Source organism: Pelodiscus sinensis, unplaced genomic scaffold (assembly GCF_049634645.1).
Source record: "Pelodiscus sinensis isolate JC-2024 unplaced genomic scaffold, ASM4963464v1 ctg52, whole genome shotgun sequence".
Taxonomy (NCBI): domain Eukaryota; kingdom Metazoa; phylum Chordata; order Testudines; family Trionychidae; genus Pelodiscus; species Pelodiscus sinensis.
The window spans coordinates 417,500-488,615 of NW_027465958.1; the positions used below are offsets into that span (position 1 = coordinate 417,500).

General features: G+C 47.5%; 2 protein-coding genes across 2 annotated transcripts; one reads left to right on the top strand and one right to left on the bottom strand.

Moving 5' to 3' along the window:
- The first annotated feature begins 24,106 nt into the window (after nt 1-24,106).
- On the top strand, nt 24,107-41,222 carry LOC142825356 (killer cell lectin-like receptor subfamily B member 1B allele C). Its single transcript, XM_075917343.1, has 6 exons — nt 24,107-25,820; nt 32,675-32,773; nt 34,166-34,333; nt 37,489-37,643; nt 38,381-38,493; nt 40,805-41,222. The coding sequence occupies exons 1-6, from the start codon at nt 25,736-25,738 to the stop codon at nt 40,926-40,928; spliced, it is 744 nt and encodes a 247-aa protein (XP_075773458.1). The 5' UTR covers nt 24,107-25,735; the 3' UTR covers nt 40,929-41,222.
- A 427-nt stretch (nt 41,223-41,649) lies between these two features.
- On the bottom strand, nt 41,650-57,754 carry LOC102451500 (C-type lectin domain family 2 member B-like). Its single transcript, XM_075917342.1, has 6 exons — nt 57,552-57,754; nt 51,230-51,359; nt 50,430-50,525; nt 48,970-49,142; nt 48,247-48,350; nt 41,650-43,960 (listed from the first exon to the last, which is right to left on the bottom strand). Exons 1-6 carry the CDS (start codon nt 57,561-57,563, stop codon nt 43,810-43,812), a joined length of 666 nt encoding a protein of 221 aa, XP_075773457.1. The 5' UTR covers nt 57,564-57,754; the 3' UTR covers nt 41,650-43,809.
- Nucleotides 57,755-71,116: the final 13,362 nt, after the last annotated feature.

A 71,116-nucleotide genomic window follows, 5' to 3' on the forward strand; every position in this document is an offset into this window, starting at 1 on the left:
TGGAACAGGGTTTTCTTTAAAACTGTTCACTTGGTGCGTTACTTGACTGGATAATGAGTGACCTGGCTGATTAGCAGTGATCCATAGAGGGGAAGTTTGCCTGGACTCCAACAAGCAAGTGGAGAGATGGTTCAGACTCCATATATGGTGCAGATATGATGGTCAGACACACATACTGAGACTTTGGTGAACTAAATCTAAGCTTCTGGGATCTGTCTCCTTATTGAGTGTGGATTAAAATGTTCAAATCTTACTTTTAGTTTTCTTATGTTTACTGTACCTGTGGACAATATTTGTAAGTTATAAAAGTTGTGTTGTGTTTGTAAGAATTAGATTATTTCTTAAGATTTTATAAAGTTACTAAATAAATGAATTTAATTTTCTTTTGGAATTTGAATGTAGGAAGACTGACATTGGGCAATCCTTACTGACAGATGAACACTGGGTCTCCAGTTACTTTCTATGGGAGTGGGGGTTTTTAGACACTGGCGAAGGGCAGTGAAGTCTGGCCCACCTATGATTGTTAGCAATATAAAGAGTTAATGTGGTTCTGTCCTACTTACGGTGTATATTGCAGTGGTGGATAGTTGACCACATGGCTGCAGGGCAAGTCTGTGCTTCAGTCCCCCACTCGGGCCCTGTCTGGCCAAGATTTGAAAGCATGGTGCTGTGGAAGCAGGACTAAGGGAAGGGGGATTTGGGTGACCATTTCAGGGTTTGTCAGTAGCAGAGCAAGAGTCTGGGTCACTCTGACTCCTGCTAACGCGAGAGCCAGAAGAGACGCTGTGTTCGCCTTTCTGTCTCTCCCATATTGATAAGAGTGGAATGCTTACCTCAGTGAGAGCCTTGAAATAAGACAGTGTCCGATGGGAACTGAGTGGGCAGGGAAGTAATTGCTTAATTTTATATGTAATAGAAAGGTATATATATTGGCTTTTAATTGTTTTGTATTCGAAGATCCGCTTATGGACATCTTCCCTTGCAATATTGCTCGAATAAACTGCCTCTGGCTACTTGTTGCTTAAACACAACGCAGAGTGAAGGCTTGTTTTCTTCCACAATTTGGTGCCGTGACTCGGATGGCAATGCCCGGGTGAGGGCAGCGGCAGCTGCTGCGGGCCGTCTCCCCTTCTAACCCCAAGATGCCTTGCGAGAGGTAAGAGACCTTTTGAAATCTCTGAGGGGGTCAGAGGGAGGACTGCCCGTCGAGCCGTCTGCCTCGTTGGGCTCACGCCATCCAAACATCTTGAATCTGCAACAAGGTCAGACGCAAATCGGTTAGGGGGAGGTTGTTTTTGTTACCCCCGAGTAGGCCTACGTTTATGCAGTGCTGGGAACTGCTGTGGTATTGGTGGTGCCGCCCCGGGTACGGGAGGAAATTGTATTGCGTCCGGACATAAGGCACCTAGGTTTATGCAGTGCTGGGAACTGCTGTGGTTCTGGGGGGAAACGTGTTGTTTGCCGCCCCTGGGGGGAACAGTGTTGGTTGCCGCCCCAAATGTGGACGAGGTCCACAAAGAATGATGCATCTAAATGTTTAAGAAAATTTCTGTGTGAAAAGCATGCTGAGTGTAAATGTAATGAGTATGAATGCCGCTGCCCAGGTCTCTGAGAAGTAAGCTGATTCCAGCCGCACCAGGGCTCTCCCTCGAGGGAGTTCTGAAAGCAAGGGGGGTCAGCCGAACCTCGAGACCGAGAGGATATATGAGAGAGTGACGACTCTCCTTATTTCATGAACTGCTGCTAAGTCTAATTAAGTACTAGGATGGGGGGAGGTCAGACTAAGCAAGGTTCTTCGCCTCCGAAAGACACCCTTGCACATTATATGTACATGCATTATAATCCAAACACCTGCAGGTACGTGAAAGATTGGAATCTTTTCACAAGTGGTAATCCATCTAAACAGTTTCCACACCAGGGTACTTTTGATTATGATAAGATTCTATACCTCAGAGAAACCCTTAGTTCACCAAAAATCCCAGATGCGCAGTGGGGACCATTTGTCTATTGGTGGGAGGAAGCCACAAAGAGACTCCATGAGTCCCGAATGAGGAGTCTAAAGGAATCTGGGAAATTAAACCACCTGGTGCACCCAGCCGGTTCATAGTCAGTGCTCCTGGAATAACACCTGATATTTGGATAAGGATAAGAAATCAATGGATGCTTTGGCCTTTAGAACCCCCACAGCTTCAGTGCATACGAAAGCTGAGACTAGGTGAAGTTGTAACGGTGCACGACAGCATTTGCTGGGAAGGTATGGGACAAGGATTCACCCTAACAGAACATCTGCTCTTTCAGGCCAATGATAGCTGTGTACACACTAATACCACCATTTTACAAGACATGCACTTTCATCTCACCACAGTTATGGGAAATCATGTCATTTATTGGCCCGCAGACAAGGTCCTACAAACAGCCCTTAGATTCCAAATACCCCTCGACTGGAGTACCCTAATACCCGACCGATTCCAGAATTTACTTTCACTCATACCTGAAGTCCAGAAAATCTCTGAATTACAAGGTCAAATTCATGTTCTATTGTTGTTATAGAGGATGTACTAATGGAAATAGTTTTCATGTTCATACTAATCCTGTATTACCATTGCAACCAATCCATACCTGTGAGGTCAATCCTCTCGATGTTAAAACAGAAATACAATGTTTAATGAATACAGAGATTTGAAGAAGTAGTTGTGCCTAGAGCACAAAAGGGGGGATTGTGGAAGCAGGACTAAGGGAAAGGGGATTTGGGTGACCATTTCAGGGTTTGTCCGTAGCAGAGCAAGAGTCTGGGTCACTCTGACTCCTGCTAACGCGAGAGCCAGAAGAGACGCTGTGTTCGCCTTTCTGTCTCTCCCATATTGATAAGAGTGGAATGCTTACCTCAGTGAGAGCCTTGAGATAAGACAGTGTCCTATGGGAACTGAGTGGGCAGGGAAGTAATTGTTTAATTTTATATGTAATAGAAAGGTATATATATTGGCTTTTAATTGTTTTGTATTTGAAGATCCGCTTATGGACATCTTCCCTTGCAATATTGCTCGAATAAACTGCCTCTGGCTACTTGTTGCTTAAACACAACGCAGAGTGAAGGCTTGTTTTCTTCCACAGTGCTAAGCGCTGCTAGCTTAACTCATTCTGGAAGTCTAGCAGGAGCATGTAAACGCAAACCTGATCAAATTAAAGTTCCTGTCCTCAGCTTTCACTTGATGGGCTTATAGCATGTAGCACACACCTTGCCTGGTCTTGACAAGAATTTTAGAAGGTGTTGTTTAGCTTGAGCCAGCTAACATGCTCTGACGTCTCTCCTCTAAATGCTGTTCAGAGCCATAGGAGCAGCTGGATGGAGTAATTTCCAGCTGGAGTAGATATACCCAGGAGAGTGCTGATTGAATGAACACACTACATGGAACAGAGCAGCTGCTGCCGTGTGAACAGCAAGTGGGGCTGGCTGCCTGAGAGGCTACGTCTAGACTGCATCCCTTTTTCGGAAAAGGGATGCAAATTAGACGTATCGCAATTGCTAATGAAGTGGGGATTTAAATCTCCCCCGCTTCATTAGCATAAAAGTGGCTGCTGCTTTTTTCCGGCTCGGAGCTTTGCTGGAAAAAAGCGCCAGTCTAGATGTGGATCTTTTGGAAAATAAAGCCTTTTCTGAAAGATCCCTTATTCCTCTTAAAATAAGGCTCTTAGCTTCCGGCCCAAGGGTGCAGAATCCATTGGCTGGGTCAGGACAGAGGAGAAACTCGTGTGACTCGTGGTGCTTGGCACTCAGCAGGTGGTTGTCGTGGCACTTGCCTCTCTCACTGCTGCCCGGCCCTCTCCTCACGCTGCTTGTATAGCTGGGCTTGGTCTGTGGCACATACTCTTCAGCAAACCGTGGTCTGCTGTAGCCCCACCGCTGGCACCCAGGCTTTGGGGGTACATGTATTCCTGTCTCCGAGTGCTGGGAATGGGGCTGCTCCCCTATTGTCCTCACTGTGTCCCTCCCCTGTCCTGTATTGTCCTGCCCCTCCCCAGGTACCGGTCCCAGCCCTATGCCCCTCACAGTGCTCTCCCACCCATCTAGAATCACCACTTCCATTTCCCTCATCCCCCACAGCCCTGCACCCCATTTTCCTCCCTACGCTACTGCACTTCCATTATGTCCATATAAATCCCTGTGCCCCCCACAGCCTCATGTATCTCTAGCCTTCAGCTTCCTCCTGCTGCCCCACACACCCCACAAAATCCACCTCCTCTCTCCATCTCTCCTCCCTCTCATCCCCACACTGTTCTCAAACTTGGCCTCTTTCCCTCCCTATTCTCTTTTGACACTCCCCACAATTTCCCTTTCAAACCACCCTTCTGATTTCAGCAGCCCTAGGAAAGGTGTTTGCAAAAGTGTCTCTGTAAGCAAGTATATGCATGCTTTTTATGTGTCAGGAACGGAGTCTCTTTGTGAAGGTAGGTGTGTGTATTGCTGCATCTGTGCCTTCCTATGTGAATAAAATGTGCAGCCTAACTCTAACATTTATTCCTTTTGCTGGCTTGCCCGCAAAAAAAATTACATAACGTGTCAAGAATCAGAGGGGTAGCCGTGTTAGTGTGTATCTGCAAAAGCAACAAGGAGTCCTGTGGCACCTTATAGACTAACAGATGTATTGGAGCATAAGCTTTCATGGGCAAAGACCCACTTCGTCAGATGCATGTAGTGGAAATTTCCAGAGCAGGTATAAATATACAGGCCAGAATAAGGCTAGAAATAACGAGGTTAATTCAGTCAGGGAGGGTAAAATGTGTGTATTTATTTTGAGTTTTTAAAAGAGAAGGGAACTCTAAAAGAAAGATATTTCTTAAAAAGTGAATGGTGTTGACAAATGATTGCAGACGAGGCAGTGTATCATACATTTCCCACACCTTTGCCTAGCTACATTATAAACTCTTGGTTGAAGACTTTCTTTCATGATGTGTATGCCCAGCACCTAGCTCCCTAGAGCCCTAATCATGGTTGGAGTCTCTAGGCACTAAATAACAATTGTAATAATACATTGTATGGGAGTACAGCTGCTAGTGCATTACACACACATACATTTGTGTATCTGCATGTAGGTGTGGGAATCAGTATTTCTATAGGTATCTGGACAGGTGTATTTCTGTGTTTTGTGCCCTATGGATTTATATTTGAGCTACAGCCATGGGCCTTTAATGGCCCCATGGCAGCCGTGAGAACGTGTGCTTCTAGTTCCACACAAAAAATTACAATAAATTTAGTGAGAAACCTCTGCCACCTGCTGGAAGTGGAAGGGCAGGGCCTCCACGAGAAGAGGAAGTGTAAGAGGCAGCCCTGTGGCTCACTCAGTTCGTGTCCAGGCCCTACACAGGGCAGACCTCTCCCAGCTGTGCTCAGGCCGCAAGACTGCCTCCAACCCCAGGAAAACAGAGGGCTGGCCAGATGCCTCCAGTCCTCTGTGGCAGCTGGCTGTGGTGAGGGACCTTAACCATTCAGTCATACACCTGGAATCTCGGACTGCCAGATGCACCCAAAGCCAAGGAATTGCCGGGACAGCCCCTCGCCGATTACTCTGAAGATGATGAGAATGACCAGCGGGGGCAGGTATGAAAGAGGGGGAGTTGAGGAAGGAGCTCAGGGGTATCTGTGAATCCCCCAAATTGCAGGTGATGTGTTGTGGTGGAATCCCCACCCAACCCAGCAACAGATTTCTCAGCTACTGATGGAGTTTTGAGATAGCACATGGTCCAAGCCCCCCTTCCACCCATGTCTGGGGTGACAGCACTCCCCCTTTCCAGTTGTTAAGCCGTAACTAGCTCCTGCACCCCTAGATTGCTGTAGGTGCCTGAACCCCAAGATCCTGTGCCTCTTGAGTGTTGAATGGAAACTGTTAATTCCCCTCTTTGGGATCATTTACAAAGAGTGTGGCCTTCTGCAGAGTGACAGCACTGAAGGGCAGGTGGCTTTTTGGCAACAAAGCCAGGGACACGCTCTCTCAGCTACATGGGGAAGGAGAGGAATTGAATCCGTGGCTTCTGTGGTGCAGCCTTCAAGAGCAACCTGGGGGATCCCACAGGTCTAAGGTAAACAGGATGAAGTTTAATAAAGACAAATGCAAAGTGCTCCACTTAGGAAGGAACAATCCATTTCACACATACAGAATGGGAAGTGACTGTCTGGGAAGGAGTACGGCAGAAAGGGATCTAGGGGTTATAGTGGACCACAAGCTGAATATGAGTCAGCAGTGTGATGCTGTTGCAAAAAAAGCAAATATGATTCTGGGCTGCATTAACAGGAGTGCTGTGAGCAAGACACGAGAAGTCATTCTTCCGCTCTACTCTGTGCTGGTTAGGCCTCAGTTGGAGTATTGTGTCCAGTTCTGGGCACCGCATTTCAAGAAAGATGTGGAGAAATTGGAGAGGGTCCAGAGAAGAGCAACAAGAATGATGAAAGGTCTAGTGAACATGACCTATGAAGGAAGGCTGAAAGAATTGGATTTGTTTAGTTTAGAAAAGAGAAGACTGAGGGGGGACATGGTAGCCGTTTTCAGGTATCTAAAAGGATGTCACAAGGAGGAAGGAGAAAACTTGTTCATTTTGGCCTCTGAGGATAGAACAAGAAGCAATGGGCTTAAACTGCAGCAAGGGAGGTTTAGGTTGGACATTTGGAAAAAGTTCCTAACAGTCTGAGTAGTCAAACACTGGAATAAATTGCCCAGGGAGGTTGTGGAATCCCCATCTCTGGAGATATTTAAGGGTAGGTTAGATAAATGTCTATCAGCGATGGTCTAGACAGTATTTGGTCCTGCCATGAGGGCAGGGGACTGGACTCGATAACCCTCTCGAGGTCCCTTCCAGTCCTAGTATTCTATGATTCTATGATCTCATGCCTGGCACTGAGAGGAGATGGAGCCAGGAAATGGCCATCACAAGCCCAAAGAGTGAGAGTCTCGGGGTAAAAGTTCTTGTCCAGTCCTTGGTGTTCGGTGTGCAGCGGAGTTATGAATGGAAGCACCCAGGCTCGGCTTTGGAAGGTGTCAGTCAGTTTCCTTCCAGGACAAGGATAAAAGGAACCAAAAGGAAGCAATTGCTGCGTGAGAAGTACTTGCCCATGGGGGATGGGGTGCTTTTGTCTGTATTGTTTAGTTCAATAAAAGCTATTTCTTCACCTGCCTTGTCTCTCCTGCACTGGGACCGCCACTGCTACAGCCCCACTGCAAACAACACAGGACCTGTCTCTTTTGGCCCAATGACTATTTAATTATATGAAATGACAGACCCCCCCCCCCCCAACAGAAGAGATTTGAGAAAGCTGGACTCCAGTTCAGGGAGGAGAAATGGGAGTATGGGATGGGGTTCATGGGGGGTGGCACACGGTCATGCAGTCTCTTCCCATGCTACAGGTACTATGGTATAGGGGATGGAGGGGGGACAAAGAGCCTGTGGCTTAAGGGAAGGCAGGAGTGGGAGGAGGGGGTCACAGGGCTCCTAGTATGAGAGGAAGCAGCGAAGTTGCAGAGAGTGAGGAGAAGGTGTGGGAGGGGGCACACAGAGAGCTAGTGGGGGAAATGAAGAAGCCCCTAGTGTGTGTGATGAGCTTAGTCTACAGAAGCAAATTGTGTTCCCCATTTACCATTTCTTCTTTGTCCCAGGTCACTAGAATTTGTAAAATCTTTGCTAAACAGTCATCTTGGCACTGACTGATCCCTCCAGATCCATCCAGAGTCCACTGAAGGAAAAGTGTGTGTGTGTGTGTGTGTGTGTGTGTGTTGTGTGTCACTAACTGTCCTGAGTGTACTGAATAACAACACTCACTTTCTTTACATGAGGAGCAGTCATACAAATACATTTGGAATGGATGCAAGAATTAATAGGTGAAGACCCATGGCCTGTGTTATGTAGAAAGTCAGATTAAGTAATCACAGTGGTCTCTTCTGACCTTAAGAAACTCACAATTATAAACAGGATGTTTCACTAGGGTTTTGTGTGTTTGTGGGTGCTTAAAAAGGTAGCGTATGAGGAACAAGGAAGGTGTGGGGGAGCAACCATTGGTACAGTGATTTATGTATATAACATGTAGGCTCTGTCTACACTGGCCAATTATTCCGGAAAATCAGCCGCTTTTCCAGAACAACTTGCCAGCAGTCTACACTGGCCACTTGAATTTCCGGAAAAGCACTGATGATCTAATGTAAAATCATCAGTGCTTTTCCGGAAAAACTATGCTGCTCCCGTTCGGGCAAAAGTCTTTTTCCGAAAAACTGTTCCGGAAAAGGGCCAGTGTAGACAGCAGAGATTTCTTTTCCGCAAAAAAGCCCCAATCGCAAAAATGACGATCAGGGCTTTTTTGCGGAAAAGCGCCTTTGGTTGGCACAGACACTTTTCCGCAAAAAGTGCTTTTCCGGAAAAGCATCCTGCCAATCTAGACGCGCTTTTTCTGAAAATGCTTTTAACGGAAAACGTTTCCGTTAAAAGCATTTCAGGAAAATCATGCCAGTGTAGACGTAGCCGTAGAGCAGTGATCACCAACCAGTTCATAGAATCATAGAATCATAGGACTGAAAGGGACCTCGAGAGGTCATCGAGTCCAGCCCCCTGCCCTCAAGGCGGGACCAAGCTACGTCTACATCATCCCTGACAGATGTCTATCTAACCTGTTCTTAAATATCTCCAGAGAGGGAGATTCCACCACCTCCCTTGGCAATTTATTCCAATATTTGACCACCCTGACAGTTAGGAATTTTTTCCTAATGTCCAATCTAAATCTCCCTTGCTGCACTTTAAGCCCATTACTCCTTGTCCTGTCCTCAGAAACCAAGAGGAACAAATTTTCTCCTTCCTCCTTGTGACACCCTTTTAGATACTTGAAAACCGCTATCATGTCCCCCCTTAATCTTCTTTTTTCCAAACTAAACAAGCCCAGTTCATGAAGCCTGGCTTCATAGGTCATGTTCTCTAGACCTTTAATCATTCTTGTCACTCTTCTCTGTACCCTTTCCAATTTCTCCACATCTTTCTTGAAATGTGGCACCCAGAACTGGACACGGTACTCCAGCTGAGGCCTAACTAGTGCAGAGTAGAGCGGAAGAATGACTTCACGAGTTTTGCTTACAACACACCTGTGCATACAGCCTAGAATCATATTTGCTTTTTTTGCAACAGCATCACACTGTTGACTCATATTCAACTTGTGGTCCACTATGATCCCTAGATCCCTTTCCGCCATGCTCCTTCCTAGACAGTCGCTTCCCATCTTGTATGTATAGAACTGATTGTTCCTTCCTAAGTGGAGCACTTTGCATTTCTCTTTATTAAACTTCATCCTGTTTACCTCTGACCATTTCTCTAACTTGTCAAGGTCTTTTTGAACTATGTCCCTATCCTCCAAAGAAGTTGCAACCCCACCCAGTTTGGTATCATCTGCAAACTTAATAAGCGTACTCTCTATCCCAATATCTAAATCATTGATGAAGATATTGAACAGTACAGACCCTTGCGGAACTCCACTTGTTATCCCTTTCCAGCAGGATTGAGCACCATTAACAACAACTCTCTGACTACGGTTATCCAGCCAATTATGCACCCACCTTATCGTGGCCCTATCTAAGTTATATTTGCCTAGTTTATCAATAAGAATATCATGCGAGACCGTATCAAATGCCTTACTAAAGTCTAGGTATATGACATCCACCGCTTCTCCCTTATCCACAAGGCTCGTTATCCTATCAAAGAATGCTATCAGATTAGTTTGGCGTGACTTGTTCTTCACAAATCCATGCTGGCTATTCCCTATCACTTTATTACCCTCCAAGTGTTTCCATATGATTTCCTTAATTACCTGCTCCATTATTTTCCCTGGGACAGATGTTAAACTGACCAGTCTGTAGTTTCCTGGGTTGTTCTTATTCCCCTTTTTATAGATGGGCACAATATTAGCCCTTTTCCAGTCTTCTGGAATCTCCCCTGTCTTCCATGATTTTTCAAAGATTATAGCTAAAGGCTCAGATACCTCCTCTATCAGCTCCTTGAGTATCCTGGGATGCATTTCATCAGGACCTGGTGACTTGCTGACATCTAACTTTCCTAAGTGATTTTTAACTTGTTCTTTGTGTATTCTATCTTCTAAACTTACCCTCTCTCTGCTTGTATTCACTGCGTTAGGCACTCCTCCAGACTTCCCGGTGAAGACCGAAACAAAGAAGTCATTGAGCATCTCTGCCATTTCCAAGTTTCCTGTTACTGCTTCTCCCTCCTCACTGAGCAGTGGGCCTACCCTGTCCTTGGTCTTCCTCTTCCTTTTAATGTATTTATAAAAGGTCTTCCTGTTTCCCTTTATGCCTGTAGCCATTTTGTGCCTTTGCCTTTCTAATCTTGCCCCTGCATTCCCGTGTTGCTTGCCTATATTCATCCTTTGTTATTTGTCCTAGTTTCCATTTTTTATATGACTCCTTTTTTATTTTGAGATCATGCAAGATCTCCTTGTTAAGCCAAGCTGGTCTTTTGCCATATTTTCTATCTTTCCTACACAGCGGAATTGTTTGCTTTTGGGCCCTTAACAGTTCTGCTGGTAGATCTTGGAGCCTCTGACAGGTGGTCCTGATAGGTTTGTCTGGGAGGCTATAAAGTGCCAGCACTTCATTTGCCCCTCTCAGCACTGCTGTGCTGCTCCTGCCCTCTGCCTTGGAGCTGCCCCCCAGCTCTGGGAGACTCTTGCTTGCTGTGCAGGGCATGGGAAGAAGAGGAGGGGGTTGCTGATGTCAGGGTGCCCCTTCCTCCATCCCATACCCCATCTCCACAGAGCAGAGGGGGGTAGGGATGGAGAGAGTTTGCTGCCTGCTTTTGGGAGCGATGCAGGGCCAGGGTAGGGGTGAGCCAGGAGCCACCTGTGCTAAGTGGTACCCATCTGGAGCCAGCATTCTGAACCCCAGGCCCAGTCCTGAGTCCCCCTGCACCCAAACCCCTGCCTCAAGCCTGATAAACATGAGTGAGCATGGAGGATGGAGAGAGCAGGGGCGGGTCCTCAGAGAAGGGGTAGGAAGTGGGTGGGGCCAGGGTGTTTGGATTTGAGGTAGATCCTGGATTATACTTCATTTCAAAAAGTGATCTCATGCCTAAAAAGGTTGGGGACCCCTGATGTAGAATGTTTGGAGATCCATAAGGATATTATATATATATACATACACACACACACACACACACACACTCTTCCATGCTGTTGTATGTATTCTATGCTATGACCCACAGCTGTGATGCTCTACTATATATTTGAGAGAGTTTGTCTGTTTGGCTAAATGGTAAGAGCTAGGACTACCAAATTTGGTATACAGATGCCTTTTATCATAACTTAAAGCAATGTAAGGGTTTGGTTGTGCCAGGAAAATTGGATGTGCCTGGAATGGGGTGGCTTCACAAAACAAACAAACAAAGCTAAACAAAAAACCTAACAGTTTACATCGGAGTTAATGGCTTAAAGTAAGAAAGAAAAAGATTAATTTAACAGAATTGTTATGGAGTATTGCAGATATCTAAAACTCTGATCTTAATGATTTTTTTAAAATCCTGTGCCACTACTTAATACATGGTAAATTGTATTGCATTAAGGCCAGCTCTTTGCTGTGTTGTAGAGTTCTGGCCCTTATGCGTAGCAAGTACTAGGTGTGATGCTAGGTGTTTTGTAGTATGAAAACTTATTTGCAAGCTCTTTGAAACATGCATCTATCTATAAGCACTGAAGCCATGTGTTATCTCTTTGAGTTGGTGACACATACAAGGTGAAAGTTTCCAATGAGAACTTTTATCTTTTTTTACAAGTCTCTGTTTCACTTGTTCTTGTATAGCATGGATCCTAAACATTCCCTAGAGGAACTGTATAAGCCTGAGTGGATGCCTTTTACTCTCCTTTCCAGTGTCAGTAAATATTGTATTAGTATTTGCAAGGAGAGTATGACTATTTCTAGTTGACTCACAGATTTGTTTGGCATATTAAAGCTGAGCTAAGTGTGGATAATATGCATTTTAGTGTATTTACTAGCCTGAATTGTTAGAAAGGATGCAGATACATGTACTCCAAGGGTAGTGCTAATTTTCTTTTTATTTAATTTTATATTAAATGTTGTAATCATCACTCCTTGTTAATTATCCCTTGTTTAAATATATTTTTGTCCACATCTACACACTACCTCGATACTGGTGTTGCACATAAGAAATTTCAATCCACCCAAAAGAAAATTAAGCACACCCAAGGAAAGAAAATGTTAGAAGGAACAGTGACAGGATGGAACAGAAGACCACCACACAGCAACGCTTAAGGATAATGGACCGGCAAGTTTGTATGCTGGAGGTGCTGCTAGAACTGTAGCCAGAGGAGCTGTACTACTGGCCCCAAAACTGTTTTCCATACACCCCACTTCCCTGTCACCACCACCACAATATGAAAATCATCCTGTTCCCGGGAGCCACCCATTGCATGCCACATCTACCCACCCAATTTCCTTCTCCCATTTAGACTCCTGCAGGCTGCCAATACACTCAACACCAATCCGCATGCAGCTGAGTCCTGATGAACTTCAGCCCCCCCCCCTTCCATAGTAGATCAGATGACGGGGCTGCACGTGAACCATAGCCACCTACAAACCTGTGACATTCTCAGGGCGTGCCTCACCTCCTGCCTTCCCACCCCTCCTTCTCTGTCTCCTACTGTGCAGATGTTTGTTCCATGCTTCACGGGTGTCTTATGTTTACTGTATTAAATCAATTTCATGTATGTCAAAGAAATCTTTATTCTACTCCATGACCACAAGCACACAAGAAAGCATACACCAGCAAAGCAACCATCACTGAGCTGTGAGCTGCATTTAGTGCTGCAGTGAGAGTAACCCCCTAGCAACGCAGCCACTGCACTCCCAAGCTTAGCAACAAGTTTTACTGACTTTTAGCATCAAATTGCTGTCACAAGGCACCCTGATCCTTTTGGCCCTGTGTTGTGCTCCTCTGAAAGCCCTGGTTTTGGGCTGGTCAAACTCAGCCTCCAAGCATCGTGCCTCAGCGGTCCAAGCCTGAGTAAAGCCTTCATCCTTCCTTCACAAATATTATGAAGGCTACAGCATGTGGTGATAACTGTAGGGATGTTATCATTGATCAAGTTCAGCTTCCTGTACAGACATCACCAGTGGGCCTTCGAATGGCCAAACACACACTCCACAGTTATTTTTCACCTACTCGGCCTATAATTGAACCACTCTTTGCTGCTGTCAACGCTTCCCATGTATGGTTCCATGAGCCACAGCATTAAGGGGTGGGCAGGGTCTCCAAGCATCATAATGGGCGTTTCCACTCCCCCCCCATCGCCCCAGTGATTGTTGGGGAAATCTCGCTCCCCTGGAGTACAGAGCCCCCAGAAAGGTCGGAGGCTAGAGGTCAAAACAGTGAGGCAGGAGAGAAATCTAGAAGGAAAACTTTATTATGCATGCATGCAGTCTGACAGCTACCAGAGTGAGCAGCAGCAGCCCTGAGAGACAAGTTCAGGGATCTTTATACAGTATGCTCAGACAGTTTAGTTGTTGATTGTTTTCTTTAACATAGCAAAGTCTCAGCAGAAGTACTTTGAGAGGTTTCTGTTTACACCAAGTATGCTAGAAGTAAGTTTACAGTACAAAGGCACCTGAGAACCTGAGTGAGGAGCCTACAAGGCAAACTGTGACAAAGATAAGGGTTTACATGACAAATTGTGACAGACTAGGAGTCTTCATTCAGTTGAGATAGGAGGCATTGTAAGGATCTTGATTAGAGTTAAGATGATTTCTCTCTGTTACAGGGAGAGAAGCCTGGAAAAATTTTAACCCTTACAGCAGTTTTCTTTTAGAAAGTTTTGATTTCCTGCACAGTCTCCCCTTAGACACAATTGGAGTTATTTGATTTTTCTCCCACATGATCTTCTTGTACAAGAAGAAAGTCCCCACTTACAGCTTCCTGCACGGGGAAGTGTTCCAAAAGATGTGAGCGTCATGCACCTTTCCAGACAGCCTGCGTTAATGTCTGTGCAACATCCGCAGTGATCCCAAAGCACCTGCAGAATCATGGACAAATACCCCTTGCTCTTAAAAGTCTCAGAGGCTAGGTGGTCTGGTGCCAGAATTGGAATGTGCATGCTATCATTTCTTCCCCCCCCCCCCCCCCCCACACAGGACATACCACACTAATACCAACCCTGGTACTTTCCCTGGCAACAAACCCCGCTGCCAGCTTTGTCCACATATTCACTCTGCTGACACCATTATTGGGCCTAACCAAGTGAATTACAAGATCAAGAATACATATTCCTGCGCCTCCAGAAATATAATCTATGCTATCATGTGCCGAAAGTGTCCGTCTGCTATGTACATTGGACAAACGTCTCAGACCCTTCGCCAAAGAATCAATGCCCACAAAACAGACATTAGACAGGATCACAAAGAAAAAACAGTTGCTTGTCATTTCAACCAGAAAGGACACAGTCTCAATGACCTGCTAACCTGCATCCTACTTCAGAAGACATTCAAATCTGCACTTGAAAGGGAATCCTCTGAACTGGCATTCATGCTAAAATTCGACACTCTCCACACTGGACTTAACAAAGACCCCAACTATCTTACAAATTACAAAGATAGCTTCCCCAATTATCACCTCTAATACTATTTACTCACGGACATTTCCCCTTCCCCACCTCTAATATCATTAACTCACTGGCATTCACCTTCCTTCCCCCCCCCCCCCCCCCCACATCCCCCTTCTGTTCTGTAATGTGATTTGTCCTTTTCATGTGTGTTCATTTTTTTTAAATTGTATCCTTTGGTATATATGGTTGTGACTATTTTCTTCCATTATTTGATCTGAGGAAGTGGGTCTGGCCCACAAAAGCTCATCATCTAATAAACCATCTTGTTAGTCTTTAAAGTGCTACATAGTCCTGTATTTTGTTTTGGCTATGTCTAGACTGGCATGATTTTTCGCAAATGCTTTTAACGGAAAAATTTTCCGTTAAAAGCATTTGTGGAAAAGAGTGTCTAGGTTGGCACGGACGCTTTTCCGCAAAAGCACTTTTTGTGGAAAAGCATCCTTGCCAATCTAGACGCGTTTTTGCGCAAAAAAGCCCCTCTTGCCATTTTCGCAATTGGGCTTTTTTGCGCAAAACAAATCTGAGCTGTCTACACTGGCCCTTTTGTGCACTGCTCAAAAGGACTTTGCCCGAATGGAAGCAGCATAGTATTTCCACAAGAAGCACTGATTTCAGACAGTAGGAAGTCAGTGTTCTTGTGGAAATTCAAGTGGCCAGTGTAGACAGCTGGCAAGTTTTTCCGCAAAAGCAGCTGCTTTTGAGGAAAAACTTGCCAGTCTAGACACAGCCACTGAGTTTGGGAAGTTCATCTATGCAAACTCAGCCACAATTTCATGCATCTATTGGAGCATAAGCTTCCGTGGGCAAAGACTAACTTAGAGGTAGCTTCACAAAACAAACAAACAAAACTAAACAAAAAAAAATACCCCAACAGTTTACATTGGTGTTAGTGGCTTAAAGTAAGAAAGAAAAAGATTATTTAACAGCATCTTTTTTGGAGTGTTGCAGATATCTAAAACTCTGATCTTAATGATTTTTTTAAAAATCCTGTGCTACTAATTAATACATGGGAAATTGTATTGCATCATGGCCATCTTCAGCCTGCACCTTCTGTTTTGGGTTCTGTCTCCTAGCAAATGATTAGGCGGTCAGAGAAGTGCTAGCCACAGCTGTACAGAGAGGGTCCAAGTTAGGGCACAGGCTCGCAGCAGCGACAACACCTGCTCAGGGGTTTGTGCTGAGAAACCACACAGGAAGCTTAGATACTTGCATAGATGCAGACAGAAGGCTAATAGTTCAAGTGTCAATTTAACGGCTCAGAACTGTAAGCTGAGGAAGATTATATGGTATGGAAGAAAGCAGAGTTAAGCCAAAGAATCACAGATGCAGGCCGTTCGCTGAAGCAAACGATGGCCCTATTTCCGGATGGACAATAACTTTTGCAGGGGACCACTTAATGAATGTTGGTACCTGATCGCAGGCCGGCTCTGCCTCCCCAAGAAGGGGTAGGGCTTTGGGCAGAAGGGGCAAGGAATAGCCTCCCCCTGGAGTTGTCTGGAGCCCGATGCTTTGCATTAAAAAGGGCGGGAGCTGGGCGGGGCAGGCAGGCAGCTGCCCAGGGTTGCTGTGGCTATTTAAAGAGCTCACAGCTCTGGCACCTGCTGGTGTAGTACCATGCCCTTTAAATAGCTGCAGCAACCGCAGGCTTCCAGGGAACACAATAGTACCAGGGCCGGAAACAGGGAGCCGTTTGAAAAGCAACAATTTAAAGAACATAAGAATGGCCGTACTGGGTCAGACCAAAGGTCCATCTAACCCAGTAGCCTGTCTGCCGACAGTGGCCAGTGTCAGGTGCCCCAGAGGGGGTGGACCGAAGACAATGATCAAGCCATTTGTCTCATGCCATCCATCTCCAGCCTCTGACAAACAGAGGCCAGGGACACCATTTCTATCCCCTGGCTAATAGCCTTTTATGGACCTAACCTCCATGAATTTATCTAGCTTCTCTTTAAACTCTGTTCTAGTTCTAGCCTTCACAGCCTCCTCTGGCAAGGAGTTCCACAGGTTGACTATGCGCTGTGTGAAGAAGAACTTTCTTTTATTAGTTTTAAACCTGCTACCCATTAATTTCATTCAGTGGCCTCTAGTTCTTCTATTATGGGAACTAATAAATAACTTTTCTTTATTCACCCTCTCCACACCACTCATGATTTTATAAACCTCTATCATATTCCCCCCAGCCCCCCCATCTCCTCTTTTCTAAACTGAAAAGTCCCAGTCGCTTTAGTCTCTCTTCATATGGGACCCGTTCCAAACCCCTAATCATTTTAGTTGCCCTTTTCTGAACCCTTTCCAAGGCCAAAAGGACTTGTGGCTCATGGCCCAGTGTAGCACTGCAGCTTGGAGCCATTATAGAGAACCCTGATATAAACAGAAAGTGGCCAGATGCAGTCTGCAGGCCAGATAATGGCTCCCAGCTGCAGTGCTACACTGGGCCATGAGCCACAAGTCCTTTTGGCCTTGGAAAGCGTTCAGAAAAGGGCAACTAAAATGACTGTAAACAGGCAGGGAACTCAGTCACTAGCGACTCATGTATTTAAACCAAGACATGGAGGCTACATCTAGACTGGCATGATTTTCCGCAAATGCTTTTAACAGAAAAGTTTTCTGTTAAAATCATTTGCAGAAAAGAGCATCTAGATTGGCACAGATGCTTTTCCGCAAAAGCACTTTTTGCGGAAAAGCGTCCATGCCAATCTAGATGCACTTTTCCACAAAAAAGCCCTGATGTCCGTTTTCGCAATCGGGGCTTTTTTGCGCAAAACAAATCTGAGCTGTCTACACTGGCCCTTTTGCGCAAAAGCTTTGCGCAAAAGGACTTTTGCCCGAATGGGAGCAGCATAGTATTTCTGCAAGAAGCACTGATTTCAGACAGTAGGAAGTCAGTGTTCTTGTGTAAATTCAAGCGGGAAGTGTAGACAGCTGGCAAGTTTTTCCGCAAAAGCAGCTGCTTTTGCGGAAAAACTTGCCAGTCTAGACACAGCCGGCAGGTTCATTTCCTCCTGCCAACAACCCATCTACCTGCAGGGTCAGTTCCTCTTGCCAATGGCCTGGAATTGTTGTTTTTCTCTCCATATATAGATAAAAAAATTTCCTGTGGGACAACACAGTGACGTCATCACATCACGCTGTGTCCACAGGAGCCAAGCCCCACCCACTCCCAGCCTGGCCCTCCACAGGGCCCACATGGAGAGTTGGGGCTGCCTCTGATTTGGCCCTCCCCTCCCCTCCCCAGTGACCAGGGGGAGAGCCATAGTAGCTACGGCCTTTGCCCTGCCTTCCCTGGTGGCAGAGGTGGGGTGGGGGGCAGAGACTGGGTACAGGGTGGCTGCGGCCTGGCCCTTCCTGGTGTCTGGGGGGAGAGCCTTGCCCACTGTGACCTCCACCCAGCTCGCCCCTCTAGCAACCGGGCGGAGAGCTGAGCCTGGCCCAGCCTCTGCCTGGCCCCCCGTCCGGGCGGAGAGCCGGGCCTGGTCAAGGTTGGTGTGCAAAGAGCCAGAGCTGGCTTAGGGCAGAGGGAAGATCCAGGGCTGTGCAGGGGGTGGGGAGAAAAGATGGACTGGGGCAGCCTCAGCTCCAGGCCCTCCCTGGTAGCTAAGGAGAGGGGGGAAAAACCAGGACTCAGGCTCCCTGGCAGCTGCGAGGGGAAGGGCTGGGTGGGTGGCCTTAGACCCTGGCCCTCTCCAGCTGAGAGGGGAATTGGTGAGTGTAGCGAGCAAGGGGTGCAGCCCCCAGTACAATTAAAAGCCACATCTGTGAGTACAACCATTTTGTACGTGCTACGTTTGTTAATAATAGCACATGCCTTTTGCACGCTGCATGTGTGGCATGTTGCGCATAAAAAAAAGTCTAGACGTTTGAAATCAAAGGTCTACATTTATGAGTTTTATCTGAATAATTATTGCAGGTTCGGGCCTTTTGGTGTATGGTTTCATCTGTCACCGAAATGCAGCTGTTCTGGGATGAACCATATCAGTTGTTTAACATCAACACTTTATACCAAGAACTAAAGAAGAATGCTGTAACCACAGTGCTAGAGGTAAGTGGAGTTTGGTTTTGTTCCAGTGCTAATCAGACAACAACATAATATAGATCCTACATTCTTCCAGTAATACCATTTTTAAAGATGTCGAAGAGCTGAATAGTGATTTGAGTGACATTTAAAATTCTTTATCTGACCACAATAAGTTCAACCCCTGATCTTCTGCCTGAACTTCTGGACTTTGTCCCTAACTGTGTTCTTGTTCTTTGAATCAGTATTTTCCATGAGAGAGTGTTACAGCCCACACTGAGTTAAGTATAGCCATGCAAAACTCTCTGTTGTTCGCTTTCTTTCATAGAAAGGAAATGGAGGGTTTCACCAATTAAACTGTCCACTTCAAACCTGTCATATCCCTGAGCTTCGTAGCCCAACTGCTTTTTTTACAATACATGGAATAAGCTTGAAAACCTAGTGGAGAAAAAAAAATCTGAAGAACCCCCAAATTCTTAACATTGTTTGTCATTGGGGCTTACAGCCTTCATAGAACCATAGGACCACAAAGCTGGAAAAGACCTCAGAAGGTCATCAAGTTCAGCCCCCTGCTCTAGGCAGGACCAATCCCAACTAAATCAACCCAGCCAGGGCTTTGTCAAGCCGAAACTTAAAAACCTCTAGGAATGGAGACTCCACTACTTCCCTAGGTAACCCATTCCAGTGCTTCACCACCCTCCAAGTGAAATAGTTTTTCCTAATATCCAACCTGGACCTCTCCCACCACAACTTGAGACCATTGCTCCTTGTTCTGCCATCTGTCACTACTGAGAACATCCTTTCTCCATCCTCTTTGGAACCTCCCTTCAGGAAGTTGAAGGCTGCTATCAAATCCCCGCTCACTCTTCGCTTGTTATTTTCAAAGAGGTTAACTGCATACATAACTATTAACTGTCATGACTTGTTAACCAGTACTATAGCACCCTTTTTGGTGCAGGGTTTTGCAAAGCCAGCAGACTGATGTTTTTCACTAACTGCTCTGTTTATGATCACAAACATCTTCACAGACTAAATCATTTTTTGGTGAAACTCTTCTGCCTGCTGTCATTCCTCCGACAGCAGCATCTCCCGTGATACATAAATTAAACAGGACTATGTATTTTGTGGTAGCATTTGGAATTGTTATGGAGACAGATGCTAATGTTATACATGCTATGAGCTGATTGTATATAATCACTCTGAATGGAACTCGCCATTGAAAGAGTTAGTTTTACTTCGACTCAGCATGCACACATATTCCACTCTAGGTGCATGTGCACCCAACACACTAGAGTTAGAGACTTTTGCCAGCAGTACCACTAGTCAGCGCCTGTATCTCTGTTATCCTTGTGCACAGAGCCAATGATAAATGTAGGCACGGCTGTTACGTCCTCTCAGATCCTTCTTACTGCCCATGGCAAGAGTTGGAGTTCTCCATCACTCATGAGCTGTAGTTAGCTCGCTTTAAGAGAGAGAAAGTTTTTCACATTGTACATAGTACAACAGGTACGGTTGTATCACAACCTCCCTAGGAAGGAAAGGCAGGGGGTTGCCACATGACAATACCTGTAAGGCATTTAAGTGTGGGGTAGAGTGCAGGGGCCTTATGGCAAGGGGTTGGTGGGTGGGTGTGTGTGTGTGTTCAAGGCAGGGAGGTGACAGTCTGGGGCACTCAGGGAAGGGGTTGGGATGTGGGGGAGGTGCAGGAGTCAGGACAGAGGGCTAGACCTGTGGGGAGACAAGGCAGGAGTCAGGGCAGGGGTTGGGGTGTAGAGTTGGGACAATCTGATTTGGTGACCCTGTCCCATGTTGCTCCTGTTCCTGGCCAAGTGAGAGCTGTGGAGACAGCGCCTATAGACACAGGAAGGGAACACAAGGTTCAGGAGCTGTTGTAGCACCTCTGGGCTATTGGTCCAATGCCTGGGATCCCAGCTGCCAACCCCACATGCCTTGGCTGGCTGCATTGCTCACTGGGGCTCTGCTACCAGCCCCATGCACCAGTGGCTTTGCTCCTGGCCTCACCTTTTTGGGGTGGAGAAGACATGGGTAAGGAGGCTGGATCAGAGCCCCACCCCCAGCCTGCCACTCCATTACTACTGCACTGGAGCGCATGGCTTGCTTTCGCCATGCTTCCAGTTTAGTTTAGTTAGCCAGTTAGCTGTTGTGGGGAGTGGAGATTTGCCAAGAAGGAATCACCAGGATTTCAATAACATGTCGCATACAGGGCTGCTATTCTTGTCAGTGACAGGCACAAAAGCTACCTAATTTGCTTAGCTAAGAGACATGAAAGAGGAAAATGTCCTAGTTGTGCCTCATTTCTAGTTTCCAATGAGAATGAAGAAGCAGAGAAATTTCCTCCTTAAAATTCTTCTTGAAAAGATGACGTGTCCCTCCACGGAGGATGGCCCCAGCCCCTGCAGAGTGGGGGGTGCCTCTCCAGTTACTCTAGTCTGGAAAAAACATTTAGTTGAAATTTCACTTGTCTTTCTCTCCTACGGTCTCCTCAGAGCTCTCAGAACCATCAGAGACCGATAAACTGTCCAAGTCTTGCTTTTTACCTCACAAAAAGGAACTTTAAAAAGTTCTTCAGTGCTGAGCTGAGGTCTGGTCATAAGCACCAATGCTTCAGAAGAGGTGTCATCAAGACTGGTGCCTTCACCTTTTCCTGGAAGGCTCTTTGACCCCTCCCCATCAGGTTTGGTACCAGCTTTGGCAGCTGTCAGTACCATCCACACCACAAGCATTTTTGTCTCCCTCAGCTAGGCTCACCTTTGCTGAAAGTGCATTGTCCAGTCACAGTCACAGCTGCCTCAACTATGTAGGCCCTGTGTCTCCATGTAGCAGTAGGCACCATCAGTTTCTGCTGCCTCACCTTTTGGCATTTCATCTGCCTCGTCCGCTTCTACTGGCTCTGTCGGACACTTCAATGTCATCGTTTGGGGCACCACCATGTGTCGCCCATGCCGAGACCCACCAAAGCCATAGGAAGCCCTCCCCCATTCACAGAGGAGAGTTTCTATTTCCTCTTCAGACTCTGCACATGACAGACTTGTGTCTCTTCCAAGGTCTTTCAGGTCTCCATAAAGATGGCAGAACAAGGAGCAATGGTCTCAAGTTGTGGTGGGAGAGGTCCAGGTTGGATATTAGGAAAAACTATTTCACTAGGAGGGTGGTGAAGCACTGGAATGGGTTACCTAGGGCAGTAGTGGAGTCTCCCTCCCTAGAGGTGTTTAAGTCTTGGCTTGACAAAGCCCTGGCCGGGTTGATTTAGTTGGGATTGGTCCTGCCTAGAGCAGGGGGCTGGACTTGATGACCTTCTGAGGTCTCTTCCAGTTCTATGATTCTATGATCATGCTCTAAGGTTGCTGAAAACATTGAGCAAGGCCGGTATTTGTATAAGGATGCCCCTCTGTGGTCCCCACCATCATGGGCAGTTCTGTGCCTCCTGGACTGTGCCAAGGCCTTCTGTCAGCTACACAATCCAGAAGGACATCATCTTCTCTAGCTCCTGTAGCCCCTATAGAGCATCCTTCTTTAGAATCTCCATGTCCTTGCTCACTGAGTAGGAAGCGGCAAGGGGTGAAGCCTCGAGGTATTTCTTCCTCTTCTCCTGATGAGACCATCACACTAGAGTCAACATTGTCTATCTATGAAGGCTTCAAGGTCTTTCAAGACCTCATACGGTGAGTGGCATTGCAGGCGGAACCAGTGGAAGACAATACACACAAACAATTGGAGGCCCTGTAGACTCCTGCCCTTCATATTAATGCAGTTCTGTTGGAACCTGCTAGCATTCTTTGGCAGACACCAGCTTCTATTACACCCACTGCCAAAGAAGTGGCGTACACAATATAAAGTTCAATTCCAAGAACATGATTATTTCTTTACTCACTTTGTCCCAGATTCTCCCATAGTCATGGTAACAAATGAATGAGGCAATTGTATTTAAAGGCTACTTGAAAGAAAAGGAGCTTACGAGAATGGATTTGCAGAAGACGAAGACCTGTATCTTTGCTAGCCTTCAAATTAAGGTGTTAGAACTTTGCCTCTCGGATGGATTACAGCAATATAATATACTTAGACATGAAACCTCCTGCGCTTAGGAAACTCTTATTAGTACAGATCGCTCTGCAAGGTCTCAGGCCTGGTCTACACTAGGATTTTATGTCGAATTTAACCACATAAGGTCAATTTTCTAAACAGTGAGTCCACACTACCAAGCTCGTTCCTTAAAGAGCCACTAAAGGTGCTTTTGGTCCTATTGCTTTTCACGAGGTGTAACACTAAATTCAGCCTTGCATGCTTGACTTTGTTGTAGTGTAGATGCAGTGTTGTGAAATTCAACATTCTTGGCCTCTGGGAGACTGTGCCTACTCAGGCCAAATCTCTTGACTCTACTGCTCTCCAGGTGAACAGGAAAAGCCTGTTGAATTTGAAGTTCATTTCCTGTGTGGAGAGCAGACCTCAGAGCAGGCAGCACAATTGAGCAGCGCACATGGCTATGAGTTCCATGAGTTCAAGTGCTGTGAGCACCAGTTGCAGACAAGCACCAGCATGGAGCATGCAGGAGATCCTGGACCTCATTGCTGTATGGGGAGAGGAATCTGTTCCCACAGAACTACTAATCAGCAGACATTTATGCCAAGATCGCAAAGGGCATGGAGGAGAAAGCATATGCAAGGGACACCCAGCAGTGCCACGTTAAAATAAAAGAGCTTGGTCTTGGAAGAAAGTTCCAGATGGCAGCTTTGTGAACAGACAGGCGGTCCTAAAGATGTGCACATCGTGCACCTTTCCCGACCATCCCACGCTGATATTGGTGAAACGACCCTTGTGATCCACCAGCCCCTGCAGTACCATTAAGAAGTACCCCTTGTGGTTTTGTATTCCTTGGCATGGTGTTCGGGTGCCACAATAGAGATGTGTGTTCTGTCTATCGCCCTGCCACAGTGTGGGAGCCCCAGCTTGGCAAAGCCCTTCACTATGTCCTCCATGTTTCCCAGAGTCATTGCCCTCTATAGCAGAAGGATGCTGATGGCCTTGGCCACTTGGACTATGTCTACACTGGCAAGTTCTTGTGCAAGGGTTCTTGTGCAAGAATTCTTGTGCAAGAACACGACCACACTGCCATGTGCTTTTGTGCAAGAGCATCCATGGCAGTGAGGATGCTCTCTTGCGCAAGAAAGCTCTAATGCCCATTTTAACCATAGGGCTTTCTTGTGCAAGAAACCCCTGCCAAGCATCCACACTGTCCTCTTGCACAAGAGCTCTTGCACAAGAGGGCTTACACCTGTTAGAAAAGGGCATAGCTCTTGTGAAAGAAGCCCTGTCTTCCGACGCCGTACTGTAAATCTTCTTGCACAAGAGCGGGCGGGCAGTGTGGACGCTCTGAAGGTTCTTGCGCAAGAACAGCCGTTTTTGCACAAGAACCTGCCAGTGTAGACATTGCCTTGGATCACAACAGCAATTCACAAAGTGCCTTGAAAGTGACCTTGAGCATTTGGAAGTTTTGTAGCCACGGCTGTTTATCCCATCCCTGCATCACGATGGGGTCCCACCAGTCTGTGCATGTCTGACAGCACTTGAACTGGGTTCCACTGTTACCAGAGGATCAAATCTGACACTCACTTAGCTCACAAGAGCTTCACATAAGAGCATGTTCATGGCCTCCTGCAATTCATCCTCATTCCGATGGACCATGGATATCATGTGGATATGTTCCAGCATACAGCACATGATGGTTAACATCGTTATCACAATGTGCAGCGAGCTCCAGCATGGAATCCATGCTCACAGTGTTATGGTATCTGCATGGGTAGCCAGGTAAAGAAATGGCATGAGAAGAATATTTACCATTACAATAAACTGGAGTGGGGAGTGAACAAACAAGTGCATTATGGGATGCTGACAACATGTACCTAGAACAATCTGCTGCATGGTTTTGGTCCTATTGTCCATCAAGAGTTTAACCCAGAATGCAAAGGGCCACAGGCTCTAAGGTATAGCTACCCCCAGGGTAGCCTGCCATCTGAGGTTGTGCTACTTTGACCTACTTTCAACAGTGTCGAATTCTCTTGCAAAGTGGGGACACGTGCCTTAGACTTAACAAAATTGGGTGGTAAAACATCGACCTTAATAAATGAAATGTAATCTTGTAATGTAGATGTGGCCTCAGTCCTTGTCTTCAAAGCACTCAATGGCCTAGGCCCAATGCATCTAAACCGCCATCTAAAGCTCTAGGATGAAGGCTGTTATAATAAATTAAACATACTATATGTTACTTCCTTCAATCATGTTTGTATATTGACCATTATCAGGGCTCACCGAACATTATCAGGGCTCGTCCGGCGCAGATCGCCCAAACCTGGCTCTTCCGGGTTGCAATCTACTCACCACGGGCGAGTAGATTGCATTATTTGTTGAGCCCTGCCCATTATTGTGAGGATATGCGCCTTTGACTTAACCACATTGGATGATAAGACATTGACCTTAAAAATTTCAATCCAACGCATAGAATAGATGTAGTCTTAGTCTTGTCTTCAAAGCACTCTATGGCCAAGGCCCAAGGCATCTAAAACACCATCTAAAGCTCTAGGATGAAGACTATAGTTGTCAATTGCATTCCCCTCGTCCAATGGGATCACCCAACAGAAGCAGGACACAGAACGTTCTCTGGAATGAATTTCCCAAAGAACTAAAGATCATCACAAACTTTCCCATCTTCCACTCCAAGTGCAGGGCACGTTTCTTTGGCCTTGCTGTCTTGCCATCTCTAACCACATAGCAACAGGTATATTTATATAAAAACAAAAACCCCCTCACACACACGCTACCAAACCAAGACATTTTGCTGCACATTTCTCCCTCTGGGGAGGTGAGGAGAGAACAAACACATGACAGGTGTTAGTCACGTTGCCTAATGCACTAACACAAGTCTCTCAGACATTACGTTGAGGAGCACATTGTAAGATCTGGCATAGAAAAGAACAGAAATATGCTACTGCTCACCAGAGGGCAGACATCCACATGAGGCTGCTCTTAGATACAACTGTACGCTCACATCTTCCTCTGTACTTGCCATGGCTGGAGAAATAATTTATGCTGATTTAAACATTCCTGGAGCCAGTTCCTCTTCGAGGCCACCAATACGATCTCCGCACCTCAGTAAGTGGATTTAGTTTCTTATTTTTGCCCCAACATGGGTAGTCTTTGGTGAGGATTCCATTTTTCTAAGTTGTTTAGGTTTGGTTTTTTGACTTGCAGCCTAGGCAGTTTAGAGAAACTGTGTCTAGAGCCAAAAAGCAGCTCCATGCTTTATGCATGGTAGGACTGAGCTACTGGGAAACCCTTTACCACTCTCAGCATTTGGCAACTGAATTCTCTTAAGGTAATAGAGTGCCCTTTAGCTTGTTAGTGCTGCATGTCACGGAAAACTTCATAGCAGCTGACAATCAAAGCCTGCAAATGCAAGTGCAATGCAATACGCTGTACTTTGTATGGTGCCTTCCTACTGATTTCGCATGTTTTCAGACATACTAGCAAACTATTGAGGTATCAGTACATTGTAAGTGGGTTATAGTTGGGGGTGGGGGGCAGAGAGCAGTTCATTGGGCAAGTCTGAGAGAGAATGATTGAGCACAAGGAATGTGGGTTGCTCACAAAATAGAATTTATTATATCAGAGGGAGGGTTAAAATCCACATACCTCTGAGAGAAGGGGTGGAATCTGAAGCCACGTAGGGAGCCAATTATGTCCAGAGGGTGCTGGGTTTGGGGAGGGTGCCAGGCTCAGGGAGAAAAGGCTACAAATGCAGTAAAATCTAAGGTACTCAAAAGTTTAACGAAAGGGAAGAGGTGAGGGAGAGCACCAAAGATGCTCCTCATCTTGAGCGTCATTCGATCTAGATAATGAGGGCAAGCAGGACAGGCCTGCTAACCTTGTAGTGATATAAGGAGGGAGAGGGAAGCCCAGTATCCGAGGAATGTAGAAAACGGGACCAGAGAAGAGGAAGAAAAGAGAAGAACCTGGCCAAGGGGGGTGGATGAGTGGGAATGACAGAGACAAGGAAGTGGATTTTATACTGGGTGCTGAAATGGCCATGAAACCAGGCAAGCGTTCCAAAGACAGAGATGATGTGATCTGTTTCTGATCACTGTAGTTCAACTGAAGTGTGGAAAGTCAGGGGGGAGAAAATGGCGGAGATGGGGACCATCAGGAGTTTCAGTGTTGGAGGGAATAATAATAAAAATATAAGAAACAATGTTGTGATGGATTCAGACAGAGATCCTCTTGAACAGGGGTGGCCACGGAGTTAGACACAAAGAGCCAAAAGAGCTGGGGACAGTAGTGCAGACAGCCACACATCCCTCCCCCAGAGCCAGGCACCCTTAGCCCCCATCCCCAAGCCAATGCCCTCCGCCAGACACAGACACCCCCAGCTCTCCCCACTCTAACCCAATGCCCTCCCCCAGAGCCAGGCCCCCCCCCCCAGGTCCCTCCCATTCTACCCCAATGCCTGAGTTTCACTGGAGCTGCCGCTGCCACAGCCATGCACGTCTCCCTCCAGGCACTGGGGCACGTGCACAAAACAGGCATGCTGCTCCGAACGAGCCGTAACCCTGAGAGCCGCATTTCTGTGAGCAAAGAGCCGCATGTGGCTCAAGAGCCACAGGTTGGCCACCCTGCTCTTGAGATTGTCATTTGATGTGCTGGAATTACCACTGGGCTTGTCTAGCTGCCCTCTTGGGGACCTTACCACCCTATCTTGCCAAGTCAGAACCTCTGGTTTCTCCCAGCCAAGACACAGAGTCGGGAGTCACTGCTCACAGCAGAGCAACACACACACTGAGATCCACTCAACCCTGGGAAGGATCAGGCAATGGGATTTGAAAAAGCACACCGGCCCGATGGAACCAGAACCCCAGATAAATCCATCTCACTATGCATGAAGTTTATACAGAGTGAGCTCGTAAATTATTTGCTCCCATTATCAAGGAAAGAGAGATAGAGATGAACAGTGGTTGTGCCCTCTCATAAGAACATAAGAACGGACGTACTGGGTCAGACCAAAGGTCCTTCTAGCCCAGTATCCTGTCTGCCCACAGTGGCCAGCACTGGTGCCCCAGAGAGAGTGGACCGAAAACAACGATCAAGCAATTTGTCTCCTGCCATCTCTCTCCAGCCTCTGACAGAGGCCAAGGACACCATATTATCCCCTAGCTAATAGCCTTTTAGGTGCCACCTAACCCCCATGAAATTATCTAGCTTCTCTTTAAACTCTATTATAGTCCTAGCCTTCACAGCCTCCTCTGGCAAGGAGTTCCACAGGTTGACTACACGCTGTGTGAAGAAGAACTTTCTTTTATTAGTTTTAAACCTGCTACCCATTAATTTCATTTAGTGTCCTCTAGTTCTTCTATTTAGGGAACTAATAAATAACTTTTCTTTGCCTGCCCTCTCCACACCACTCATGATTTTATAGACCTCTATCATATTCCTCCTCAGTCTCCTCTTTTCTAAACTGAAAAGTCCCACTCTCCTGGTAACAATTATTTACACTGGGTTTATTAATAAACAAAAGTGATTTTATTTATTATGTATAAAATGTAGGATGTAAGTGGTTATGAAGAATAGCACACCAAGCAAAGTTAGTACACAAAATAAAATAAAACATGCCGGCTAAGCTTAATGCATTTAAGACAGGGGTTCTCAAACTTTGTGATACTGCGACCCCCCCTGTAAGTTGCTGCAACCCCCCTCTAAGTTGTTCACGACCCCCCTCTAAGTTGCTCATGACCCCTAGGGGGTCAGGACCCACAGTTTGAGAACCCCTGCATTAAGAATCCTGTTACATGCAAATTCTTACTCTAACCGTAGCTCTAATCCTCTTTTTCACAAGCTGAGCAACCTACCAGCTTGGGCCTGATCTTTCCCCCTGTTTAGCATAAGATGTTTCCAGTGGTCATCGTGGTAGGTAACTGGGGTGTCCTGGTGTCTCGCAGCAGCTCGTATTGTTTGGTTTCATGCCTTTATATAGATTTTGCCACAGGCCAGAATCCTTTGGGTTCAGTTCAAACTTTTCTCACTCTGAATGGACAAGTCCAGTGTCCAAAGTGGTTTCCAGCATCCAGTGCCCTGGTCACTTGTAGGACCAACCATAGTTGAGGCTCACAGGAGAAGCAAGACTATTCGCAGCTCCTTGTCCCAAATACGGGAGCATTAAGTTCCTTACGTATTATGAATGGTCCTCACAGAACAGGCCTAGATCAAGAACAACAAGGAGTCTGGTGACATTTAAAAGACTAATGATTAGGGCATTAGGGCACAAGCTTTTGTGAGCTTCAGATTCTGAAGAAAAAATACCTAGCTTAGTGTGTGGTTGTCTAGTTAAATTTAATTCTTGCTGTGAACCAGCATAAAATCGTATCGATGCATGTTAGATATTCTTTTCAAACAGGATCTGATCTACTCTTGAAAAGTATGTTAGGAGTTAGATTTTGCACGTGACAGCTGTGTAAATCCAGAGTGATGCCCTAGTGGTCAGTGTAGTTGCTACAAACACTAACTAAGAGCTGAATTGGACTTTACGTGGTTTCTTTAGCCAGAGTTACATACGTTTGTTATGCTGAAAACTGGCACTATGTTAAGGAATGGAAATTTAGGCCCCAGTCCTACTCTGATCTGATCCCTTTACGGGTGGATCTTCATTCACACCTGCACAGAATCCCATTGAAGTGAATGGGCACAAGGGCCCATCCATGTGGATCCAACCACAGGTCTGAGGCCTTTATTCAGAGTGGGGACCATTGTGATCATCTAGTCCAGGGGTCTCCAAACTTTTCAGCCCGAGGGCCGCATTAACTATCAAACAGCAGTTCGGGGGCCGACTACACACTTGAGGTCCAAATAAAAAACAATCAAAACATGGATGTTGTTTTTAATTATTTATTTAATATTATTTTATTCAGTTATTATTTAATAACACATTGATACACTACACATGAACACCTGTATTAGTGTGAATCGTGAAATTGTTTCCTGGATGCCAAAATAGCAGACATTTCTGGCTTTAGATTTGTTGTCCCTAACATCAACAGTGACCTGAGATTATCATCGGACAAGTTTGTTCTCAAATTGTTCTTCACGTATTTCATTCTTGAAAATGTTTGTTCACACAGGTATGTTGTTCCAAAGGTTGAAAGGTACCTTGATGCAAAAGTTTTGACATTAGGAAAGTCTTCCTTGGGCAAAAACTGGTAAAAACCCACCAGTCCTCTTTTAATTTGGTAAAAACATAACGTCCACGTAAGCGGCGGCTGATCTTGGCAGGATACACGTAAATTTCCGTAATTTTTTTTCCGTAGACAAAAAGGTCTCCACGGGCCGGATGAGAGGGCCTCGCGGGCCGCATCCGGCCCGCGGGCCGTAGTTTGGAGACCCCTGATCTAGTCTGACATGCTGAGTAGAATTTCCCCAGAACAATTCCTAGAGCAGATCTAGTCAGAAACATCCAGTTTTGATTTTAAATTTGTCAGTGATATTGAATCTGCCATGACCCTTGGTAACAAGGTATTTCCAGTCCTACAACTAAGGGCCTTCTCCTCCACATACTTGCAGCCGAGGTGCAAAGCTTTGTGCTGTGAGTCCCCAGGCCCCAACCCACAGATGTTTATGACCATGTTTAACTTCCCTCAAATGAGTCATCTCAATGAAGCAGTCACTCACAAGTTTCACATTATACCCGTGCTGAAATCAGTAAAGGATCAGGGTCTAAGGCTGAAATTAAAATTAAGTTGTTTCCTAAGATGCTGTCAAAATCATGCAGTCACAGCATTGACGTTATATAGCAGTTAAGATTGGAAGTCAAGTTCCAATATAAGGATGATTTTGAGCTTCCCACTTCCTTTTCTTAAAAACCCCTCTCGTTTCAGCCTGAAATAATTCATGATAGTCTGAAACCACCAAATAATTTTCCTGAGACATTTTAAAGTACAATAAACAAGCCATTTAAAAAAAACAGAAAACACAACCATAACTACTAATTATTCATCATTAATTACTATGAAATATACCAGGCAGCAGTGCCAACGGTTCTAGTTAGGTGCAGATGCCTTACTAGATACTGAACGCATATAGACCAGACAATAATTTTTCATTTTTCAAAAATTATTCCCACTGTTGTGACCACTTGTAATCTCAGGATAATTAGTTCTGTAAAGTTCATAGTAATGATCTGAATTAGGTGTCTGTGAAAATCCACACACAGTGATACACTTATATGAACAAAATGATGTAATTTTTGAATGGACTCCAAATTAATATTCATTACAACAGGAAGAAATTTAAGTCTCCTGTAGTGATTGGAAACCCTGTGAGTGTCACAAGCTTCATTTGGAACAAAAAATTAGTTTTTTGGAACAAAAAATTAGTGAACATAGGGAAATGTAGGGTGAGATAGGTATAAATATGTTTCTGTTTGTCAAGGGCATTCCCCACTCTGGCACTCCGAGTGCCACAAGAGACTTGAAAATACCTTGCCTCTATAGGCTTCTGTTTTTAAAACTTCCCAAGGTCACAAAATCCCTGACCTCGGGTGGCATGTTGCCACCACCCAAGTGCAAAACCCCTTTATTTTTTAAGCCAGGAAGACTCACTTGGGAACTTCTTCCCATGCGGTACCCCAAGCTCTTTACCACAAAAGAGCTTGAAAAAAACAAACAAACTATAATCTCTGAAAGCTGACCTCCCAGTCTTAGTCTTAGTCTTAATCTTTAAAGTGCTACATTGTCCTCCCAGTCTGACCTCCCAGTCTTAGTCTTAGTCTTTAAATTGCTACATTGTCCTGCATTTTGCTTCTCCCAGTTTTAGGTATTGATACACAGATCCCCTGCTATCTTCCAGGACACAAAATTCAGATCACAGTCTTAAAAAGGGGGATTTTATTAACAAAACAAAAACATATGCTTGGAAAAAGAATACTTGGTTGCTAGGTATTATCGAACAAATGAGAAAAAACAGATTACAACTCAGAGAATTGCTTCCCTGGGATTCAGCTTCAGTTACATTGTGTGTGGGGGGGGGGGGGGGAAGGGGGCGCACGGACTGAGCACAGAGGAATTTAACCAAACAACAAAACAAAGAAAATAACCTGATCGTGTCTAATTAAATATTCCCTATCACTTACATATCTGTAGCTTCAAGGACCAATCCATTTCTAGGCATGGATATTCCTGCCTGGGTCAATTCATCTTTTTTCCCCAGCTCCTGGTTTGAACTCCTCACAAAAGAGCTACAGAAGGCAATCAGTCCTCTTTCAATGCAAATGTCAACACTTTCTTCCCATTGGTTCTTTTGACTCCCTGCCAACACTTCCTGGCTACCCTGGGTTTAACCCTTCAGTTACTGAGTGCTGGGATGTTTAGAAAAGAGTAGCATCCCTCCCACCCATAAGACTGCTTACAGACTAGTACAGAAGATTAGTATCTGCTCTTTTTGCCCCCACATCTGCCACCTTCCCCACCCGCCAGCAGCCCTGCTAGGCTTTTACCATGGGTATCACATTTCAGGGAGGCCACAAGAAAGGATATGAGGGCAGAGTATGGCTGTACAGAATGATTTCAGGAGGCTCACCCAGTGCTTTTTTTGAGATGGTACTGGCCGGTACGCAGTACTGGCACCTCCTGTCAGAACTTATCTAGCAAGAACGGAGAGTACCAGCACCTCTGTAATAAAAATGGCAGACAGGCGGCTGGGTGTTAAAGAGTACTGGCACTTTAAAAAAAAAAAAAACCTACTGAGCTCATTCATGCATAAGGGACCGTGTAGAAAAAGGTGTGAAGGAGCACTGCAGAGAAGTGAATGAAAGCGCCTGTCATTGTTAACGCTGTGAATGGTGTCATATGAAGAGGAGTGGAAGTCCCATGTCAGGAGGCTGCAGGAGGCTCCAGAAAAGAACAAGTTTCATTTTTAATTCTCCCACTGGGGGCTGAGGGTGTTTCTCCAAACTATGTCTCTGATAGGTTCCCGTCCATGTCCCCGGTGGCATCGCATCGCTGTGGGGGCCGGATGGGCTGGGAACATCGTCCTGATAGTAGCTGTGATAGCGCTGGGGGCTTGGGGTAAGTAGCACCCACCTATTTACCCATTTGGGTTTGATTCTGCCCCACGAATTCTCTTCTCATCCCCAAATCTGAACGACGTTCACGTCCTGATTCCAGTCGGTGTGTGAATGATCTGGCAGGCATCGCCTTGCCACCAGGGGAAAATGTTCCAGGAACAAGACAGAGCTAAGGGCTGGATGCATGAAATGTGTGTGGGCCGGCTCAGGCAGGTTCACTCTTACATGTGGGTGGGAGACAGGAATGCACCTGTATGTTCAGTGAATGGGATTCCCTGTCTGCACCCCAGGGCTGTGTCTAGACTGGCAAGTTTTTCCGCAAAATCATCTGCTTTTGCGGAAAAACTTGCCAGCTGTCCACACTGGCCGCTTGAATTTCTGCAAAAGCACTGACGTTCTCATGTAAGATTGTCAGTGCTTTTGTGGAAATACTATGCTGCTCCCGTTCGGGCAAAAGTCTTTTTCCGAAAAACTTTTGCGCAAAAGGACCAGTGTAGACAGCCCAGATTTGTTTTCTGCAAAAAAGCCCCAATTGCAAAAATGGTGATCGGGGCTTTTTTGTGGAAAAGCTCATCTAAATTGGCCACGGATGCTTTTCCACAAAAAGTGCTTTTGCGGAAAAGCGTCCTGCCAATGTAGACGCGCTTTTCCGAAAATGCTTTTAACGGAAAACTTTTCCGTTAAAAGCATTTCCAGAAAATCATGCCAGTGTAGACGTCGCCCAGCTGTGATGGGTTAACACTCCCGTGGACCTGGGGCTATTTTTTATTTTGGCCAGCAGTGCATTATGACTGAGTCAGGTTACTTGCATACCGTGGCCCTACACTGCTTCCGGAAGCAGCCAGCTGCCAGCACATCTCTGTGGGCCCCTGGCAGGAAGGGAGACAGCATGTCTCTGTGTGCAGCCTGCGCTTGTAAATGCCACCCTTGCAGCTCCTATTGGCCATTTCCTGGACAGTGGGAGCTGTGGGGATGGTGCTGCGGGAAGGGGCATTGTGCATAGCATGCTAGGGGCCACAGAGATGTCCAGCTCCCGACAGCATCTGAGAGTAGCATGAGGCCATGGCATGCGGGCAGCCTGTCTGAGTCTTGCTGCGCTGCTGAACTTCAGCAACCCAGAATTGGGGAGATCACAGTGGATTGACTGGCAGAGGCAACAGGCCTGACCAGTCGATCACAATTGGTGGGTTGGTGACCACTTGAATTTATTTTTGTGGGGCCCCACATAGCCCAGTGCCCTTGGCTGCAGCCCCTAAGGTCCCTCTGTTAATCCAGCCTGGATGGATACTGCACTATTTGGTGATTCACACCCTTACACACACACAATTGTTTTATTAATCCCTAACTAAGTGCAATAGAAGTGATTTTCTTTGATGTTGATGCTCTTTTGAAGTTTCCCAGTTGCAGGGCTCTTGTGAAGGACAGTGCAGAGGGGCTCTGAATACATCAGAGAAGAATGAAACCAGAATCGTCAATAGCACTGAAGGCAGCTCCAGGCTGGAGGATTTCCGGTCTCGCTTGAAATCCATTCTCTGTGAACCCCCCAATGGCAGCTTGGCAGGTACTGACAGCTCTTACTGTCCCAGAGCTGTGAGTCATTCTCCATTAATGAGTCTGCAGCTATCGCTGTGACAGGAAACCCAGTCACCATATGAAAGGGACACTGAGTTTGAAATACAGTGGACCAAATTCTCATGCATAGTGAGACCCCTTAGTATACATTACTCCAGTGCTGTGATCTCCAATCACTCACAAACCATGTGAGAGGCCCAAAAAGCATGAGATGATTGGTTTATTTTAGGAAAATTATATTTTGGGTTGTTTCTATTTGCCTTCTGGTTTCTAAGCCACTTGGGTCCTGCAATTGAGCTTTTCTCTGTCATTATGAGGCTAGAAGCTTTCTTTAATGAAACAGAGTCTCACCTAATCCCCTGGTTTAGGAGCTGGCACTTAAAAAAAACCACCAAACTTCACATGATGCAAAATAAAAACATGACAGATGGTGACACGGCTTATGTGACAATGTGAAGGGGGCTAATGATAGGAGTAAACTTTCATTTTTCAGTCAAAGTGCTCGGGAGGCAGAAAACTATTTCAACAAAACCTAGAAAAGTTCAAATGCAAAAAGTGTTCTGTGAAAAATTTCATGTTTTTTGAAAAAAGGCAGTTTTTTGCCAGACAGCTGCCCTCATAACTGCAGCAGGAAAACAATGTTGAGGGCATAGAGTGATTTTTTAAGTAGACACAAAGCTTTTTAATATGCTGTAATGCTTTAGATGCAGTAGTAGTGATGTACTATCCCAAATTCCTCAGTCAGTTTTAATTTTTGTCAATTCCAATTAGTGGGTGCAAGTAACCGTTTTTTTTTTTCCGAAACAAGGCTTTTTGGGAAAAAAAAGCGGCCGTTTGGACGTGGATCTTATGAAAATAAAAGCCTTTTTCAAAAGATCCTGTATTCCTCAAAAAATTAGGTTTACAAGATCTTTCAAAAAAGGCTTTTATTTTCAAAAGATCCATGTCTAAACTATTTGGAAAAAAAAAAGCGGAAGCTGCCATTATGCAAATGAAGCACGGGATATTTAAATCCCAGCTTATTTTGCAATATCGATACGTCTAATTTACATCCCTTTCTCAAAAAAGGGATGTAGTCTAAACACAGCCTCTGAAGCAGGCACTCTCTTATGTCAGAGTGAAATAACCACACTGGTACAGCATCATTTGCAATATCGATACGTCTAATTTACATCCCTTTCTCAAAAAAGGGATGTAGTCTAAACACAGCCTCTGAAGCAGGCACTCTCTTATGTCAGAGTGAAATAACCACACTGGTACAGCATCATTTGCAATATCGATACGTCTAATTTACATCCCTTTCTTGAAATAGGGATGTAGTCTAGACGTACCCAGAGAGTTTAATCCTCAGCTGTTTGTTAACAGTTGTCTTAGTACTAGTTTTTTTGTCATTAAAAAAAAAGAAGAAAAGATGAAGAAGATTAAATGGAACTGCGGCCATACCAAAAAAATAAAATAAAATAAAAAATAAAGGAGAGGCGAGGAAAGAGAACAAGAAAACCAAGATGCTTACTCTGACCCCTCACTGTGCCAGGGTCACCACGTTTTAAAAAATGCGACACCTGTCACGAAACCATGCCTGCATCAGACGGGCACTCCTCCTGTATCAGATATCTTGGTGAGGCACATATCCTTAAAAAATTCCTCTACTGCTCCAAACTTACTGCCCAGTCTCATCGTGACAGGAAGATGTGGCTTCGTATGCTCCTCTTTGACAAGGCTCTTCAGCCTCCAGGCACCGGGGATTCTGGCTCTCATATGGAGCCTCCTAGGCCTGAGAAGAGACAAGCAAGCTCTCCTGCACCAAAGGCTGCAAAAAAGAGAGTCTCTCCAACATGCTCCTTATCACCCCGAATCTGCACCGGTGACAAGCCGGGTACTTCTGGCACCGCGACCATCCATTCCACTAAATCCATTGAACCGAACCCATGGCTTATTCCCACTTCTAGAAACCTCATTCCACAAGGAATAATGCCTATCCTGAAATAGCTATTTTGAAATAAGGTGTATATAGCTGCTTCACTGATGCTATTTCGATATAGCCCAACCCAAAGCCATTCTTAGTTATTCCTCCTGGGGCTCTAAATAGAGGTAGCACATCTACATTAAGGAAGCCAGCCTCAGACTCATTTTGAGGCTTTCCTGCAGTGTAAAAGTACCATTTTGAAATAAGCTATTTCGGAATAACTATTCTGGAATAGCTTATTCTGAAATAACTTCATTGTAGACGTACCCTGTGTGCTGACCCCTGAGAAAAGCATTTTGGGAGGTATCCCAAAATAGCTATCTCGCATCCAAGGAATGCGTCCACTATTTCAAAATAACAGATGCGTTGTTTTGGTATCCCTGTAAACCTCATAAGGGATGTCTCGAAATAGTGCTTTATTTAGAAATTTGGCACCATGTAGACATGCCAAATTTCGAAATAGCCCATTTCAAAATAAAATCGAAATAAGATATGCAATTTGCATAGTGGAAATTGCGTATCTTATTTCGATTTTAGAGTGCAGTATAGATGTAATCTGAGTCTGAAGGCTTTATACACCGCTGTAGAGGAAACGACAGCAATATCCGGAACTTTATTTCCTCTCCAAAACAGAATGAAACCCTCCCTCTCACCCCTAGTATTTCCATTTTGAGTTCCCTTCCCTCCATCAGACAGGAACAATGGCACCCAAGGTATTTCGGTCTGGTAAAAATGGCATTTTCAATTGTAATAAGGTGCCCAGATCTCCCAAAGGGGAAACAGGAAACCAAGTGGGACTAGCTGGAGTCCTGCAGCCTCTCTCAGGGCAGGACTGGTGTCACTGTTCAGTCAAACCCTGCCTGCCCTCTGCCAAAGCCCTTACCTGCCTCTCTGGCATGACTCCCCTCCCCACATGTTCCTCTACACCCGACTTTTTGAAAGGAGCAGGCATGGGTCTCATTGGCAGCCACCCACTGATCAAGTTGAAAAGAGGAAATGGGACACATGCCCATTTTGCCAAAAAAGTCGGTACAACCAGGACCAGGCTTAGAAAAGGGGCTGTCCAGCCACAACGGGACGGCGGGTTGCTCTGATCCAAAAGGAACTTGAACATTTTTAAGCAGCTGCTGCAGACTGTTCAGAACTGACGACACCTCTGTTCCCATCTCTCCCTCCAGGGGGCGCCAGGTGCAAACTCTGCCCCAGGGACTGGCTGCTGCGCGGGGACAAGTGCTACTGGCTGTCAAAAGAGAATAAAAACTGGAACTGGAGCCGGGACGACTGTTCGGGGAAGAGCTCGCAGCTGCTCGTGCTCCAGAGCCAGGAGGAGCTGGTAACACACAACACAGGAGCAGCCACTAATATTTTTCTGTGGGTTCTCCAGCCCCAAAGTACCCACAGAGCCAGCGTCTCTGTCTTGACTGGCCTTGGGCTGCCCTGGTAGCCCCATCAGGCCTGACGCCGAGTCACCTGCTTCCCTCACCTGAACCACTCCGTCCAGGGGCACTGTCACAGGTGAGGCTGAGCCAAGGGCACCCTTAAAGGGCCCGTTCACCCTGTGACACCAAGGACTGGGGCTGGTGTTACCAGGTCTGCACAGAAAGTCACATTCCCCTGCCTCCACCAGGAATTCCAGCCTGTTCCACCTATTCACCCTTCCCTAAATAGAAGAACTAGAGGACACCAAATGAAGTTAATGGGGAGCAGGTTTAAAACTAATAAAAGAAAGTTCTTCGTCACACAGCGTGTAGTCAACCTGTGGAACTCCTTGCCAGAGGAGGCTGTGAAGGCTAGGACTATAATAGAGTTTAAAGAGAAGCTAGATAATTTTATGGGGGTTAGGTCCACAAAAGGCTATTAGCCAGGGGATAAAATGGTGTCCTTGGCCTCTGTTTGTCAGAGGCTGGAGAGGGATGGCAGGAGACAAATCACTTGATCATTGTCTTCGGTCCACCCCCTCTGGGGCACCTGGTGCTGGCCACTGTCGGCAGACAGGATACTGGGCTAGATGGACCTTTGGTCTGACCCAGTACGGCCATTCTTATGTTCCCCTCTGCTTGCCCCTCACAGGACTCCTTACAGGATGTTATACAAGGTGCAAGCTCTGCCTGGATTGGGCTTAAAGTGACACCCCCCGGGGGGAACTGGATCTGGGTGGACGGTTCCCAGTTAGACCCAGCGTGGTGAGTGCTGCCTGTCACTGCCTGATGCTGCCTGAGAGATGTTTGGGAAAAGCTTCCGCTGTCCAACATGCTGCTGTTAAACATGCGTCTGTCTAAGGCCAGGCCTGCACCTACCTGTGTGACCAGGCCAGCCACCTTGGTTCAGGGCATTTTTGCTGCACCAGAGCAAGCCATCGTGCCGCAGCCACTCTACCACCGTAGCTGTGCTGGTAGCAGGGCAGCATGTGCTGACTGGGGATGGAAGAAGCACTGACATGCGACCAGGGCTGTGTCGACACTAGGGGGTTTCCATTGTCACCACCTAGAAACATCTCCTGGTGTGGCCAAGGCACCAGGAGCTGCCCTATTGCCCCTATCACCACCATATCTGAGCACCTCACGGCCTTCACTGCATTGATCCTCTCACACCCTGGTGAGGCAGGGCTGGGCTATTAGCCCCATGCTACAGATGGGGGAAACTGAGGCACCAAGACTACTCACCAAGCTGTTCAGGTGCCTGCCACTGACTGATTTCAAGGGGAGGTGGGTTGAGAGTCCCTCTCCAGTGACTTGCCCTGAGTGTCACAGGAGCCTGGACAGAGAAGGAATTGACACAGCTCAGCGCCCTAACCACTGAACCAGCCTGCCTCCGTCATGTCAGCTCCTCCAGGTGGGCAGCTGGAGGCTGGGACATGTCACCACTGCACAGAACGTGGCCACTGCTCCTGCCAGTGCCAGGGGGACGTGGTGGCCAGTGCCCCTTGTCTCTCCCCAGGGTGCCCATCAGGGAGACACCGATACAAGGTCGTGCCTGGACCCTCAAATGTCAAGTCATGGCCCTGGCCTGGGCTCTGCTCCTCCCGCTGGGCTTTGTGCTCCCACAGCCGGAAGTGCGGGGGAGGAATGTGATAGCGTCTCTCTACACCCCCCACGGGTAGGGCAGGAGGGTTAAGCCCTAAGGCTGCAGTGAGCCCCAGGGTCCCTGCCTGCAGGGGCTTCAGCCAACCCAGCCAAAGAGGTGGCTCAGCAGGGGAGGGGCCCTAGGGGACAGAGCAGCCCCCACACACACTGCCCCACAGCGGGACCCAGAGTAGGGAGGGGTGAGGAGGTGCTAAGCTCCTGCTAGAGGGCGGCTGTGGAGCCTGCAGGGTTAGGGCATGAGCAGACCCGAAATCACTTCCCCAGAGCTCAGCCGGGGGCTGGAGACACTTTCCTGGGCCGCCCTGTGTGGGGTTTGGCACAGGCAGGGCTCAGCTCCTAGCCAGCGCCCGACATGGGAGGGTCTGAGCTTTCGCGGGGCGCTGGCCCAGCCAGAAGCAGGGGGAGGGAAGGAGCCTGCCGGACGGGCTGTGGGTGAGCCGAGTGCTCTCACCATGGTCTGGTTCCCTGCAGAGCAGTGGGAGGGGGATGCGCCCCAGTGGGGCAGGATACACGGGCAGTGGGGCTGGGGGGCAAAGCAGAGAGAGGACAGAAAGGGTGGGAGCATGTAAAGTGTTGATGGGTGGGAGCAAAGGGAACATGCAACTGGCTCCTGCTTGCCTCAACTCACCAGCCACCGCCGCTCCCAGCCAGCGCCAGCCACAGATGGGACGGGGGAGCCCAGCCGACAGAGCCGGCAGGCAGCAGGAGGAGCAGCCGGTCCTGCACACTGCAGATTTGCCCTCCACATCCCCACCCTCATCATCAGCCCTGACCCCCACACTCACCGCCGGAGGGTGGGCAGCTAGTGAGCAGGGATCTGGCCCGCAGCAGGATCTGCCAGTACCCATGGGCGGGGAAGGGGGAATATAAAATATGGGACAATTTGCCCATTTTAATGAAAAAGTCAGGACACCTGCAGGAAGGGGTTGCCTGGTGCAGGAAGGGGTTGCCTGGTGCAGGAAGGGGTTGCCTGGTGCAGGAAGAGGTTGCATACCTGCATACCTGGTGCAAGAAAGGGCTGCCTTCCCAAACTACCTGACTCGGTCCCTGCTCCAAGATCCTGGGGGGCCATTCAGGCTGCTCACCCTGGACCCTCGGGAGGGGCTTCATGTGTGGGTGCTCCAGGGGTGGCTGGGGTTCCACTGTCCCCATGGTCTGACGCTCAGGTGCCCCAGGGCAGCTGGTCACAGGGGCATTAGAGGCCACGCTGCTTGACAACTCTGGGTTTAAGTGTGGGAAGCTGGGGCCAGCAGCCATGGGGGGAGAGGGCTGGTGGGTGCAGAAGGGGCAAGGCGATGGGGGTGGGCCTAGCCTGTCTCCCTTAGACAGGGCAAGGAGCAAGGGGGAGACAAGACCCACCCCGGCCCTTTCCTTGTTACCAATGACATAGACTTGCTCTTTCATTCTGCAGCTTCCCCGTCTCAGGCCCCGTGGATGGGAACAGCTGCGGTCGGATCAAAGGCAGCCGGATTCAGTCAGATACGTGTGATGCTGACTTCAAATGGCTCTGCCAGAAAGAAGCTGCCGTGATATAACCAGTGGGACCAAGGAGCAGTGTTTGTACCCCTGTAACGTTAAGACGTCTCAGTGGGGGGAGCCAGATTAGTCTGTAACCTTAAAAACAACTTTTAAAAAACGAGTCGTCCTGGGGCACCTTAGAGCCGAACAAAACTCTCCATATGGAATCATGCGCTTTCGTGGGCAAAACCCACCGCCTCAGATCAGATGATCTTGAGTGGAAAAAAGCACTGTTTCCACTCAAGGTCATTTCATCTGAGGCTGTGGGTTTTGCCCATGAATGCTCGTTCTATACTCAGGCTATGCGCAAAAGGGCCAGTGTAAACAGCTCAGATTTGTTTTGCGCAAAAAAGCCCCAAGCGCAAAAATGGCGATCGGGGCCTTTTTGTGCAAAAGCATCTGTGCCAATCTAGACGCTCTTTTCCGCAAATGCTTTTAACGGAAAGGTTTCCCGTTAAAAGCATTTGCGGAAAATCATGCCAGTCTAGACGTAGCCCGTGTGTCTGTAACTGCAGCCTGCCAGCCACACCTGGGACACTCTCTAGCTTTTCCCAGTCTTGGTTACACTGCAGGGTGACCCCAACACACACCCGGTCCTGGATTTTCCTCCAGAATTGTAGGCTCTCTACTGCCCAGCCCTCTCCTGGCTGGGCCTGAGATGTTAGGTCTGTTTTAAGGGAATAATACATGAAAATGTGTCACTTTAAATATCGCTACTCAGGCAACAGAAACACTGGATCGGATTAAACAACAAAAGTTTATGAACCAAAGTATACAGGATTTTAAAAAAGTGTAAGCATGGGCAATAAATATAAGGAAAAGTTGTGTCTAGTAGTCAAACTAATAATACTGAATTCAATGTAAAGGTTGACCACATCCTTCCAACACCACTCACCAAGCCTTTTGGGTCAGGACCGTGCCCCCCCAATCCAATGGCTGTTTCTTGTATCTTCATCAGTCGTGTGGGGGAGGGAGATACCTGGGGGTGTTTGTCCCTCACTTTTATAGATCAGCCCCTCTCAAAGTTCTGTGCAGCTGAGTAGAAGACGACAAGGAGTCTGGTGGTGAAAGAGGTTCTGACTGTTTCTTCTCCTCTGTTTGCGGTGCAGACTGATTTGTTCCTGCCCCCTTCCTTGCCAAAGAACAGCCACTTAATAGCCGATCAACTTTAATGACACCTGGGCGGAAGCATCAGCTTGTCCTTGGTCTTTGAGAAACAGGCTTTGCTTACTCCTCAGACTTGTCTGATGGATACACCTAGTCATGATTTGAGTGGATGTTCAGAATGCCGCACTGAATGTTGTTACACACATTTCACCACGATAGTGTTAACCAGCAAGCTGTGCGTTTTCAAAGGATACTTCACAAGGCATATTGTGTAGACAGATTATTACAACAGCATGCAGGGTGTGAATACTGCCTAGCAGAGTGTCTCGCTGGGAGTGGCAGAGCAATTCTAACTCCTGCCTGCTGCCTTGTGCCAGCCTAGGGCTCTAAAAGTTCACGGAAAATAGTTAACACCAGTTTAACATTTCAGGCTTTTATTTAAAAAAAAAAAGCCCCAAACTAGAAATTGGCAATTAAAGCTGCAAACTTCAAAATCACCTGGGTTTTCACCACAATTCCAAATGACCCAGAAAAATTCATATTGAAAAACATCTGGGGGGGGGGGAGGGAACACCATTTCCCACTCAGCTCTGTCCCACTCTATGGAATGGTCTCCTATACACAACCACCTAACCTCAGGATGATTCTTACCAACAACCCCAGGACATACCACACTAATACCAACCCTGGTACCTTCCCTTGCAACAAACCCCGTTGCTAACTTTGTCCACATATTTACTCTGGTGACACCATCACTGGACCGTACCATGTCAGTTACAAGATCAAGAACACATATTCCTGTTCATCCAGAAATATAATTTATGCCACCATATGCCAACAGTGTCCTTCTGCTATGTACATTGGACAAACTTCTCAGACACTTCGCCAAAGAATTAATGCCCACAAATCAGACATCTTCAGTTTCTTTTCATTTCAACCAACCTGAGCATAATCTTAATGACCTTACTACGTGTATCTTACTTCAAAGAGACTTTAACACCAGATTACAAAGGGAAACCTCAGAACTATCATTCATGCTTAAATCTGACACTTTACGAATGGGCCTTAACAAAGATGCTAATTATCTTACTACAAAGATAGCTTCCCCAATTATCACCCCTAGTATCATTATCTCATAGATATTTGCCTTCCCCCTCACTCCTTTCTGTTTTAAATCTGATTTGTCAGTTTTATAATGTGTTCACTTTTTTTTCATTGTATTCCTTTGGTATATATGGTCATGCCAATTCTCTTCCAGAATTTGATCGGACGAAGTGCGTCTGGCCTACGAAAACTCATCACCTATTAAACCATCCTGTTAGTCTTTAAAGTGCTGCATAGTCCTTTCTTTTGTTTCAGCAAGATCAGAGGAACACAGCTACCTCTCTATTACTATTAAAAGGCTCCACTGAGAGTTCTCTGAAGCAAAAAGCTTCTGTAGGGGGCTCTCGGGCAGGGAAAGCTGAGGCTGGTGCTGTGCCTCTCGGCTCAGGGACGATCACGACTCCCTGCGCCAGGTGAGGTAGGTGGGAAAGGCTGATCTGAGCAGTTCCACTGGCAGGGAAAACAGGCAGCCGTGGGGAGAGGACGAAATGTGCAAACGGCTTTTCTGGCTTTCACCCAGAGAGGCTCAGACCAGGTGTGATGCTGAAGAAAGACCAATCCAGCTTTCCCAGGGCTAATTCTACCACACTCCTGCATGCCTCCTCCTATTCACACCCTGCATGCTGGCTGTTGTAACGATCTCTGCACACAATATGCCTTGTGACGTATCCTTTGAACACACGCCTGTTACGAGGCTTCTCCCCCTGGCGTGTCCTTTGCTGCTGTAAATACATCGGGTTTGCTGCAGATCCATTGTGCCTCGCTGGTGCACCGCGAGCTGCTGATCCTGTTCTCGTCATTCAGGAAGGCGCAATCACCTCCTCCTTGGATCACAAACCTGCAGGGCAGAAGCCAGGGAGCGGGTGTGAGGCAGGAGCCGGGTGTTTCCCGTCGGTCACAGACAGGGGGCGACACTCTAACAGGGCAGGGAGCTGCTACATTCACAGCCCCTCAGTTCCCCTTCCTGCACCAGCCCTGCCCCTCAGTAAAGGGAAGAGCTAGAAAGAGGGTCGTGAAGCAGCAGGGCCAAGAGGGTCTATGAAACTGGCCTCCATGGATAGGGGGACCGTATTTCCCTATACCTAACACGGGCACCAAGGGGGCGGGGGTGCAGGCATGTGGGACTTCAGCCCTATGGGGGGGGGGCGTGTTCACCGGCACTCAGAGCTCCAGAAGCTCCCCGCCCACCCTGTCCCACTGCAAGGATGAAGTTCACCCCAGCAGCACGCAGGGGAGGGAACCCCCCGGCACTTGGGGCTTCGGTGGCTTGAAGCCCTGAGCATGGGGGCTCCTCTCCCCCACCCCTCCTGCTGCGGGGGAAATACAGGACAACGTGCCCGTTTTTTTAAAAGAAGTCGGGACGCCGGGAGGATGTCCTAAATAAGGGACTGTCCTGGGAAAAACAGGAGACGTGGTCACGCTATCCATGGAACATTCATGCCGGGGGGGAAAGTTAACCCCAAATCTTGCTCCCACCGCATGCCCAGCTGGTGTTGGAAGAGCCCCAGCAGGCTCCACCCCCTCCCCTTAGTCTGCCCTGGGCGTAGGTTTCAGGGGAGCAGCACATGGCGAGGAGCAGCAGTAACGCAGCATGGAAGAGCTGGGGCCAGGCTCCCCGGGCACATTGTATCATGGCCTGGAGCCAAGACACCAGCAGCACAGACCCAGGGGCCGTGGGGTGGCCCAGCCACTCACACCCAGCTTCCCACCAGAGCTGCAGCCCAGCACCTCCCCCCTGGGCACAGGGGCAGGATCCAGGCCCACAGGAAACACTCCCCCACAGACCATCCTGCCTCCTCAGGAGCAGGTGCCGGGCTGGAAGGAGGCCCAGCACCACTCTGGGCAGATTGGGATCTCCCCACCCCCAGACCTCCAGCCTCTGGCTCTGGGTAGGCTAAGATGTGTCCCAGAGCCAGGCTAACCCAGCCCCCGCCTGCCTGATCACATGGCTGAGGGGAAGGGGGTAGGGGAGGCACCAGCATCCTGCCAGCAGAGAGCTGCTGGGACGGCAGTGATGCACCCGGAGCCTTCTGCTGGGGTGGGCCCCCAAAGGGCGGCAGGTTTCAGAGTTAACACCCCATTGAGATGCCTGCGGCAGCTCCTCCCCTCAGTGATAGTGTCTCAGGCTTCTGGCTGACTGAGACGGGTCATTCACTGGGGGAAGCGGGTTTCAGAGCCCACAAAGCGAGTGTTTTGTGCAGTGTAGACGTACCCTGAGCGCTCAGGACATGCGCCTTACGTCTGCAGCGCAGCAGGGAGTGCGGCTCCCAGCTCTGGAGCACAGACCTGTGCTAGCAAGACCTGAGCGACTCACAGCAGCAGCAGGGGGGACGTAGTGGCAGAGGTGGCGGCTCGAGCCAGCCAGCCAATTAAAGACTCCCAGGAAGACAGTGCCACCCAGTCAGCTCATGCCTGGCTGCCTGGTCTAGGAGGCTGGGTGCCAGCTGCAGCGCAGACATGTCCTTAGCAGGTTGCTAAGTGACGGCCTGTGCCATAGGCACAAAGGCAGGCTGCGGCCTAGCGCAGGGCATGCTTGCTGGAATATTGCCAACTGACTGGCTCCCTTAGCCCACCTTGGGTGTTTCCTGGTTTCCCACCCGTCACTAAAAGAGTGAGTTTGTTTTTAAACACAAAGCTCTGGGGTGTCTCAGCACCCTTTGTGGGGAGGGGGCCGGGGGTCTCTGTGTGGTGCCAGCATACACAAGTCCCGCCCCTGCAGCTCCAATTGACCAGTTTCCAACCAATGGGAGCTCTGAGGACAGTGCAAGAGCCAGCGCAGAGCTACCTCTGCCCTCCCTGACCAGGGTGCGCTGTGCACAGAGACATGCCAGCAGCAGCTGGCCACTTCCAGGAGCAATGCGGGGCCACAGCAGGTAGACAGCCCTTCTGAGCACCCCTCTGCACCACAGGACTTTTAACAGGACGAACAGAAATGTTGGGCAGGCCAGATCTGGCTGTGGCATACTTTGCCCACCCTGGTTTAACTAGTTATCGATCCATGATAGGAACGTCCCTCTTGTCCCATGACAGCCTCTGCTGGGAGACCTTGCCCAAGGCTTTGTGAAAGTCTAAGTACCCTCTATCCACTCAATCCCTCTTGTCCACACATTTGTTTATATCCTCACAGAATTCTAACACACTGATGTGGCAGGATTTCCCTTTACAAAAGCCCTGTTGACTCTTCTCCAAACATACCATGTTCACCCATGTGCCTGGTAATTATGGTCATATGGTTTAGCATAGTTTCAAGTAATTTGCCTGGTATTGATCTGGGGTCTAGCAATCCACGAGCCTCAGAAGTGTAAGTTAAAAAAAAAAATCCATGAGCTGCCCTCCGGTCATGGGGTGTAAAGATAAACGTAAGAAATGGGTTACACCCCACCGTCAGCACTTCTGCAATTTCATTGCCAAGTTGTCCACCCATGTGATTCAGACACTGCTGAGGTGCAGACATAAAAATAAATGAATCAAATCTGCAGAAGAAACAAAAAACAGGACTGTGTAGCACTTTAAAGACTAACAAGATGGTTTAATATGTGATGAGCTTTCGTGGGCCAGACCCATTTCCTCAGATCAAATAGTGGAAGAAAATTGTCACAACCATATATACCAAAGGATACAATTTAAAAAAATGAACACATATGAAAAGGAGAGAGGGAAGGGAAGGAGGTAAATGTCAGTGAGCTAATGATATTAGAGGTGATAATTGGGGAAGCTATCTTTGTACCAACGACTTGATTACCTGCATCCTGCTTCAAAGACCTTTTAAGACTTCACTTCAAAGAGAATCCTCTGAACTGTCATTCATGCTCAAATTTGACACTTTACACTTAAGTTTGAATAAAGACTCTAATTATCTTACCCATTACAAAGATAGCTTCCCCAATTATCACCTCTAATATCATTAGCTCACAGACATGTACTTCCCCCTCTTCCTTCCCCCCTCCATTCCCCTTCTGTTCTGAAATTTGATTTGTCCTTTTCATATGTGTTCATTTTTTTTAATTGTATCCTTTGGTATATATGGTTGTGACAATTTTCTTCCACTATTTGATCTGAGGAAGTGGGACTGGCCCACGAAAGCTCATCACATATTAAACCATCTTGTTAGTCTTTAAAGTACTACACAGTCCTGTTTTTTGTTTCAGCTGCACCAGACTAACACGGCTACATTTCTAACACAAATCTGCAGAAGGCTTTCATTCCTCAATCTTTCCACAGAGCTGAATCCACCAGCATGGAAGAATGAAAGATTTGTGGTATGTAAACAACTGAAGCATTGCTCCCTATCATCTAGGAAACAGCATGTTTTTCAATGTGCACGAACAGTGCTCAGAAATGAGCCTATTAAACAATTTCAACTTTAATTTCAAGCATATTTCATTTCATGTATCGATACGAATCGTAAAATATCTCGTTTGCTATGTCAAGAAAATGAGCAATTTTGTTTTATACCTCTAGGGAACAGATACACGTAAGCTACCAAATGGCTACTGAAAAATGTGCAGTATTAATAGTGTTTGTATTTGATTTCATAGTGTTAGTTATCCCTTCTTTTAGAATTTTTTCTTCTATAACATTTTAAAAATTCATGTAGCTAAGCTATTTGTCAGTAACGGGCAGGTACCACGGTGGCACATCCACACAAGTGCACATGACCTCAATATGGGGGCACAAGACAAAACTCACTTGACTCATGGTTGAAAATCTTAGAAGGAACTTTGGCTGCTAGTTGAAGGTCAAACCCAGCTACCGGCTCACGTGGGGGGTAGTTATTAGATCACCCAGAGCCCACTGAAATCAGGCTGGGGGTGTTGTCTGCACCCTCTTTGCTGTTTCTCTGTTCCAGTGGCAGCCGCAGGCACCCAGCATGTGTGACCATCAAGCATCTGGTATGTAGACGCCTCATCAAAGATTCAGAGACCTCGTTACAGCCAAAGATATGTTCATCAGCCAGCGGGAGACACTGGCTTGCACCTGTCACTAACACACCCAGCACACACTCTTCCAAGCGCTCTCTGGCTGTTCCCACAGCACTAGCAGGGGGCTTGGCCTGAACTCGATGGCTCAGACACCAGGCACCCAAATCCCAGGGAGATCACAGAGAGAGAGGAAAAGACTCACCAGTGGTTGAATTTGGTGCCGTTGGCCCATTTCCAGGGCTGGTCTGGGTGCCTCCAGAGGCCAATCCAGTGGTCGAATTTGCCTTTACTGTGCTGCATAAAAAACTAGAAGAGCAGAGGGGGAGGCGGTGTCAGGGCCCGACAATCCCAGGTGCGCACAGAAGGGCTTTAAGTGTTCACAGGAGGAGGGGCTGGGGATTTTCCCCTCCCCCTTGCCCAGCTCTGGGTAATTCTGTATTAACCGTCCTCTGCCAAACCCAGCTCCCCCCACCCCAACTTCCCCAGGGCTGGGGCAGTGCTTGGGAGCTGCTGGGTCCAAATTCCCACCACTTGCCCCCCATGCCGGGCCAGGCTCTGTGTGAAACCCTCGCCTGACAGGGCAGCCGGGCTCCCTCCAGCCCTTCCCGGGGAAGAAGAGAGATGATCAGCGCAGGGGATGCTGGGAGGGGCCAGGCCTAAGGGGACCCCTCCCCCACCTCAGCTGGCTGCTCTTCCCCTACCCAGGGGCACTGGCTCTTCCAGCCGCACTGGGGTCTCAGCCCCCTCCAGCCCAGCAGACACCGGGGCAGCCCAGCCCCAGAGGGGTGTCTCCTGCTGAGAGGCCTGACAGTGGCTGATCCTCCCGTTACTGACACCAGAGGGGCCCTGGAAAGTCCATTGGCTCTGAGCTGCTCCCTGCCCAAGGGACAGAGCCCAGGCCAGGCCAGTGCGACGAGTCTCTCACCATTTCCTGCGGGGTGTCGATCCCAGCCAGGAAGGCCCCCAGGGCAGAGCAGTTGCTCCGGCTGTCGGGCCAGTTCCCTTCGGTCTTGGAGAAATAGTAACATTTCCCCTGGTAGCCGACCCAGGTGTCCGGGCAGCAGGGACCCCATGCAGCTGGAGAGCGCCCAGATAACACTGAAATGGGACAGGAACAGGTGGGGTGAGAGGGGGCCTGCCCTTGGGTGGGGAGAAATGATCCCGGCCCCCCAGGCTGCCTAGACTGCTCTGACCCTGTCAGGTACTGGGTGGGCTTGAAGGGGAACTAGGACAGTGGGAATCCAGCCCCATGGGAGCGTTACTTGTCCCTGGTCTCACAGGGCCACTAATCCCAGTTCACATTCAATAGGGAGGCAGCTGAGGCCCAGGCGCTATGTCAGAGCCGGGGATGGGCTCAGGGAGGGGACCATGGTCAGGGCTGGCAGCCGGCAGGAGAGCGACGCTGGGTAAGAGGCAGGTTCAGCAGGGTTGGCCAGGCCGGTTCCCCTGCTCGCCTGGGCCGCTGCCCCTCCCCTGCTCTGCGCTGGGCTGCCCAGGAGGGGGCTGAGGGGTGGGGGGGAACAAACTCCCTGCCCTTCGCCAGGCCAAGCACCCGCTGCCCAGAGCTCCCCGCGCAGCCAGACGCAGGGCGAGGGAGATGCCTGGCGGGAGGCTCACTCACTCTGCTGTGGGGCTCCCTGCACCCATAGGGTGGAACCCCAAGCTCCCAAATCTCACCATGCCCTGAGTGAGCCAATGGGGCCCATTCACAGCCGGCCTATACCAGGGTGGCCGGCACTGTAACCATGGTGGGACTGTTACACCAGTGCAAACCCCTGGCACAGATGTGCTGGGGTCACATGTCCTGCTCTGGTCACTGACTGCAGTGGCCACACCAGAGCAGGGCCTGCCCAGCCCCACTGCCGCCCACCTACCTCAGCAGTTTGCACCAAGTCCGCTCTGCCAAAAGAGCCACATGGGCCCAGAGTCACCCCCGTGCAAACAGACGTAGATTCACCCCCCTCGGCCGGCTGCTGAGCCCACCTGGGGGCCAGTGCTCAGACCCCAGAGCAACAGATAAACCCCACCCCAGACATTCTCACAGATGCCCCCCCAAACACACACACACACCTCACACCCCTTCCCCAGGCCAAGGGCAGACACAGCTGGGCCCATGTTCACCAGGAACAGCTGCCCTGGCTGCTCACTGGTGGGTGTCATACAGTGCTAATGGGGGTGTCTGTGCTGCACCCCATGGCTCATTTCAGTGATGGGCACCTGCCAGCTTGGCCCTGGGCAGGTTTTGGGAGGAGGCAGGAGCATCCCTCAGGAAGCCTCTGTCCCAGGGGCAGGAGTCGGACAGGCCAGGAGGAGACGCTGTGACTGGGGCAGCCCCAGGGGGAGGGACGTGCAGAGAGGGGGGCAGGGAGGAAGCTGAGAACTCACCTGCCAGGGCAATAACAGCCATGAGGAGACCAAAGATCACGACTGCGGCGACTCCGAGGGCACCTGTCTTGTGTGTCTTGCAGTTACAGTGAGACCCTGAAACAGAGGGACCAGTCAGGCCAGGCTGCGAGGCCGCGTCTCACTGACAGCACCAGGCTACGGCTGCCCTAGAAAACGCCCCGTTCTGCCCCTCGCGCCTCCTGCTGGATGCTCTGGAGAGGCGCCCGGGGGCTCAGGCAGGCTGGGGCTGGCAGAACAGCCCCTCCCCCCTCAGCCCAGCACCCCTTGGCACCGCCAGCCAGGCCGGCACCAGGCCGGTGAGCTCAGGGACACAGAGATAAGGACCCGCATGTTCCCATGGCAAGAGCTCAAGCTACTCTGCCCCCTCAGCCCAGTGCTGGCTGAGCCCACCCTGCCCAGCGCCCGTCCCCGCACACGGGGTCTCACCCGGGCACCACGCAGCCGAAGGGGGAGAAGGATCCAGGCTGAGAGGGGCCAGAGCTGCCACAGGGGGTCTGACCCACCAGCCCAAACCACCCCTGCCTGGCCACATGCCCAGTGCTGTGTGCGCCAGCCAGCCCCTGGGAGCCAGGGGTCGGGGCCCTGAGAGCCCCAGAGCTTCCAGCCCCTGCTGCCCACAGACGGGTTGGGCAGAGCCTGCCCCAACCCCGTCAGTCTGTGTCTCTCCAGCCTGGTCCCAGGCAGCAACACCCCGTTATCTGGCTCCTGTCCTGTCTCCAGGAGCCTACTGGCATCAACATGCAGCTCCTGCAGCGGCACGTGGCTCTCAGCGCTCCCACCTGCTGACTCCATGGACTCTCCGCCGCGCTCGGGCTGGGGACGCTGCCGCAGGCACTGGGCCGGGCTCAGCTCCCCTGGGTGACTGGTCCGATGCAGCAGTAGCAAAGCTCCCTCCCTGTTCCGGACTCCCTGGCAGAGCGGAAACCAAAACAGGCCAAGCAGGAGAGGTCAGGGCAATGCTCCCTCTAATTTTTTCCTTCCATGTGCAGAATCAGTTTTGTTCTGTGCACCAAGGCATGTGCAGATGTGCACCACTGTAAGGGAGCCTGGACAGCCCTCCCATGACCAGAACAACGACTACAGTGCTAGGCCTCATCCCAGCCTTGTCCAAAGTATGGCTCTCCAACACACCACCCTGGGTCTCACTCGAGTCTGGGCACGCACGTATGTACACAGGCCACACCAGAAAGGGTGGGGAAAGTCAGGAGTGCTGCCCAATTATGCAGAACTTGTACAGGACAGCGAGACCAGGCCAAAAAGACCAGAAACAACCTGGTGCTAGGACATGCCGTGTTTTTGATAGGAGAAAAATTCCAGAGACAGGCAGAAAAATATGAATGAAGCTATCGTGGATAGTTCTCTGAAAACGTCCACACAGAGTGCAGCGGCGGTCAAAAAGGCAAATAGGATGCTAGGAATTATTAGGAAAGGGATAGAAAATAAGACCCAGAATATCTTACTGCCCCTGTATAAAACTATGGTACGCCCACATCTTGAATACTGTGTACAGATGTGGTCTCCTCACCTCAAAAAAGATATTTTGGCCTTGGAAAGGGTTCAGAAAAGGGCAACTACCGTATATTCCGGCGTACAAGACGACCTCTGATGTTAAAAAACATCCCCCAAAAATCGGGGGTCGTCTTGTACGCCGGGTATACATCCCAGGCGCGCCTGGGATGCCCCGCCGCCGGCTTCCCCCGAGGCTTTCAAAGCCGCGGAGGGGCTCCGGCGGGGGGGCAGACCAGGCGCGCCTGAGATGCCCAGCCGCCGGCTTCCCCCGAGGCTTTCAAAGCCGCTGCAGCTTTGCTCCCGGTGCCTCTGGTCTGCTGGGGACCATCTCCAGCAGACGAGGGACACCGGGAGCAAAGGAGGCGGAGGGGCGCTGGGGTATAAGATGAAACCCTATCTTTTAATTAAAAAGATAGGGGGTCGCCTTATACGCCCAGTCGCCCTATACGCCGGAAAATACGGTACAATGATTAGGGGTTTGGACTGGGTCTCGTATGAGGAGAAGCTAAAGCGACTGGGACTTTTCAGTTTAGAAAAGAGGAGACAGGGTGCGTCTAAACTACATGGCTCCATCGATGGAGCCATGTAGATTAGGCTGATCAGCAGAGGGAAATGAAGCCGCGATTTAAATAATCGCGGCTTCATTTACATTTAAATGGCTGCCGTGCTCTGCCGACCAGCTGATGATCAGTTGTTTGTCAGCAGATCGAGGCAGTCTGGACGTGCTGCGGTCGACAAGGAAGCCTTTGTCGACCGGCGCCTGTAAACCTGGTTTCATGAGGCATACCTGCACCGGTCAACAAAGGCTTCCTTGTCGACCGCAGAGAGTCCAGACTGCCCCGATCTGCCGACAAACAGCTGATCATCAGCTGGTCGGCAGAGCGCAGCAGCCATTTAAATTTAAATGAAGCCGCGATTATTTAAATCGCGGCTTCATTTCCCTCTGCTGATCAGCCTAATCTACATGGCTCCATTGACGGAGCCATGTAGTTTAGACACACCCTGAGGGAGGATATGATAGAGGTCTATAAAATCATGAGTGGTGTGGAGAAAGCGAATAAAGAAAAGTTATTCATTAGTTCTCATAATATAAGGACTAGAGGACCCCAAATGAAGTTAATGGGTAGCAGGTTTAAAACTAATAAAAGAAAGTTCTTCTTCACACAGCGCATAGTCAACCTGTGGAACTCCTTGCCAGAGGAGGCTGTGAAGGCTAGGACTATAACAGAGTTTAAAGAGAAGTTAGATAAATTCATGGAGGTTAGATCCATAAAAGGCTATTAGCCAGGGGATAGAAATGGTGTCCCTGGCCTGTTTGTCAGAGGCTGGAGATGGATGGCACAAGACAAATCGCTTGATCATTGTCTTTAGTCCACCCTTCTGGGGCACCTGGTGCTGGCCACTGTCGGCAGACAAGATACTGGGCTAGATGGACCTTTGGTCTGACCCAGTACGGCCATTTTTATGTTCTTAAGCACTTTTGCAATATTTTGGCATTGCAAAATGTACCCTAGATATTGGCATAATAGGTATTTTACGCAAAATGTAACTGATTGGTAGATATGACTAGAACAACCAAGTCTCATTTTGCTATGAATTAGGTTTAGTAAGAACAATCAATATGGCGGAATAAGCAGGATTGACCCACAGGTCCTGCTTTCAATGCAACAAGAAGAAATGGATCCCTTTATGCCGGCGACCCCAGCGCCTGGCGTTCTGACACATGGGAAACAAAGGAAACATGACCCCCTGCCCGGCACTGTAGGTCATATACAGCTGAAGTGTAAGTGAACTAAGCTTAATTGTTGTATTATAACAGTCTTCTACGACTTGCTTTTGCATTGCTTTGTGCTGTATTCATTGCTTTAGATTTTAAACCTTCAATCTTTTAAATTGTACAGTGATTGTTTGGAAGCAGGGCCGGATTAAGCAGGGGGCTAGCTGGGCGGTTGCCCAGGGCACCAATCTATGGGGGGGGGGTGCCTGATTGAAGTGGTAAGGGGCGCCGCACGCCCGGGGACGGAGCTGCACATGCGTTGTATGCCCACTGCCCGAAGCGCAAGTATGGCTCGGTCCAGCACTGTTTGTAAGGCTTGTAAAACTTAAATAACTGTGTTAACGCCCTCTCCCCCCACACTCCTGCACTCTAGCAAACCTAGCACAGGAGGGGAAGTGGGGCAGCAGCAACTGCCCAATTAAATCACCAAGTCCAAAGCGGATCCATTTCAGTCAGCCTTGTCCAGTGATGTCTACCGCTGGGGGCACCACGTGCGGTGGCTGACGGAATCATCACAACACCCTGTACGAGCAGCCTAGGAAGCGCATAAACATCACTGTGATTTGGACTGCCAGGCCGCCCCCGACCCGCCAAACGGGGGTGCAAGGTAAAACATTTGGGGACCACTGACATAAGGGATTCAAAGGCCTGTGCAAACCCGATTGAACTATCAAGTCGTTGCACTTGCACAGAACCTATTCTCCACAGGATCTCAAGGAGCTGTAGTATGTAAGATCCTGGAAAAAATGTTGAAGGAGAAAGTAGTTAGAGACATTGAGGCTAATGGCAATTGGGACAAATTACAACATGGTTTTACAAAAGGTAGATCGTGCCAAACCAACCCGATCTCCTTTTTTGAGAAAGTAACAGATTTTTTAGATAAAGGAAATGCAGTGGATCTAATCTACCTCGACTTTAGTAAGGCATCTGATACAGTACCACATGGGGAGTTATTGGTTAAATTGGAAAAGATAGGGATTAATATGAAAGTTGAGAGGTGGATAAGCAACTGGTTAAAGGGGAGACTACAGCGGGTCATACTGAAAGGTAAACTGTCAGGTTGGAGGAAGGTTGCCAGCGGAGTTCCTCAGGGATCAGTTTTGGGGCCAATTTTATTTAATCTTTTTATTGCTGATCTTGGCACCAAAAGTGGAAGTGTTCTAATAAAATTTGCAGATGACACAAAGTTGGGAGCTATTGCCAATTCAGAAAAGGATCGGGATATCATACAGGAAGATCTGGATGATCTTGTAAATTGGAGTGATAGCAATAGGATGAAATTTAATAGTGAGACGTGTAAGGTTATGCATTTAGGGATTAATAACAAGAATTTTAGTTATAAGCTGGGGACACATCAGTTGGAAGTAATGGAGGAGGAGAAGGACCTCGGAGTCCTGGTTGATTATAGAATGACTATGAGCCACCATTGTGACATGGCCGTGAAAAAGGCTAATACGATCTTGGGATGTATTAGGCGAGGTGTTTCCAGTAGGGATAAGGAGGTGTTAGTCCCATTATACAAGGCATTGGTGAGACCCCATTTGGAATACTATGTGCAGTTCTGGTCTCCCATGTTTAAGAAGGATGAATTCAAACTGGAACAGGTACAAAGAAGGGCCACTAGGATGATCCGAGGAATGGAAAACCTGTCTTATGAAAGGAGACTCAAGGAGCTTGGCTTGTTTACTTTAACCAAAAGAAGGCTGAGGGGGGACATGATTGCACTTTTTAAATATATTAGAGGGATAAATACCAGGGAGGGAGAGGAATTATTTAAGTTTAATACCAATGTGGACACAAGAATAAATGGATATAAGCTGGCTAGTAGGAAGTTTAGACTTGAGATTAGACGAAGGTTTCTAACCATTAGAGGAGTGAAGTTCTGGAACGGCCTTCCAAGGGAAGTAGTGGGGGCAAAAGATCTATCTGGTTTCAAGATTAAACTAGATGGGTTTATGAAGGGGATGGTTTGATGAGATAACATGATCTTGGTAACTAATTGACCATTCATTATCAGTGGGAAATAGGTCAATGGAGGGATGATAGGAGTTACTATAGAGAACTTTCTGGGTGTCTGGCTGATGAGTCTTGCCCACATGCTCAGGGTTTAGCTGATCGCCATATTTGGGGTTGGGAAGGAATTTTCCTCCAGGGTAGATTGGCAGAGGCCCTGGAGGTTTTTCGCCTTCCTCTGTAGCATGGGGTACAGATCACAGCTAGAGGATTCTCTGCATCTTGGGGTCTTCAAAGTATTTGAAGGCTTCAATATCTGAGCTATAGGTGAGAGGATTATTCTAGGAGGGGTGGGTGAGATTTTGTGGCCTGCACTGTGCATGGGGTCAGACTAGATGATCATAATGGTCCCTTCTGACCTTAAAGTCTATGAGTCTATGAGCTTTGGGGTGAGCTGGTTTATAGGGATGTTGTCACATAGACGGCTGCACAATTAACCGACAAATCTGGGCTTATCAGTTAATTTTGTCGACTACACACATTTCCACTTCCCCTCCCTTTGCTGCCTCTGTATCAGAGGGAGCAAAGCGGGGGGGGAGGGAGGGCGGGGAAGCAGGAGCCAGAGCCAGGTTTAAAATCTAAAGCAATGAATACAGCACAAAGCAATGCAAAAGCAAGTCGTAGAGCCCATGAGGAGCTAGCTTAAAACCCACCACCTGGGTTGATGGGGAGCAACACCCAGGCTGCCCGGGTGGAGGCAGGATAAGGGATGCCCTGAAGGTAAGGTGGTGTGTTGGCTTCTGGCACGGCCTACAGAATAGGGTGCTTGCTAGGGCAGGTAGCAGCGCAGAGGGTCCAAGGGGCCACCTGGAGCTGATCTACATGGGGAGCTCACAAGCTAGCACTGCAGCCTCATGCAGAGGCAGGGGGCAGGGGCAGGAACTGGTACTGGGGGCAGCTGGCTTAAAAGTTGGTTCTCTTAGCACCAACTTCAAGATGCCATTTGCCTCCCCCATACCCGTGCTGCAGCAGGACAGGCAGAGGGATGGGGAGGCTGCTGCTTGGACCCTCCCCTACGGACAGGGGCTACTGCCACTCCATGCTGCTGCCTCTTTATCGGGGTAGAGAGGCGGGGGAGGGGGGGAGGTGGCCCTTGGGAGTGGGGTCCAAGCGCACTGGTTGCCAGGGACTACTGAATAGTAATGTAACTGCTGCTAAGATTTCATGTGATTACGTGACTATTCAATTACACAACATCTAACAACCCTACTTGCTTACTTCCATCCAGAGGGGATGGAGTTAAGGGCACCGGCAGTAACTCACACCCTGCCATGTGCACATAGTCACTCTGTAGCACACCTAGGAATAGACCCCAGGCATCCTGATAGTCCTGGGTATTCACTACTACACAGCTTTCTCCCCAAGCTGGGATTAAAATGTGTGCTCTGACCACTAGATCGCACTCCCCCAGCCTGGAACAAAGTTCCCTCTAACCTAGTAATAGAGATGTAGCTGTGCTGGTCTGATCTTGTTGAAACAAACCAAGGGCTATGCAGCACTTTAAAGACTAACAAAAGATGTTTTATTAGGTGATGAGCTTATCACCTAATAAAACATCTTGTTAGTCTTTAAAGTGCTGCATAGCCCTTGGTTCCCTCTAACCTAGGCACTGCTGCAGTGGAGATCATAATGTTTCTAAATCCCCTAGGAAAGCCTCACAGGCAAGTTGCCAGCTCTCATGTTCTTTTAGGATAGTTGATGTTAAATTCCCTGCTCAAAACCATGCCCATGAAGTCACATGCCCTCCTCCCACACCCCCACTGCCTCCCCCTGTGTGTAAACGTGGGCCATGCCACATTGACCTGAACACACATATTTCCACATTCCTAGTTCCCAGCCTTGGGGGACACCGAAAAGTTCGAGCTTGCGCCCTGGTGCCAGTCCTAAAGGCTGAGGAGCCAGAACGCAAGGGCGGGGGCGGCCCCACGGGATCTGCAAAACTTTTTTTTGAGTCCTGACTCATTTCGAAAGAAGCTTAAAAATGCATAACACAAGGGGGAGAACCCGGAGTCCCTGTGGGGGGGGGGGGGGGAGCCTGGTGCGCACATTTCAGGGCTCCATCCTCTAGCCCAGCTCTCTGCCTGCCCCTGCGCCCCGCCGGGGGGGTTACGGTTTAGGTGCCTGGCTCTGGGGCTGAGCGGAGCTGGGCGGTTCGGTGTCTCAGCCAGGCCGGGGCGGGAGGAGGCTGCAGCCAGAGGGGCGGGCAGGGAGCGGAAACTCTGCCCCCTGCCCAAAAACACGGCCTGTGCGGCCGCAGCGCCGGGAGGAACCCGCCTGGGAAAACCGCAGCAGTAGCGGCCCAGTTGCCTTATCTGTCCCCATCCCTGCGCACAGCCTCGCACCTCCTTATCTGGCCGCAAAACCCACAGAGCCGGTGTATAGGCAAAAAGTGAAACCGCTCCGTTTTTGTGACGGTCACAGTTTCTGTCAAACAAACATGACATTCGGTATAACTGCTCAGGAATTGCTACCTTTGCTGGCTGGTTGCAAATTCAGAGGAACTGTGTTTTTTGGTAGAAAAATCTCTCAATTTGCTACCTCCTGTCTAACGGACTCAGGGGATGCTGGTGTTTTGCCTTGGGCGGGGGCCTTTTGCTCCTGGTCCATGGGTCACAAATTCAGAGGAACTGTGTTTTTTGGTAGAAAAATCTCTCAATTTGCTACCTCCTGGCTAACGGACTCAGGGGTCACAAATTCAGAGGAACTGTGTTTTTTGGTAGAAAAATCTCTCAATTTGCTACCTCCTGGCTAACGGACTCAGGGGATGCTGGTGTTTTGCCTTGGGCGGGGGCCTTTTGCTCCTGGTCCATGGGTCACAAATTCAGAGGAACTGGGTTTTTTGGTAGAAAAATCTCTCAATTTGCTACCTCCTGGCTAACGGACTCAGGGGTCACAAATTCAGAGGAACTGTGTTTTTTGGTAGAAAAATCTCTCAATTTGCTACCTCCTGTCTAACGGACTCAGGGGATGCTGGTGTTTTGCCTTGGGCGGGGGCCTTTTGCTCCTGGTCCATGGGTCACAAATTCAGAGGAACTGGGTTTTTTGGTAGAAAAATCTCTCAATTTGCTACCTCCTGTCTAACGGACTCAGGGGTCACAAATTCAGAGGAACTGTGTTTTTTGGTAGAAAAATCTCTCAATTTGCTACCTCCTGTCTAACGGACTCAGGGGATGCTGGTGTTTTGCCTTGGGCGGGGGCCTTTTGCTCCTGGTCCATGGGTCACAAATTCAGAGGAACTGGGTTTTTTGGTAGAAAAATCTCTCAATTTGCTACCTCCTGTCTAACGGACTCAGGGGTCACAAATTCAGAGGAACTGTGTTTTTTGGTAGAAAAATCTCTCAATTTGCTACCTCCTGTCTAACGGACTCAGGGGTCACAAATTCAGAGGGACTGTGTTTTTTGGTAGAAAAATCTCTCAATTTGCTACCTCCTGTCTAACGGACTCGGGTCACAAATTCAGAGGGACTGTGTTTTTTGGTCGAAAAATCTCTCAATTTGCTACCTCCTGTCTAAGGGACTCAGGGGTCACAAATTCAGAGGAATGGTTGCAAATTCAGAGGGACTGTGTTTTTTGGTCGAAAAATCTCTCAATTTGCTACCTCCTGTCTAATGGACTCAGGGGTCACAAATTCAGAGGAACTGTGTTTTTTGGTAGAAAAATCTCTCAATTTGCTACCTCCTGTCTAACGGACTCAGGGGTCACAAATTCAGAGGAACTGTGTTTTTTGGTAGAAAAATCTCTCAATTTGCTACCTCCTGTCTAACGGACTCGGGTCACAAATTCAGAGGGACTGTGTTTTTTGGTCGAAAAATCTCTCAATTTGCTACCTCCTGTCTAAGGGACTCAGGGGTCACAAATTCAGAGGAATGGTTGCAAATTCAGAGGGACTGTGTTTTTTGGTCGAAAAATCTCTCAATTTGCTACCTCCTGTCTAACGGACTCAGGGGTCACAAATTCAGAGGAACTGTGTTTTTTGGTAGAAAAATCTCTCAATTTGCTACCTCCTGGCTAACGGACTCAGGGGATGCTGGTGTTTTGCCTTGGGCGGGGGCCTTTTGCTCCTGGTCCATGGGTCACAAATTCAGAGGAACTGTGTTTTTTGGTAGAAAAATCTCTCAATTTGCTACCTCCTGGCTAACGGACTCAGGGGTCACAAATTCAGAGGAACTGTGTTTTTTGGTAGAAAAATCTCTCAATTTGCTACCTCCTGGCTAACGGACTCAGGGGATGCTGGTGTTTTGCCTTGGGCGGGGGCCTTTTGCTCCTGGTCCATGGGTCACAAATTCAGAGGAACTGGGTTTTTTGGTAGAAAAATCTCTCAATTTGCTACCTCCTGGCTAACGGACTCAGGGGTCACAAATTCAGAGGAACTGTGTTTTTTGGTAGAAAAATCTCTCAATTTGCTACCTCCTGTCTAACGGACTCAGGGGATGCTGGTGTTTTGCCTTGGGTGGGGGACTTTTGCTCCTGGTCCATGGGTCACAAATTCAGAGGAACTGGGTTTTTTGGTAGAAAAATCTCTCAATTTGCTACCTCCTGTCTAACGGACTCAGGGGTCACAAATTCAGAGGGACTGTGTTTTTTGGTAGAAAAATCTCTCAATTTGCTACCTCCTGGCTAAGGGACTCAGGGGTCACAAATTCAGAGGAATGGTTGCAAATTCAGAGGGACTGTGTTTTTTGGTAGAAAAATCTCTCAATTTGCTACCTCCTGTCTAACGGACTCAGGGGTCACAAATTCAGAGGAACTGTGTTTTTTGGTAGAAAAATCTCTCAATTTGCTACCTCCTGCCTGTCTAACGGACTCAGGGGTCACAAATTCAGAGGGACTGTGTTTTTTGGTAGAAAAATCTCTCAATTTGCTACCTCCTGTCTAACGGACTCAGGGGTCACAAATTCAGAGGAACTGTGTTTTTTGGTAGAAAAATCTCTCAATTTGCTACCTCCTGTCTAAGGGACTCAGGGGTCACAAATTCAGAGGAATGGTTGCAAATTCAGAGGGACTGTGTTTTTTGGTAGAAAAATCTCTCAATTTGCTACCTCCTGTCTAACGGACTCAGGGGTCACAAATTCAGAGGAACTGTGTTTTTTGGTCGAAAAATCTCTCAATTTGCTACCTCCTGTCTAACGGACTCAGGGGTCACAAATTCAGAGGAACTGTGTTTTTTGGTAGAAAAATCTCTCAATTTGCTACCTCCTTGCTAACGGACTCAGGGGATGCTGGTGTTTTGCCTTGGGCGGGGGCCTTTTGCTCCTGGTCCATGGGTCACAAATTCAGAGGAACTGGGTTTTTTGGTAGAAAAATCTCTCAATTTGCTACCTCCTGGCTAACGGACTCAGGGGTCACAAATTCAGAGGAACTGTGTTTTTTGGTAGAAAAATCTCTCAATTTGCTACCTCCTGTCTAACGGACTCAGGGGATGCTGGTGTTTTGCCTTGGGCGGGGGCCTTTTGCTCCTGGTCCATGGGTCACAAATTCAGAGGAACTGTGTTTTTTGGTAGAAAAATCTCTCAATTTGCTACCTCCTGTCTATCGGACTCAGGGGTCACAAATTCAGAGGAACTGTGTTTTTTGGTAGAAAAATCTCTCAATTTGCTACCTCCTGGCTAAGGGACTCAGGGGTCACAAATTCAGAGGAATGGTTGCAAATTCAGAGGGACTGTGTTTTTTGGTAGAAAAATCTCTCAATTTGCTACCTCCTGTCTAACGGACTCAGGGGTCACAAATTCAGAGGAACTGTGTTTTTTGGTAGAAAAATCTCTCAATTTGCTACCTCCTGCCTGTCTAACGGACTCAGGGGTCACAAATTCAGAGGGACTGTGTTTTTTGGTAGAAAAATCTCTCAATTTGCTACCTCCTGTCTAACGGACTCAGGGGTCACAAATTCAGAGGAACTGTGTTTTTTGGTAGAAAAATCTCTCAATTTGCTACCTCCTGTCTAAGGGACTCAGGGGTCACAAATTCAGAGGAATGGTTGCAAATTCAGAGGGACTGTGTTTTTTGGTAGAAAAATCTCTCAATTTGCTACCTCCTGTCTAACGGACTCAGGGGTCACAAATTCAGAGGAACTGTGTTTTTTGGTCGAAAAATCTCTCAATTTGCTACCTCCTGTCTAACGGACTCAGGGGTCACAAATTCAGAGGAACTGTGTTTTTTGGTAGAAAAATCTCTCAATTTGCTACCTCCTTGCTAACGGACTCAGGGGATGCTGGTGTTTTGCCTTGGGCGGGGGCCTTTTGCTCCTGGTCCATGGGTCACAAATTCAGAGGAACTGGGTTTTTTGGTAGAAAAATCTCTCAATTTGCTACCTCCTGGCTAACGGACTCAGGGGTCACAAATTCAGAGGAACTGTGTTTTTTGGTAGAAAAATCTCTCAATTTGCTACCTCCTGTCTAACGGACTCAGGGGATGCTGGTGTTTTGCCTTGGGCGGGGGCCTTTTGCTCCTGGTCCATGGGTCACAAATTCAGAGGAACTGTGTTTTTTGGTAGAAAAATCTCTCAATTTGCTACCTCCTGTCTATCGGACTCAGGGGTCACAAATTCAGAGGAACTGTGTTTTTTGGTAGAAAAATCTCTCAATTTGCTACCTCCTGTCTAACGGACTCAGGGGATGCTGGTGTTTTGCCTTGGGCGGGGGCCTTTTGCTCCTGGTCCATGGGTCACAAATTCAGAGGAACTGGGTTTTTTGGTAGAAAAATCTCTCAATTTGCTACCTCCTGTCTAACGGACTCAGGGGTCACAAATTCAGAGGAACTGTGTTTTTTGGTAGAAAAATCTCTCAATTTGCTACCTCCTGTCTAACGGACTCAGGGGATGCTGGTGTTTTGCCTTGGGCGGGGGCCTTTTGCTCCTGGTCCATGGGTCACAAATTCAGAGGAACTGGGTTTTTTGGTAGAAAAATCTCTCAATTTGCTACCTCCTGTCTAACGGACTCAGGGGTCACAAATTCAGAGGAACTGTGTTTTTTGGTAGAAAAATCTCTCAATTTGCTACCTCCTGTCTAACGGACTCAGGGGATGCTGGTGTTTTGCCTTGGGCGGGGGCCTTTTGCTCCTGGTCCATGGGTCACAAATTCAGAGGAACTGGGTTTTTTGGTAGAAAAATCTCTCAATTTGCTACCTCCTGTCTAACGGACTCAGGGGTCACAAATTCAGAGGAATGGTTGCAAATTCAGAGGGACTGTGTTTTTTGGTAGAAAAATCTCTCAATTTGCTACCTCCTGTCTAACGGACTCAGGGGTCACAAATTCAGAGGGACTGTGTTTTTTGGTAGAAAAATCTCTCAATTTGCTACCTCCTGTCTAACGGACTCAGGGGTCACAAATTCAGAGGAACTGTGTTTTTTGGTAGAAAAATCTCTCAATTTGCTACCTCCTGCCTGTCTAACGGACTCAGGGGTCACAAATTCAGAGGGACTGTGTTTTTTGGTAGAAAAATCTCTCAATTTGCTACCTCCTGTCTAACGGACACAGGGGTCACAAATTCAGAGGAACTGTGTTTTTTGGTAGAAAAATCTCTCAATTTGCTACCTCCTGTCTAAGGGACTCAGGGGTCACAAATTCAGAGGAATGGTTGCAAATTCAGAGGGACTGTGTTTTTTGGTAGAAAAATCTCTCAATTTGCTACCTCCTGTCTAACGGACTCAGGGGTCACAAATTCAGAGGAACTGTGTTTTTTGGTCGAAAAATCTCTCAATTTGCTACCTCCTGTCTAACGGACTCAGGGGTCACAAATTCAGAGGAACTGTGTTTTTTGGTAGAAAAATCTCTCAATTTGCTACCTCCTTGCTAACGGACTCAGGGGATGCTGGTGTTTTGCCTTGGGCGGGGGCCTTTTGCTCCTGGTCCATGGGTCACAAATTCAGAGGAACTGTGTTTTTTGGTAGAAAAATCTCTCAATTTACTACCTCCTGGCTAACGGACTCAGGGGTCACAAATTCAGAGGAACTGTGTTTTTTGGTAGAAAAATCTCTCAATTTGCTACCTCCTGGCTAACGGACTCAGGGGATGCTGGTGTTTTGCCTTGGGCGGGGGCCTTTTGCTCCTGGTCCATGGGTCACAAATTCAGAGGAACTGTGTTTTTTGGTAGAAAAATCTCTCAATTTGCTACCTCCTGTCTATCGGACTCAGGGGTCACAAATTCAGAGGAACTGTGTTTTTTGGTAGAAAAATCTCTCAATTTGCTACCTCCTGTCTAACGGACTCAGGGGATGCTGGTGTTTTGCCTTGGGCGGGGGCCTTTTGCTCCTGGTCCATGGGTCACAAATTCAGAGGAACTGGGTTTTTTGGTAGAAAAATCTCTCAATTTGCTACCTCCTGTCTAACGGACTCAGGGGTCACAAATTCAGAGGAACTGTGTTTTTTGGTAGAAAAATCTCTCAATTTGCTACCTCCTGTCTAACGGACTCAGGGGTCACAAATTCAGAGGGACTGTGTTTTTTGGTAGAAAAATCTCTCAATTTGCTACCTCCTGTCTAACGGACTCGGGTCACAAATTCAGAGGGACTGTGTTTTTTGGTCGAAAAATCTCTCAATTTGCTACCTCCTGTCTAAGGGACTCAGGGGTCACAAATTCAGAGGAATGGTTGCAAATTCAGAGGGACTGTGTTTTTTGGTCGAAAAATCTCTCAATTTGCTACCTCCTGTCTAACGGACTCAGGGGTCACAAATTCAGAGGAACTGTGTTTTTTGGTAGAAAAATCTCTCAATTTGCTACCTCCTGGCTAACGGACTCAGGGGATGCTGGTGTTTTGCCTTGGGCGGGGGCCTTTTGCTCCTGGTCCATGGGTCACAAATTCAGAGGAACTGTGTTTTTTGGTAGAAAAATCTCTCAATTTGCTACCTCCTGGCTAACGGACTCAGGGGTCACAAATTCAGAGGAACTGTGTTTTTTGGTAGAAAAATCTCTCAATTTGCTACCTCCTGTCTAACGGACTCAGGGGATGCTGGTGTTTTGCCTTGGGCGAGGGCCTTTTGCTCCTGGTCCATGGGTCACAAATTCAGAGGAACTGTGTTTTTTGGTAGAAAAATCTCTCAATTTGCTACCTCCTGGCTAACGGACTCAGGGGTCACAAATTCAGAGGAACTGTGTTTTTTGGTAGAAAAATCTCTCAATTTGCTACCTCCTGGCTAACGGACTCAGGGGATGCTGGTGTTTTGCCTTGGGCGGGGGCCTTTTGCTCCTGGTCCATGGGTCACAAATTCAGAGGAACTGGGTTTTTTGGTAGAAAAATCTCTCAATTTGCTACCTCCTGTCTAACGGACTCAGGGGTCACAAATTCAGAGGAACTGTGTTTTTTGGTAGAAAAATCTCTCAATTTGCTACCTCCTGTCTAACGGACTCAGGGGATGCTGGTGTTTTGCCTTGGGTGGGGGACTTTTGCTCCTGGTCCATGGGTCACAAATTCAGAGGAACTGGGTTTTTTGGTAGAAAAATCTCTCAATTTGCTACCTCCTGTCTAACGGACTCAGGGGTCACAAATTCAGAGGGACTGTGTTTTTTGGTAGAAAAATCTCTCAATTTGCTACCTCCTGGCTAACGGACTCAGGGGTCACAAATTCAGAGGAACTGGGTTTTTTGGTAGAAAAATCTCTCAATTTGCTACCTCCTGGCTAACGGACTCGGGTCACAAATTCAGAGGGACTGTGTTTTTTGGTTGAAAAATCTCTCAATTTGCTACCTCCTGTCTAAGGGACTCAGGGGTCACAAATTCAGAGGAATGGTTGCAAATTCAGAGGGACTGTGTTTTTTGGTAGAAAAATCTCTCAATTTGCTACCTCCTGTCTAACGGACTCAGGGGTCACAAATTCAGAGGAACTGTGTTTTTTGGTAGAAAAATCTCTCAATTTGCTACCTCCTGCCTGTCTAACGGACTCAGGGGTCACAAATTCAGAGGAACTGTGTTTTTTGGTAGAAAAATCTCTCAATTTGCTACCTCCTGGCTAACGGACTCAGGGGTCACAAATTCAGAGGAACTGTGTTTTTTGGTAGAAAAATCTCTCAATTTGCTACCTCCTGGCTAACGGACTCAGGGGATGCTGGTGTTTTGCCTTGGGCGGGGGCCTTTTGCTCCTGGTCCATGGGTCACAAATTCAGAGGAACTGTGTTTTTTGGTAGAAAAATCTCTCAATTTGCTACCTCCTGTCTATCGGACTCAGGGGTCACAAATTCAGAGGAACTGTGTTTTTTGGTAGAAAAATCTCTCAATTTGCTACCTCCTGTCTAACGGACTCAGGGGATGCTGGTGTTTTGCCTTGGGCGGGGGCCTTTTGCTCCTGGTCCATGGGTCACAAATTCAGAGGAACTGTGTTTTTTGGTAGAAAAATCTCTCAATTTGCTACCTCCTGTCTAACGGACTCAGGGGTCACAAATTCAGAGGAACTGTGTTTTTTGGTAGAAAAATCTCTCAATTTGCTACCTCCTGTCTAACGGACTCAGGGGATGCTGGTGTTTTGCCTTGGGCGGGGGCCTTTTGCTCCTGGTCCATGGGTCACAAATTCAGAGGAACTGGGTTTTTTGGTAGAAAAATCTCTCAATTTGCTACCTCCTGTCTAACGGACTCAGGGGTCACAAATTCAGAGGAACTGTGTTTTTTGGTAGAAAAATCTCTCAATTTGCTACCTCCTGTCTAACGGACTCAGGGGATGCTGGTGTTTTGCCTTGGGCGGGGGCCTTTTGCTCCTGGTCCATGGGTCACAAATTCAGAGGAACTGGGTTTTTTGGTAGAAAAATCTCTCAATTTGCTACCTCCTGTCTAACGGACTCAGGGGTCACAAATTCAGAGGAATGGTTGCAAATTCAGAGGGACTGTGTTTTTTGGTAGAAAAATCTCTCAATTTGCTACCTCCTGTCTAACGGACTCAGGGGTCACAAATTCAGAGGGACTGTGTTTTTTGGTAGAAAAATCTCTCAATTTGCTACCTCCTGTCTAACGGACTCAGGGGTCACAAATTCAGAGGAACTGTGTTTTTTGGTAGAAAAATCTCTCAATTTGCTACCTCCTGCCTGTCTAACGGACTCAGGGGTCACAAATTCAGAGGGACTGTGTTTTTTGGTAGAAAAATCTCTCAATTTGCTACCTCCTGTCTAACGGACTCAGGGGTCACAAATTCAGAGGAACTGTGTTTTTTGGTAGAAAAATCTCTCAATTTGCTACCTCCTGTCTAAGGGACTCAGGGGTCACAAATTCAGAGGAATGGTTGCAAATTCAGAGGGACTGTGTTTTTTGGTAGAAAAATCTCTCAATTTGCTACCTCCTGTCTAACGGACTCAGGGGTCACTAATTCAGAGGAACTGTGTTTTTTGGTCGAAAAATCTCTCAATTTGCTACCTCCTGTCTAACGGACTCAGGGGTCACAAATTCAGAGGAACTGTGTTTTTTGGTAGAAAAATCTCTCAATTTGCTACCTCCTTGCTAACGGACTCAGGGGATGCTGGTGTTTTGCCTTGGGCGGGGGCCTTTTGCTCCTGGTCCATGGGTCACAAATTCAGAGGAACTGTGTTTTTTGGTAGAAAAATCTCTCAATTTGCTACCTCCTGGCTAACGGACTCAGGGGTCACAAATTCAGAGGAACTGTGTTTTTTGGTAGAAAAATCTCTCAATTTGCTACCTCCTGGCTAACGGACTCAGGGGATGCTGGTGTTTTGCCTTGGGCGGGGGCCTTTTGCTCCTGGTCCATGGGTCACAAATTCAGAGGAACTGTGTTTTTTGGTAGAAAAATCTCTCAATTTGCTACCTCCTGTCTATCGGACTCAGGGGTCACAAATTCAGAGGAACTGTGTTTTTTGGTAGAAAAATCTCTCAATTTGCTACCTCCTGTCTAACGGACTCAGGGGATGCTGGTGTTTTGCCTTGGGCGGGGGCCTTTTGCTCCTGGTCCATGGGTCACAAATTCAGAGGAACTGGGTTTTTTGGTAGAAAAATCTCTCAATTTGCTACCTCCTGTCTAACGGACTCAGGGGTCACAAATTCAGAGGAACTGTGTTTTTTGGTAGAAAAATCTCTCAATTTGCTACCTCCTGTCTAACGGACTCAGGGGATGCTGGTGTTTTGCCTTGGGCGGGGGCCTTTTGCTCCTGGTCCATGGGTCACAAATTCAGAGGAACTGGGTTTTTTGGTAGAAAAATCTCTCAATTTGCTACCTCCTGTCTAACGGACTCAGGGGTCACAAATTCAGAGGAACTGTGTTTTTTGGTAGAAAAATCTCTCAATTTGCTACCTCCTGTCTAACGGACTCAGGGGTCACAAATTCAGAGGAACTGGGTTTTTTGGTAGAAAAATCTCTCAATTTGCTACCTCCTGGCTAACGGACTCGGGTCACAAATTCAGAGGGACTATGTTTTTTGGTTGAAAAATCTCTCAATTTGCTACCTCCTGTCTAAGGGACTCAGGGGTCACAAATTCAGAGGAATGGTTGCAAATTCAGAGGGACTGTGTTTTTTGGTAGAAAAATCTCTCAATTTGCTACCTCCTGTCTAACGGACTCAGGGGTCACAAATTCAGAGGAACTGTGTTTTTTGGTAGAAAAATCTCTCAATTTGCTACCTCCTGCCTGTCTAACGGACTCAGGGGTCACAAATTCAGAGGGACTGTGTTTTTTGGTAGAAAAAGCTCTCAATTTGCTACCTCCTGTCTAACGGACTCAGGGGTCACAAATTCAGAGGAACTGTGTTTTTTGGTAGAAAAATCTCTCAATTTGCTACCTCCTGTCTAAGGGACTCAGGGGTCACAAATTCAGAGGAATGGTTGCAAATTCAGAGGGACTGTGTTTTTTGGTAGAAAAATCTCTCAATTTGCTACCTCCTGTCTAACGGACTCAGGGGTCACAAATTCAGAGGAACTGTGTTTTTTGGTCAAAAAATCTCTCAATTTGCTACCTCCTGTCTAACGGACTCAGGGGTCACAAATTCAGAGGAACTGTGTTTTTTGGTAGAAAAATCTCTCAATTTGCTACCTCCTTGCTAACGGACTCAGGGGATGCTGGTGTTTTGCCTTGGGCGGGGGCCTTTTGCTCCTGGTCCATGGGTCACAAATTCAGAGGAACTGGGGTTTTTGGTCCTCAAAACATTTCCCTCAAAACATTTCCCTGAGAATTGTTCAAAACAGGAAATAGTTAGTGAATTTGAAAATAGGAAAATCAATCCATATAACAGTGAGTTCAATTAGAAAATATGAGATGAATATTGCATACGTATAAGCAAGGTCAAACAATATTAACATGGCCTGATTGTCAAGCCACTGACAATACAGACATACATTAAGTTAAGGACCATGCACAATTCTCCAGAATTGATGTGTGACCAAAAAAGGATGTATCCCATCAATGATGATCTAATGTTTTTTGAGAGTGCTATTACCTAGAACCTTGGTTATAGTCATTGCTTGACAAATAAGAGAAAACATGACTTGACAGACAGAAAAGGGACTGGCCACCACAAGAAAAAAATGTACTTAAAGCTAATAAATTCCGAGTAATAATAAGAACAGTATTTGCAAATACATTAGTAATAAAATATGCTCCCTGTTATCAATGCATGCATTATAATCTTCAACTTTCTGCCCTATTTTTCCATGTCTCCTCCCATTTGCTCCAGAAGCTACCCTATAAAATGCTGCCTCCTAACCCCTAAAACTCATAGTTCATAAAGCAGATGAATGAACAATAAAACAGTTCTGTATGAATATTGGACAAGTAAACGTACCTTCCATAATGATGTGTGTAGTACAGGAAAGTTTTTGCGTGTTGAAAATATATGTGGAACAGATACTGTAGAAAAAGTATTATGGATGTGAATTAAAAGAAATAAGTAGAACACTTGGGGTGTGTCTAGACTACAGGGTTTTGTCGACAAAAGTGGACTTTTGTCAACAAAACTATACCTGCGTCCACACTGCCTTTGAGTTATGTCGACATATGTAAACACCATTCTATGAGGAATAATGTCTTTTATCGTCAGAGTTCTGTCGATAGAAGGCATTATTACATCTACACTGTCCTTTGCGTCCACACTGTTATGTCGACAAAGCGTCTTGCTTTGTTGACAGAACTGGATGTAGTCTAGACGCTCTTTGTCGACAGAAGCTTTGTCGACAGTATCTGTCGACAAAAATTCTGTTGACAAAACCCTGTAGTCTAGTCATACCCATACATATGACTATGACTTGATACTCAATACTGCATTTAAAGAATCAGTTAACAAAAATGTTAATTGTCAAAAATAATATATTGTAACTAGATTATAGAGAAAATTGTATATCACTGTAATGGATGTGAGGTTCTGCACAAAATTGGTCCCTGTTACAGATATAGTACTGGGGTGAGCTTAGCAATTCTATCAATTCTACACAGCCATTAATTCGAACTAATTAATTCGAACTAGGCGTTAGTCCTTGTAGAATGAGGTTTATCTAGTTCGAATAAGCGCTCCGCTAGTTCTAATTAAGTTCGACCTAGCGGATCGCGTGTGTAGCGCCTCTCTGAGTTAATTCGAATTAACGTCTCTTAGTTAGGGTACGTCTACACTACAAAGTTATTTCTAAGTCCTTCTTCACACTTAATTTTCCCAGAGAGAAGGTCAGTGTTCTTGTGCAAATACTCAAGGCCGGATAAGAAAAGGGGCAAGATTTTCTGAAAGGGGGGATGATTTGGAGCAAAATATTGCCAATCTAGACACTGCTACATTTTTTTATATTTTTATTAGAACCGTGAAAAGCTCAAAGGAAAATAAAAATGCACTAGAAGGCACACGGTGGGATATCACAGTGTATGAGGAATGCAAGGGAAGTTATTTCTGTTCATCACAAGTCACAGGCCCCATCTCAGGACCTGGCTGTAGTGCGGACATGATGTGGCTCAGACACGTGCTCTGTCACTGGAAAAATCCTCTCATGTTGCAGCTGTACTCTTGACTGGGGGAATCTCAATACACTAGGACTACTGCCCAGTGTCCCCCTGAATGAAACTGGCTCCAGATGGTTCCAGCTCCACCCCATGACTCATCTCCAGTTTCACTGTTCCTTAGAAATGATTCTAATCTGCGTCTAGTTCACATGGATGATTGTCTGGCCACCCTGGCTCTGGTTGTTGCAGCTTTGAATACAGCACAAGTCTGCTCTGTGGCCTGCTTCTGTGACTCTGCTACGAACACTGACATGCTTCCTGTGCTGATTTTGTGGCACCTGTGTCTCTGGCCCTGCTCAGATCCACAGCTCAGCTCTGAGAAATGCTCTATGTAGGGTTCCCAGGTGTACAGTTTTGAACACACAGGCAGTCAGTCCATTATTTTAACTTTCTATTTTCGAAAAAAATTTATAAAGTATTATTGATTCAATAGCACTGTCTTCAGCATGTGATCAGGACGATGGAA

Bases quoted from the DNA above. Each gene is read 5' to 3' on its own strand.
- LOC102451500 (XM_075917342.1), bottom strand. The intron at 50,526-51,229 runs GTGGGAGCGCTG...CCTCTGTTTCAG, and splicing joins AGAGTCCATGGAGTCAGCAG to GGTCTCACTGTAACTGCAAG. The intron at 43,961-48,246 runs GTGAGTCTTTTC...TCTGCCCTGCAG, and splicing joins GGCACCAAATTCAACCACTG to GTTTGTGATCCAAGGAGGAG.
- LOC142825356 (XM_075917343.1), top strand. From the start codon at position 25,736: ATGGCTGGAGAAATAATTTATGCTGATTTAAACATTCCTGGAGCCAGT. The intron at 32,774-34,165 runs GTAAGTAGCACC...GCTCTTTTGAAG, and splicing joins GATAGCGCTGGGGGCTTGGG to TTTCCCAGTTGCAGGGCTCT. The intron at 34,334-37,488 runs GTACTGACAGCT...CTCTCCCTCCAG, and splicing joins CCCCAATGGCAGCTTGGCAG to GGGGCGCCAGGTGCAAACTC.